Here is a 72,089-nt window from a genome sequence, read left to right on the forward strand (position 1 = left end):
GGACGATCACAAATTGGTTGACGGTTATGGAATAGCCGTTTCACAGATGATATCTGATATGTTCCTTACGTCGTAACTAGAATCCCCTTCCGTTTCATAAATGTAACCTACCGATTTAGACTATTTACCGGATTTGTTATAACATTAGCAACACGACGGTGTGGAGCAGGATCTGCTTACCCTTCCGGAGCATCTGAGATCACCCCAAGGTTTTGGTGGGGTTCGTGTTGATAGGTTTTCTATGTTGTGTCATGTGCACTATTGTTTGTCTGTTTGTCTTTTTCACTTTTAGCCATTGTGTTAGTTTATTTCCGATTTATGAGTTTGACTATCCCTCTGGTATCTTTCGCCCCTCTTTTAAACCAATGTCAAAATGGGTGTCACTTTGAAAGTGCCAAATGTATCAATACAAAAGTCATCTTTTTTGGGTCAGAATGCTACCTCTTTAACGGCACACTGATTTCTATTAGATTGGACATAATTGGACCTGTATAAGCGACCATTAAAGTTCGAAAAAGGTTGGGGAGGGATATTGTTTTCCCTAAACAAATATTCTGATCCCTAATTTGATGTCACGCAAATGACAAAGAATATTCTGAATCCAGAATTTCAGAATACCTTATACTGTTAAATTAAAAAAAAAAATATCCCCTTTTGTAGTTAAATGGTTGAATAGCTGCTACCTTTACTGTCCCTTCCAACGTATCTTCTTTTTCCACGGAGAGTTCAAATATCACATTTTCATCTCGGTTGCCCCACTATTCAGATAATGAATAATACGCATTAATTTTTGAAAATTTGTTCTTATCCTGCATATGCGTAAAATAGTTATTAATGTAGGTAAAATAAAAAAACAACAATCAATCTTTTATAAATAAAGACCAGGCGATAACTTCTGAGAAATAATTGAAACAGATATTTTGTGAAAGTAAATCTGAAATCTTATAGTTGTGTTGGAAATACATGCACAGCAAGAGTAATTGGAATAAAGTATTTTTTTATTTGAAGAACTTCATTTTAAAACCTGTTTTACAGTAACATACATTTTAAGATTTATTAAATTGCATTAATACGTACCGTTTCAGTTTTTGTGGTAAACCGTACCTTTCATGTCACAAATAGACGGCAACTTTGTCATTCAAGACAAAGACGTTTGGTAAAAAATGTAAGAGTGCACCCATAATAGATATATGGCTATGGTTTAAAAAAAAAAGTTTCATGGAGTCAATTCAGTTTTAATTTCTGTCCATTTAGTACAAAGATCTACCAACAGAAGCATTATATAACTGTCCATGGTTTATTTATCTATTTGGTTAGAATTTTATAAGGAGCTATCATTTGAGAGGGGACAGGACCTTTTTCGGGACGTCGGGATCGGGCGTTTTTAAGCTCGGGATTTCGGGATCCAGGAATATGCTTGTCTACCTCTTCCTAATATCTACTCGTATACATTTTGAATTTGAAAAATCCTTGATTTAATATTATTCATTTGTATTGACAATTCATTCCCAATTCTTTCTTTTACTGGTGAAAAATATTAAACGATATTCGATTCTCCAAATGTATTACAAAACAAACGATCAGTGATACATAGATATATAGGCATTTCACTTCTAATATAAGAATAAGGAGATATAGTTAGATTGCCAATGAGACAACTTTTAATCAAAGTTCAAATGCCGTAGATATAAGCAAATTATTATGATAGGTCACCGTATGGCCTTTAACAATGAGAAACAAAACACAACAACACATACCGTTGACCTTTGTGAAATATCTCATTCACAGATGACGACAGAACACAGATCCCATTATTTTCCTCGGATTTGACCTACCAAATAAGTCTTCTTACTGGTTAACACTTACATTAACAATACGACGGATGCCACATGCGGAGGAGGATATGCCTGTCCTTCTTAGAAAACGAATCAACGACTACCACCGAACTGCAGGCTCTAGCTTGGGACATGCTTTTAATAAAATGTGACGGCAATAATAAAAAAATAAGAATATTTTACTAGTATATAAATGCCAGCGAGACAACTATCCCCAAGAGACCAAATGACGTAGAAATTTAGAAACTGTAGGTCCCCATACGGACTTCTACAATGAGCAAATCCAATATCACATATCACCGAAACAACAAATGTTATAAAACAAATATAATATTATTAATAAACAAACGTCAACCATTGAATTAAAGGCTTTTGAATTTGGCAGGCACATAGATGTGTCGGTTTTAAACATGTTTGTAGTCGCTAAACCCTCCACATAACCTGAAACACTGATGTAATAGTACTATATTTAAGAAAATATAAAAGTAATTTGCATTTTACCCAACCAATGGAAACGAATTACTGCTATGTTTACGTCAATGTACAAAGTCAGACAACTCGTGTTCATTTTGACTTGACAATGCTAGACTGATATTCATGTTTCGGTAATTTCGACTGACAATCAATTCCATGGTAAAAAAAAAATATACAAATAATTATTAATCTTCTGTCGCCATAAAGCGAACTGACATAATTCTATCTATATTTGATGGTTAGTGTAAACAAGTACAAGTTATTTTATTTTTATCATATTTTCAGCGGGTTATTAGTTTAATACAAAGCGTATGACAGATAGACGATGTAACAAATATTATGTGTACTATGGATACTTTTTTGTTGAAAAACAAACATGTCACAAATTAGCACAGCCATTCCCCAATATCCTGTTATTCTATTCTATTCCCCATTAAAGAAATCACAATGGTGACTTATCAGCATGTTTTACATGAAGCTAACCTGCGAATTAGTACACTAGTGCCACTAATGAAATAGATAATGAGTCTTGAACACATGAGTACACTCCGCTTAATGTTTGGGTTAGTAATGGGGTAGTGATTCTATAGATATCTGTGCTATTTGTTTACTAATGTTTGTTGGATTATCCCATCTCTTTTTCTGTACGTTTTGTACCTTAAACTGTTTGTTTCAACATCTCCTCAGAATCCATTGACCGAATTTAATTTGAATTAAACCTCCACTGCTCCACACATTATTATTAACAAAAGGTAATTGTACAGTTTGGGATTATTGTAGCAAACAATTCGTTAAGAGTAATCAATTGAGATAAAATGTAATATTTAAAGGGTTCTGCTAATTTTTTATTACTCAAGGATTCTACTGTTAAGGAATAATGAAAACGAAAGTATTTGTCTTATAAACATATATATTCTATATTAAATTGTTGCTAACTTTTAGCCCAAATTCTTTGAATGTTAAGATAGGTAACAATTAATATTGCATATACAGATATACTCCCCTGATAAATGGAGCCAGCCCTTTTTGTAAGTGATGCTTACATTGCTGTGATACCTAATGAACCAAAATAAAATGTAATCGTTTAATTTGGTGTCGGTCTAATATTACGGTTTTAAATCATACTATGTTAAACTATTCATTGAGCGATGTCTTACAACGCAAATTAAATTACACAAATGTATCATGAAATATCAGAATATATTTTATTGGTCCACATGGTATATACACTGTATTAAGGAATAATTCGAAACACCAATAAGGATCTATTTTGATATGAAAATATTAAAATTCAGTTGAAAATGTCAGTTCCTATGGCTTAAAAAAATATGAATTTTGAGCAAAGGTCAAAATCTAGAATGTCAAATTCACTGATGACCTTGACCTATATTTCAAGGTCATAAACCAGGGACCCCAAATAAAAAGACCCTAGGTCTGTAATATGTATAGTTAATGAGTTATATCACTTTACGTTTAATTCTTAATATAGGAGGGGCAAAAACTCCCATTTTATGTCTACACACCCTTTTAACCAAAATATATAAGTTACCACATGTCGCAACTAACAATTTAGTTAAAATAATTTGTCGGTATCTTATAAGGTTAATGAAAATTAGTGAAAATAGGCCAAAATCAAAATTTAGAATATGACCTTGACCTTTGACCTTTACCTAATTTTAATTTTTTTGGACCAATGATCTCAAAACAAAAGACCCTAGGTCTCTATCACTTATGGTTTTCCAGTTTAAAATACATTTCAAAATTTCAAATACAAAAGGGGAACTAACTCTCATATGGAGTCTCTATACGGCTTCGGTCAAAATAAAACAGAACATCCTGAGGATGTAACGAGCAATTTGGTAAAATAAATTTGTCGTAATCTTTTATGGTTGCGAAGGAGTAGTGGCCACAAGAAAAACAGTGTTTGGGGAGATAACTCCTACAACGTAAAGTATTTGGTTACGCAGTGGTCAGTTTTAAAAGTGCATACGCTTTACGATATCATATTCCAAATATCTAAGCGACATCTTTTGAAACATCAATACTACGCAAGAAAAGAATTAGGCGGAAGAATAAAAAAAAAAATAATAATAATTAAAAACCAATTGTTCAGAGAACAATTGAAGGTCTTTCCACTAGTAAAGATCTATTTTGATATTAAAATATGAAAAATCAGTTTAAAATGTTAGTTCCTATGGCTTTATGATGTATTAATATGAATTTGAAGCAAAGGTCAAAATCTAGAACGTCCTATTAACCTATGACCTTGACCTCAATTTCAAGGTCACAAACCAAGGACCTTAAATCACAAGACCCTAGATCTTTAATATGTTTGGTTAATGAGTAATACCACTTTACGCGTAATTCTAAATGTAAGATGGACAAAAACTCCCATTTATTGTATGCGCACCCTTTCAACCAAAATATACAAGAAAGGACATGTCGCAACTAACAATTTAGGAAAAAATATTTGTCGATATGTCTTATGGTATTTGAAAATAAGTGAAAATAAGCCAAAATCAAATTTTAGAATATGACCTTGACCTTTGACCTTGACCTTATTTTCATTTTTTTGGATCAAGGATCTCAAATCAAGAGACCCTAGGTCTCCATCACTTATGGTTTACCAGTTAGAAACGCATATCACCTATATCAAATACATAAGGGGGAATAACTCTCATATGGAGTCTCCGGATAGCTTCGGTCAAAACTAAAATACTAATCCTGAAGATGTAACGAGCAATTTGGTAAAATAAATTTGTCGTAATCTTTTACGGTTGCGAAGGAGTAGTGGCCACAAGAAAAACAGTGTTTGGGGAGATAACTCTTACAACGTAAAGTATTTGGTTACGCCGTTGTTAGTATTTAAGTACAGCTCTTTGTAAGAACCAGGCAGAGTGCGATACATGAAGGTTTCAGATGTTTTCTATAATTGGTCTAGTAGAAGCAATAAATGAAAAATGCTCAAAAAATAAATTTGAGTGGGAAAATATGAGTGGTTGCCATGGTAACGGACACTCTATTTTTTGGTTGTTGAGCATGGTAAAATCTTTCAAAAATCAGCTAAATCACCACAATTCAGAGCCTGATTATGAATCAAATCGTGCATTTTTTATTAATTTTCATATGTAACATTGATAGAACTTGGTTTAAGCTTCATTTTAGTGAAGATTGCATGTCAACCAAATTTGGAATTTTTTTGGAAAATTTTGTGAAAAAATGCATATTTTCAACTTTTCTGAAAATGGGATTTTTGCTGAATTACCACATTTTCTCTGGTGTTTTTCAGAAAAGTGCAAATGTGTAAAGAATAGTTAGCACTGTAGTTATGAAGTTTGGATACTATTTTACCAAATTTGATAGAAAAATGTGTGGGATTTTTTTTAGTTTTATCACCATAGCAACCAATTTTTTCCTTGGAAACGGAGTTTTCATTTGCAGAATATTGCAGTTTAAGAGCTTAAATGTCCTGAATTCTTCATAACCGATAAGAAAAATGCATAAAAGCTAACGCAAACTTTAAATTACAATCGTCAAGTGTTGTTGACCTCAATTGTTACCACGGAAACACATATTATCCTTAGCAACATCCACTCCGAAATTGCATAAATAGAAACTTATGTAAAAAAAATACACAAATAGAGGGTGTTTATTTTCTTATTTGAATATGACTGCTTTGCTTCACTTACAGTCTATTCTGTTTATTTCATAAGGTTAAACAAATGTAATATATAATGTAATATTATGGTTGGAAGGTTAGAAAAAAGGGGGGTGGTAGGTTTATTTCTTAAGGATATCACACATGTATATTCTTGAAAAGATTATGTTTCGTCGGAGAACCTGATTATAAATAGAATCAATTTTTTCTTCAGAAATTTTATATATATAAGATCGATAATCTATAACTTGGGTTTAGCTTCAGAGGTTAGTTAAGGTACATTGCAGTTCTATTGCCATGTTTTTGATTTTTTTTGTCAGATTTTCGGAAACCTCAGGTTTTATTCATTTGAATGACTTAAAAAAATGGCATTGGCCCCCATTTATCTTTTTATAAATCTTTTACATGTATAATGATAAGCAATCTGTAAAAGTTTTATAAAATTCAAATTATTTTTTGATAGTTTTGAGAATGTAAACTTGTCAATGAAATAGCTATGAAAAGTCAAGAGAGACTTTTTTCCCGTCAAAATTTCAATGGCTAATACCTCGAAATCAAGCACGTTGAACTGTATATTTTTTTTACTCTTTTCATTACTTTATTAATCCCCAATTGATATCCACTTATATTTAAATTGAAAGATCCAAAATAATGTCATACAATTGTGAAACTCCAAGTCAAATGGACAAATTCATCTTTCTGCTTTAAAATGAATTTTTAATAAGGAAACATTTTTTTTTTAAATCTCAGAATATGATCAAGATTCTTTGATAGAAAGTCCTTGAATTATCATTTCGATATAATGAAGTATTTTTAAGATGCTTGGATAGCAATTTAAATAGAGAGAACATAATTTTATCAATAAAACATCTTCATTCTATATAGATTTCTTGCCAACCTACTTTACACAAACGAGAGCTTACTTTGGTAGTATATTTATATTCGGTTATAGCTATATTAGCAGGGTTGATTTTTTCCCCCGTATAACCGCAATTTACTCAATTTTCTTTGTAATATATATATATATACTAGAAGTAACAAGGATATCGTTTCTGGGGGGCCTTTATAGTTTGTTGTTCATGCAATGTAAGCTAATGCTCCGTGTTGAAAACCGTACTTTGGCCTATGATGGTTTACTTTTAGGAATAGTGACTTAAATAAAGAGTTTTCTTATTGGCATTCATACCACATTTTCTTATATTATTCTGCTCATTATTGAAATCTAATTATTAAGGATTTTACTTTGCAATGACTACAATAGTGATACATTTTAATATATACAGCCTCCTCTATTAATAACAACTGTTTCCTTTGAATCTTAAATAAGAAATAAGATAAAACAAAGGTTTCGCGTTGTAACGCAAACACTGGAAGAAAAATTAAAAAAAATATGTGGCGCTAATACGCTTCCGTAGATTTTAAGAAAGGTAGTGCATATGTTAATTAAGAATCAGTGCTCACCCATTACATTAAGAATTGAAAAATCGTAATGTACAGCTGATAGAGATGAGGATGAGTGTCATTTTTCAATCGAATGCTCACTTCATAACAATTTGAGGGAGGAACTCTTTCAGCACATTTCTAGCACATCTCGATGTTAACACAAGAAAACTTGACTATTATGGGGGATACTGACGATTGTATTGTTAAAAAAATAGTTCTTTTGAATTATGTAGTAAATGTCTTGATACTGACTGTTATTTGATAAATATAGTTTTTTTTTCTATTTTGTTTTGGCTCCGATTGTGACTGAGGCTTATGGTGCTATAAAGATAATCATATCATATTATTATTGTTATAAAGTCTTTATGTTGTTCCAATCATTATACCGCCGCTTCAAAAAAGTGGGGTATACTGTTTTGCCTCTGTCTGTCCGTCCGTCCATCCAACTTCCTCCCTCCGTCCCATGAATATGTTTGTTGAATATTTTCATGAACTACATTACAAGGATTTCTGAAAGGTTTATTGAAGTCGGCTATATCGTGTGATAAGTTTTCAGATTCATCACTAAACCACTTCCTGTTTACCGAACACTTTTCACATGACAGCCAAGTTAAAAAAAATCGTCATATTTTTCTGAGGAACTACAATTAAATACAATGATTTCTGAAAATTGGTTTCGGGGGTTTATTAGTCAGCTATACTGTGTGATGCTTTTTTCAGATTCAAAACTCAACAACGAAATATTTGGGCGAGTTTTCATCAGTAGTTTGCACCATCACTGGTTGTTTATATGCCCCTTATAGACCCTTGAATTTGGAAAAATGAAATATTCTGTTCTGTTTTATTCTATATACAGATTTCAAATTGAGTATATAGAAAGTATTCGAACTACCTAAGCCTGATGTTATATATACGGAATTATTTCTTTAAAAACATGTTTTTATATCTAAACGTAATAATACAGACAGAATTTTGTTTATCCTGTTACCCTTATGTTTGACTTGATAAGTGTTGGACTTATGGATTGTCGGAGTATTGGGCTGTCGGAGCAATGGATTGTCAGACTATTGGGTTGTTGTACTAATGGGTTGTCAGACTAATTGGCTGTCGGACTAATGTGCTGTCGGACCAATAGGTTTTCGGACTAATGGGTTGTCTTTCCAAAGGGCTGTCCGACTAATGGACTGTCGGACCAATGGGCTGTCGGAATAATAGCATGTAACCTATATGGCCTGGTTAACTAAAGAAATTTCTAAAAGTTACCATTTGATATTAGGAGAACCTTTCTGGAGCCCTCTTTTCATCATACATACACTACTATATTTTTCGACTTTCATGTAGATTTTTTTTATCTTTTCTGTTAATTTAAAAAGGAAGAATACATGCCATTATTCCGAAAAGATAAAAAAAAAAATCTACATGAAAGTCGAAAAATATAGTAGTGTATGTATGATGAAAAGAGGGCTCCAGAAAGGTTCTCCTAAGATCAAATGGTAACTTTTAGAAATTTCTTAAGTTAACCAGGCCATATAAGGCAAATTATACAGTTAACAGTGACACCAATAAAATTCAAACTTGATCTCTGTGTATACATGTTTCATAAGATTGATTGAGGCAAACAAAAATTATAAAATAGAAACCAACTTTGTGACAACTAATGTACTGGCGAACATGGGTTAAACCTACTACAACTCCTCCAGCCCCCCCCCCCCACCCGTCCCCAAAAAATAAAAAATTGCGGCACATTGGAAATTTGCTTTTTTTATTCCACATGGGACACTGAAGTCTTGTATTCATGAATGTTTACAACTTGTTGGGACTAGAAAACATTGGTAATTACAAACAAAAATAAGATTGGTATGTACATTGTACTTCGCTGTTTCTAGTGTTAATTGAATGTGTGGAATTTGTATTCAAATTATTACTGTTATTAATCTTGTATTTATGCAGACATTATCAGCTAAGTGGTTCCATTCCAAATCTCGGGATTAATGCAGTCTTTTGTAAAGGTTACAGCTAGAGACAGATACAGAAAATAAGGGCGTAATTCCTGTAAAGGTTAAAATAACGTTGAGAATAGCAAAACAATTTTTTTGAAGATTCATCCAAAAAAAATCTACCTCTATTTACCGGTTTACTTTCTTAAGAGGAGGGGGATTTCAGAAGGATAAGAAGTGTGCTTCAGCTGAATCCCCCTCCCCAAAACACACACACACAACAAGATATTATGTTATTGGAATCTAGAACTTGTGAGATATATGTAGAATGACGCATAGTAAGGAATGATTCCTTATTGATACAATTATATTGCTTGATAATTCTGATTTGATAGTTTTGCCGGTAATAGCATGATTATTTTACAGGGATTAGCGCAATTCCAACTTAGCAGATGTATTCTATTTGTCTATCTCGGAGATCCTGAATTTCAATTGCGGGATAGTAGTACAACAAAGCAGTAATTAATGTTAATAGCTACATGTATATATTAAGAGGATTCCATTATACTGGACTTCCGATATTAGCTATCACCCATTGCCTATTATTATTTTTAAAATCACCACCAACTTAAAATGTGTTAAATTTGCCTGTCCGTCTATATCCACCCGTCCATCACACTTCAGTTTCAGTTTAAAAATGCTTTGACCAAATGATTCTATTATTGGTTTGTTAATATTATGTTACGGATCAATTTTGTGATTTATGCTGGTGGAATAACATCTCAGACGGATGTGTGCCATAAGAAATTACGAATTTTGCTTACATTTGTTAGGGCCATATATATCTTGCCTTTTCATGAGCCAGGTTGACCCGGCTATTGCATTCCCATGAAGTTCATCATCTGTCAACCTTAAACCAGATGCTCAACAGGGCACAGCTTTATACGACCGCAGAGTTCGAACCCTGAACAGTTGGGGCAAGTATGGACACAACATTCAAGCTAAATACAGCTCCGAATTTGGATTACGATTAAATAGTTGAAACAACATAGTTTTCTGACACAGAATGAATGTGGTCCAAGAACTTGAACTTAAAAATTAAAATTGGACATTTACCTATTATGGTCCAATATCCAAAATCTAAATACATGGTTAGATTCAGCATATCAAAGAACCCCCAATAATTCATTTTTTGTTAAAACCAAACTAACTTTAATTTTGGACCCTTTGGACCTTAATGTAGACCAATTTGAAAACGGGACCAAAAATTAAGAATCTACATTCACAGTTAAGATTCGGCATATTAAAGAACCCCAATTATTCATATTTTGATGAAATCAAACAAAGTTTAAGTTTGACCCTTTTGGTCCCTAATTACTAAACTGATGGACCAAAACTCCCAAAATCAATCATAACCTTCATTTATGGTAATAAACCTTGTGTTAAAATTTCATAGATTTCTATTTACTTACACTAAAGTTATGGTGCGAAAACCAAGAAAAATGCTTAATTGGCCCCTTTTTGGTCGTTAATTCCTTAACTTTTGGGAACAAAACTCCCGAAATCAATCCCAACCTTTCTTTTGTGTTCTTAAACATTGTGTTTGAATTTTATAGATTTCTATTTACTTATACTGAAGTTAATGTGTGAAAACCAAGAAAAATGTCTAAATGGACCCTTTTTTTGGGCCCTAATTCCTAAACAATAAGGACCAAAACTCAAAATCAATCTCAACCTTCTTTTTGTGGTAAATAACAGTGTGTTTAAATTTCATAGATTTCTATAAACTTACACTAAAGTTAAAGTGCGAAAACCAATGTTTCTTCGGACGACGAAACGCAATTATCTTTTCAAGGATCTACTTGTATGCAACATTTAAAAAAATCAACTTACCCCCTCCTCCCTTTTTCCAAGCCCCCCCCCCCCTTATGTTTCATGACATATTCCATTTATTGAACAATCTGAAGAAAAAATCCCAGACAAGACTGTTAGTGAAGCAAAGAATGAAGTCATATTCCAATTTGAACCCTTTATTTATATACTTTTTTACATAAATTTCTATTTATGCAGTTTTTTAGTGGATGTTGCTATGGATAATATGTCTTTCCGTGGTAACAGTTGAAGTCAACAACACTTAACGATTGTAGTTTAAAGTTTGAGTTAGCTTTTATGTATTTTTCTTATCGGTTATAAAAAATTCAGGACATTTAAGCTCTTAAACTGCAATATTCTGCAAATGAAAACTCCGTTTCCAAGGAAAAAATCGGTTGCTATGGTGATAAAACTAAAAAAAATCCCACACATTTTTCTATTGAATTTGGTAGAGTAGTATTCAAACTTCATAACTACAGTGCTAACTATTCTGTACACATTTGCACTTTTCTGAAAAACACCAGAGAAAATGTTGTAATTCAGCAAAAATCCCAATTTCAGAAAAGTTGAAAATATGCAGTTTTTCACAAAATTTTCCAAAAAAATTCCAAATTTGGTTGACATGCAATCTTCACTAAAATGAAGCTTAAACCAAGTTCTATCAATGTTACATATGAAAATTAATGAAAAATGCATTATTCTATTCTTAATCAGGCTCTGAAATGTGGTGATTTAGCTGATTTTTGAAAGATTTTACAACGCTTAACAACCAAAAAATTGTGTGTCTGTTACCATGACAACCACTCATATTTTCCCACTCAAAATTATTTTTTGAGCATTTTTCATTTATTGCTTCTACTAGGCCAATTATAGATAAAATCTGAAACCCCCCATGTATCACATGTATATGGCACACTGCCTGGTTCTTATAAAGAGCTGTACTTAAAGCGTATAAACTATACAATATCATATTTCAAATATCTAAGCGACATCTTTTGAAACATCAATGCTACGCAAGAAAAGAATTGGGCGGAAGAAAAAAAAAAAAAAAAATAATAATAATTAAAAACCAATTGTTCAGAGAACAATTGTAGGTCTTTCCACTAGTAAAGATCTATTTTGATATTGAAATATGAAAAATCAGTTTAAAATGTTAGTTCCTATGGCTTTATGATGTATTTATATGAATTTAAAGCAAAGGTCAAAATCTAGAACGTCCTTTTAACCTATGACCTTGACCTCAATTTCAAGGTCACAAACCAAGGACCTTAAATCATAAGACCCAAGGTCTTTAATATGTTTGGTTAATGAGTTATACCACTTTACGCGTAATTCTAAATGTAAGATGGACAAAAACTCCCATTTATTGTATGCGCATCCTTTCAACAAAAATATACAAGTAAGGACATGTCGCAACTAACAATTTAGGAAAAAATATTTGTCAATATGTCATACGGTATTTGGAAATAAGTGAAAATAAGCCAAAATCAAATTTTAGAATATGACCTTGACCTTTGACCTTGACCTTATTTTCATTTTTTTGGACCAAGGATCTCAAATCAAGAGACTCTAGGTTTCTATCACTTATGGTTTACCAGTTAGAAACGCATATCACCTATATCAAATACGTAAGGGGGAATAACTCTCATATGGAGTCTCTGGATAGCTTCGGTCAAAATTAAAATCCTAATCCTGAAGATGTAACGAGCAATTTGGTAAAATAATTTTGTTGTAATCTTTTACGGTTGCGAAGGAGTAGTGGCCACAAGAAAAACAGTGATTGGGGAGATAACTCTTACAATGTAAAGTATTTTGTTACGCAGTTGTAAATTTTTAAAGCGTATAAACTATACGATATCATATTTCAAATATCTAAGCGACAACTTATTAAACAACAATACTACGCAAGAAAAAAATTAGGCGGAAGAAAAAAAAAAATAATAATAATAATAATAATTAAAAACCAATTGTTCAAAGAACAATTGAAGGTCTTTCAACCAATAAGGATCTATTTAGATATGAAAATATTAAAATTCAGTTGAAAATGTCAGTTCCTATGGCTTAATGATGTATAAATATGAATTTTAAGCAAAGGTCAAAATCTAGAACGTCCAATTAACCTATGACCTTGACCTCAATTTCAAGGTCATAGACTAAACATCTCAAATAAAAAAGACACTAGTTCCTTAATATGTATGGTTCATGAGTAAAATCACTTTACGCATAATTCTTAATATAAGAGGGGCGAAAACTCCCTTGTATTGTTTACGCACCCTCGCAACCAAAATTTATAAGTTACGACATGTCGCAACTAACAATTTAGTAAAAAAAAATTGTTGATATCTTATAAGGTTAATGAAAAAAGGTGAAAATAAGCCAAAATCAAAATTAAGAATTTGACCTTGACCTTTGACCTTGACCTAATTTTCATTTTTTTGGACCAAGGATCTTAAATCAAAAGACCCTAGGTCTCTATCACTTATAGTTTACCAGTTAGAAATGCATATCACTGATATCATATATAAAAGGGGGGATAACTCTCATATGGAGTCTCCGGATAGCTTCCGTTGAAATGAAACAGAACATCCTGAGGATATAACGAGCAATTTGGAAAAATAAATTTGTCGGTTTCTTATACGGTTGCGAAGTAGTAGTGGCCACAAGAAAAACAGTGTTTGGGGGGATAACTCTTACAAGGTAAAAGTTTTTGTTACGCGGTGTCAGTTTCAGAAGCGCATTAACTGTTCGATATCATATACCAAATATCTAAGCGACATCTTGTGAAACAAAAAAACAGCGAAGGAAAAAAAAGTTGGCGGAAGAAAAAAAAAAAAAAAAATAATAATAATAATAATAATAATAATAATCAGAACAAATACAATAGGTCTTTCAACAGAAAGGTTGAAAGACCTAATAATAATAATCAGAACAAAACCTATAGGTCTTTCCACGGAAAGGTGGAAAGACCTAATAATCAGAACAAAACCTATAGGTCTTTCAACCGAAAAGGTTGAAAGACCTAATAATAATAATCAGAAGAAATCCAATAGGTCTTTCCACGGAAAGGTGGAAAGACCTAATTATATTAAAAGGCCGAAAAAACTGCACATTTAAGGGTTTTGTAATTGCCTTAGATAGTAGTTATACTGATTGAAAGGATGGGATAGGTTGACTTGCGTAAAAAGATGACAAATTGATTTTTCCGGGTTGTGTTTAAAAAACAAATAAAAATTTTATAACATTAATGTTATTTTGGTTCAGGAGAATTGATGGCTTATTGACCATCATACAACATCTTTTATTATTATGAACTTCAAGTTAAACTAAGATAACCAGCTAACGATGATTACAAACCGTTAAATAGACAGGAAAAGAGCAACATTGATTTTAAAAAGGAAATTATCAACAAATTCGGACTCCAGATATATCTGAGAAGAACATAAATACACTTAATAATTAATTATTATTAGATATTCGGACTTGAGTTGTTCTTCGTGAACCTATATCCTATACATATGCTTATATTTGAACATTAAATGTATTCTTATAAGGTCGTCTAGTGGTACACATCAGATAATCTCAATATAAGCATGCATTTGCAGGGGCGGATCCAGGATTTTTGAAAGAGGGGGCGTAGTTTTAAAAGATCGCCGAGCGGAGCGAGGCGAACAAAATTTTGGGCCCTTTTTAGGACTAAAAACATAAAATAAGTGAAATATGGACTTTTTAAACGGTTCCTGGCGTGGGGCATGCATATTTTGTAGTTGCTGTTAAGGTGTAAGGGCTGGACATTTTCGATGCTGTATTCTCCCTATATAGCTATTAATAATTGTCTATCATAAAATGATAGTATGGATCCAAAGCTATGTACTGATACATTTAATGTGGGATTTGTCAGTAAAACATAGACATGGAAAATTCTCGCACGTATGTTGTAAGTTAAGTTAGAATAACCTCATAGATTTCTTGTTGTAAAAAAGTAAACGCTGGGCTATTCGATTGAATTTGAAATACGACCGACACGAGTTAAAAAAGACAAACAAGCAATTTTTATCCCAATGTTTGGTTGATATGTTTCACCAACAACATTAAGGGAAGTAAAGGGTTCCAAATCAATCAAAGGCTAAGAATGAGTCTGAAATGACAACGAATTTATGAATGACAGCCGACAAATGGAGACATAAAGGCCACACCCAGCAGGCAGGTTGCAGTCTGGTCTTGAAAAAAGTATTCCATATATATCAGTTCGGCGAAACAGACATTCCGGTCAGACATGAAAACCCCAGCCACAAAAAAAAATATGCCCGCTTTTATTCATCATGTTCATTTAATGCTAAATAATTCTGTTGGGAATTTTCCTTTCTAATAGCAAAAAGTGGACAAGATTTTTGTTTTGCGTCCAAAATTTTTGTTTAAGGCAAAAATCAGAGTCAATTTTTTTTTCTCTCAAATATCTAAGACTGTCTCCTCAAATCAAATGGTTCGTACTTACGACTTTAAATCTATATAGAACTTATACTGACTGGGGATCATTATTCAGCTATATTATTTTTAAAAAGGCTGGGGTGTTTGGGGTTAAACATGTTTCCGTAGTTAGATAATATTGCTGTGGAACTTTTTTTTATGAGAGTGTAATAGTCTATAGAGCATTACTTTCTGTTTGGTGGAATATTGAAATAGAAGTTATTATGTTCTTGCTAAATCCTGTGTTGCTTTGAAGGTGTCATGATTGTCATCCTCAGCCTACGCAATGTGTTACTGTAATTTGAATTTCAAAATGACTGAGAGACGTTTTATTCGACGCACTGCAGGTCAACTCCACCATAGCGAATCACATAACTTTGATAATCAGTAAATTCCAGCAAAACATATCTTTATAAGTCAAGAATTGTCGCATAAAAATTAAATAGTAGTACACGGGAAATGGCAAAGTTCACGAAGTCTAGTCTGATTAATCATTTTACAAAAAAAAAAAAAAAAAAGTCCAAGCAAAAAGGGGGGGGGGGGGCGTACGCCCTCTACGCCCCCCTCTGGATCCGCCACTGATTTGTATTTACAACAGTTTTTTATTACGTAGGGTATACATATTACTTTCACATGAAGTATTTCCGAAACACAAATGAATTCGACATTCCTTATTAAGGAAAATCAATCGTGTTATAATTACCTTGCATCGTTTAAAGTGTCAGCTGTTTGTTTTACTCACACTTTGTCAATATAATGGAATACTATGCGACCTCCTACAAGTGAGAGGTTTAGCTAGCTATAATACCGGGTTTAATCCACCATAAGGAAATATCTGTACCCAGTCATAACAGTTGTTTTTTATTCGTTTGATGTGTTTGAGCTTTTGATTTTTCTATTTGAAACGGGATTTTCCGTTTTACATTTTCATTGCAGTTCGGTAGTTTTTATTTTATTTTATTTTATTTTATTATTGTTATTTACATTTCAGTTGTAAACAGAAATGATTTAGCGAAATATATTAACTGGAAATAGAAGTTCCAAATCAACATACGACGAAATATAAAAACTAATAGCTTTAACACTTTAACACAATTATGATGCTACATTCAAACCAACAGACTGATTCCAACCCTATCTTGACTTGAAACGATTAAAAATAACCCGATTTGTGGATATCTGTAATATTGTATTTCATTTCCGTGTAAATGTTTGTCAAAACAAATGTCAATGAAAATGCTAAAATAAATATTCTCAATCTCCGTAACAAAGTAAGTGTACTCAAGAGTCCATGTTGATACAAAGTTAGCATTAATAAACCAAAAATGCACTTTATACATATCGTGCATAACGTTATCATATGATGATAAATATTTACATGATAGGAAGATAATTCTAAAAATTGCGAATATTACTTTGTTCAAAGATAAACTGTCGAACGAAGTAAAAAAACCCCTGATTATATGATGATACAGAATCCATAAGGACCCATACACCAGCCTCTGAACAAAGGAGAAAACTCCATTAAATGTTATCAGCAACCTCATTTCTACATTATGGGATGTGTGATTTAGATGTGAACAGTACATTAAACAATTCCAAAGATGTGTAAAAGTACATGTACATACACTCTTGCAATAGTATAAACACCTTTCCTCTCTGTAACCTGTACAAATATATATTCCAAATCTAAATGACGGACAGACATACTTAGACAATCTTGTCCATAAAAGACCAACGCAGACACAAACTGCATGACATTATAAAGATGTGTTTTACCACGGATTATTGGCTTCAAGTGGCCATAATCTGTGTTCCTCTGCTTGTTGACTTATTCCTTTGTTCTTATACTGCAGAGTTCATCTAAGAGATTCCTAAGAAACATGACAAGATAGTACCAGTATCCTACAGCTTCACGTTCCGCGATAAAGATGATGTCTTTTCATTGATTAAATCAAATATTGGTGACTCTATTGCATGGTCTCATTAATCCAATTGGAATCACACTCAACCTGTATCATATTAATTTTTACATTTATAGATTGACAATGACGGCGTTTTGAGAACCAATCTTACGAAAACAAACATTAGTTCACCACTTAATTTATGTGAAGCAATATTACAGCCGTGCATGACTATGGAGTATACATCATTTGAAATTGTTACATAATTACATGTCGATTGCGTCTTATCATGATATCATTGATAGAGGTATTTCAGCTGTTAAACCAAATGTAAGTTGGACTCCTCTTTTCCTTTTTAAAGTTTAACAGATACCATCATAATCTGGTAAATCGTTATGAAACGTTATATAGAACTATTTAGGGGAAAATTCCATTTAACATGCGATTTATTCTATCATTTTCTCCCGTCTCCCCACTTATTCCACAAACACTATAAAAAACAAACTTGACTCTTTAGGCTGAAAATTGACATTCCTTATATTAACATTGCTGCATGATAAAGATACCTGGTACAGGCATTTTCTTATGTAGAAAATGTTGGATTGAACCTGATTTCATAGCTAGCTAAAACTCTCACTTGTAAGACAGTCGCATCAAATTCCATTACAAATTACAAATACATCAGCTCGTGTTATCACCAGGACAAGAACACATCAACATATTACACCGATACTTGCCGATTTACGTTGGTTTCCCGTTCAATACAGCCCACAATTCAAAATACTTACTTATGTATACTGTGCGTTGAAGGGCATTGTTCTGTTCTGCTTACGTTCGGGAACTAGTATATGTTCCAAAAATGTGCCAAACCGATATCTGCGTTCAAGCTCAACAAAACTACTTATCGTTCCAAAAGTGCAGATGAAGACATGTGGTGAAATACAATTTGATTTGACAGCAGTATTATGGAACAATCTCCGGAACAGTTAAGACAATGCAAATTCCCAGAGTGTTTTAAATCTCAGCTAGAAAACTCTTTTACTTGTATTTTTATTTAGTTTTTTTTTATTGTTTTGCATGGTTTTAGCCTAGATTGTTAATTTTAATTTTTTGTTTGTACATGTATTTTTGTATTGACCTTTTATGGTAGCCATTTTTGTTGTATTTTTTATTTTAGTATTTGAATCTGACACAGTCTATGTTTTATGTTTATTTTTATGTTTTTGTCTTTGATTTGTTTTAAATACCATGCTGAATGTTCTGTGCCTTAGATTATTTTTTATTGTTTTAAACAACATAAAAACCGATCTGAAAAATTCACAGAAGCTTAAATAAAATCTGTTGATAAAGTCATTGTGTTGTTAAAGGACGACAATGCATATCTAAAGACCTTAGTTATTGCGTCTCTGAAGTCCCCGGATGTTAACTATGACGGGACTAAAGAACACAAACGAAGAGTGATCACTACTTTACCCAAGGGTATGTATATAGTATTTCAAACATTATATATTATTATCTAATATATAGTTATTTTTTAATGTTAATTTAACTTAATTAGATACGTCATAGCATAAACAAAAAATATCGCTTTTCCTCAACAAAAGACTAAGAAAATAAGTCCCGTAACCCATTATTAATATCTGATGATTCGAAAGTATTTATAAAAACAATCCTCTTATTAGATTTAACCAATTCTATTGTTTAATATTCCCTCAAAAACAACAATTAAGTTTCCTCTGGATAATTTAGTATTTGAATCTAACACAGTGTATGTTTTATTTTTATGTTTTTGTCTTTGATTTGTTTTAAATACCATGCTGAATGTTCTGCGCCTTAGATTAATTTTATTTTTTTTATATAGGGAGCTTTATACATTTTCATTATTATTTATTATTATGATCTTAATCACTATAAAAACAAACAAATGAAAGGAGTCTATAAATATCGATTATCATAGAATAATGACAGGGTTCTTGACAGTGAAAGATTTGTAAAACGGGCCTCCTTCACGATTTTAACAATAAAAAGGGCAATTATAATATATCATGTTGATTTTTATTATTACGGAAGGTTTTACAAATAAATGTTGAACGTTAGAAATTATATACAATTAAATGAATTTGGGAAATCTCGTGAAAATATAGATCGATAGGAACCACATTTAATCAATTTCCACGTAAAATACCAATTATATAATTGTCAAAAAAACGTGTCATGCACACACGAAAAGTCGAGACAATTTTATTAGGTCTTTCCACTTTTCGTGGAAAGATCCTTTTGTTTTTCTTCTGATTATTTTTTTTTTTTTTTCTTCTGCCGTCTGAGATGCTTTTTTGTCTTACAACATATCGAATGGATTTTTTGGCCAATGATGTTGTACAGTAATGGGGGTTTCAAAACTCACCCTGTGTGACCGAACACTTATTCTTATAGGAGTTATCTCCCCGCGTCCCTTTTTTCTTGTTATCGCTATATCTCTAAAACCGTAAAAGATTTTAGCGAACTGTTTTCACCAAATTGTTTGTCTACTCTTGAGAATGATTTAATTTATTTGACTTGAGTGATCGGAAGACATCTTATAGGAGTTATTGCCCTTTGAAAATTTAAGATAGGCAATTTGTTGGATAAATTCCTACGTTATAAGTCGTAAAGGTCTACAGTCTTTTGATATGAAGTTCTTGGTCCATTAGAAGAAAATTGAGGTCAAGGTCAAAGGTCAAGGTCATGTTCTAAATTTTGAATTTTGCTTGTTATCGTTATTCCACAGAAACTGTGACAGTAAATGATATGATGTGTTTGCCAAATAACTGTTTACAATAAGGCGCAACTTCAACCTATTTCAGTCAAAGTGTTTTGGTTAACCCTTATAGGAGTTTTCTCCCCTTATGTATTTCAAATCAGTATTTCTCCACAGCCATACATTCCAGTGATTGACCTCCGGTCTTCTATTTGAGTTCACTGACCTATGACCTTGGAATTGAGATCAAGGTCAAAGGTCAAGGTCATGTCATGAATTTTGAATTTTGCTTGTTATCGTTATTCAAAAGAAACTGTTACAGTTAATGATATGATTTGTTTGCCAAATTACTGTTTACAAAAAGGCGCAACTTCAACCTATTTCAGTCGAAGTGTTTTGGTTAACCCTTATAGGAGTTTTCTCCCCTTATGTATTTGAAATCAGTATTTCTCCACAACCATACACACGATTGACCTTGGGTCTTTTGATTTGAGATCACTGACCTATGACCTTGAAATTGAGGTCAAGGTCAAAGGTCAATTTGATGTTCTAGATTTTGACCTTTGCTAAAAAAAATTTCCTGTTCATAATAAAACAATTAAGTCTTCTGCATATACCTATTATTCTTATTCTTTTATATCAATTTGAAGAACAAAATTACATCAACAAGGAGTGACATTTTCTAACATCGTTTCATTCTTATTATCGAGGTGGAAAGACTTTCAATTGTTCTCTGAAGAATTGGTTTTTAATTGTTATTGTTCCTTTTAAATCGTATTTATGATTTTCTATTTAAACATTAAAAAGGTTTGAAATTTTTTTTTCTGAGGAGTTAATCTGTAGAAAGTTTCTCAGTTTCTATATTTATGGCAAGAAGCATGAAAGACGTTTATGAAAGGTAAGACAAATACTTAATATAGGACTAACAAAGAGCTATTGTAAGAATCTTATCATGTACCAGTAACAAAAGAGGGACGAAAGATACCAAAGGGACAGTCAAACTCAGTCAAACAAGTTATTACATAAGATTCATTCAAAGAATTCCCTTGACAAAGAAATAATCATAGAAAAATCTTCAGTTTTCTCTGATGTGTTTTTTAAACTATTTTGAGTTCTTTTGGCTAAGATATGTCTTTTTTTTCTTCAAGTAAGGTTATTGTTTTGCCTAGTAAGTTATCTTTTATTCCTGTAAGATTTAATTGCTGTGGGACTTTCCACTCATGGTATTTGAATAAACTTTTCACAACAAGCTAAAGTTTAAAATAACATATTTCACAGAAACGAAAAGCACTTAAGCCTGATTCTTTCAGACTATATTCATCTAACATGATTACTGTATATGTCAAATAAATTCCAATATACTGCAATAAATAGGTATTATATTTCAGAACAACAGGCAACTCAAATGAAAGGTAGGAATATTTTTAGTTACAATGCATCACTCTACTAAAAGCGATTGGTTGTTATTATAGTAAATGGAATTCAATTACCTTTTGACTGATATATCTTTTTGTGGATTTATTTCATTTATTTGGTAATAATTCAATAAATATTCCCTAGACGCTACCCTAAAACTATCAAAATCTGTGATTGTTAATCACGACTGGTTCATCGCAGATGATCATGACATTTTAATTGGATAAAGTGCTTCTTCAGCTTTAATAAACGAGCACGTCTGACAGTTCACGTGGGTCCCCTGTGTTGTAATTATAACATTTGCTGCCTTATATTAATGTAACCGTTCAAGTAAGAGTTTCATTAACTTTGATCAATACAACAGAAATTGTCTTAGTTCGTCAAACGCTCATAGACACGCACTTAAAGTCGAATATGATACAGCCATGTAAAATATACGGAATAGTTCACTATCTAGATGTGTCTTAAAGACTTCATTAAAAGTTACTTAATGATAATCACGTCGTTATTTCAAAATTCCATATGCATAAAACTTAGATTACGTCCACGCTAAATATCAATTCACGGGAATCGACTGTGAAATATAGTTTCAGGATCTTTACGAGATGACAATGTTTACATTTCTACGTGACTAGTTCTTCAAAGGTAAACTGGTTTCAGTTTGAAGGAAGAACAACACATAATGACATTGAAAACAAACGAGGAACAAAACAGTACAAAATGAACTGCCGAAAAATACTTTTTCAGTTTTGTTTGATTATGTATTCAGTTGTACTGTCAAACTCAGAAGTACGTGGGAATAATTTGCCATGTGAGTACAGTTTCCATGTATGGTACCCAGATGAAGATATCAGACAAAAAGTGAAGGATGTCAGTTATAAGGTGAGCAACATGACGGGATATATAGACAGGGAGTTTCTTACGATGAAAGCTACAGCATTGGAAGAATTAAAACAATGTCAAAACTGGACCATTCACCTAGAACGGCAAATTACAGAGTTAAAATTTAAAACATTGAAAGGTAGGATAATTGAAAGAGACACATCAAACAGTATTACGGATGTTGAAAGAGATATGTTAGACCTTAAAAAGAAAGTCAGTCATTTGAAAAACAATTATCAACGGATGCATAGAAGTTTTCAATCTTTGAATATTGGAAATATGAGAAAGACAGAACCTATAAGTCATCGTGATATAAATATGCTTGATTTGTTAAAAAATACTGTTCGGGATTTGAAAGCTGAATGGGTTGTAGTGAAACGCGACGTCATAGAATTACAAACAGAACACAGGAATATCAAAATGGGCCAAAATAAATACAGTAACAACTCTTTTCATATTGCAGAATCCATCCAATTACTGACATCGAAATTATCTATCTTGGAAGCGAAAAACGACAATTTTACTGATGTGCTAAAATCACAATCAAATAAGAATGATAACGTACACGATCGCATACAGAAGCTGGAGATTCACGATGAGGATTATACAGTAATTGTAGACAATATGAAAACCGATCTGAAAAATTCAGAAGCTAAAATAAAATCTGTTGATAAAGACCTTGGGTTGTTAAAGGACGACAATGCATATCTAAAGACGTTAGTTATTGCGTCTTTGAAGTCCCCGGATGTCAATCATGACGGGACTAAAGAAAATAAACGAAGAGTGATAACTACTATACCCAAAGGTAGGTAGTATGAAATTCAAAACAGTGTAGCTGTGGCCATTGATTGACCCATCAAAATCATCCATTGACTGGGACAATTTACGTGAACGTTTGTCTGTAACAACCACTGTTCATGACGTACCTACGATAGACATTTAAACTGTGGGGTCACCAAAGGTTTCTTAACGCCTTTAATTATAAAATAATTCGAAAAATTAATCAGGAATAACCTTTGTGTTTTGATTTATATAATTGATATAAATCAAAATATCGTGTTATTTCTGATTAATTTTTCGAATTACTTAATTAGGTGTTGAGAACCTTTGGTGACCCCATAGTTTAAGTGTCTTTAAAAGTACATAGTGAGCATTGGTCGTTACATACAAACGTTCACCTAAATTGTCCCAGTCAATGAATGATTTTAATGTGTCAATCAATGGCCACAGCTACACTGTTTTGAATTTCATACTATATAGTATTTAAAACATAATATATAATTATCTAATATATAAGTATTTTTTTTAATGTTAATCTACCTTTATTAGATAAGTCATAGCATAACAAAAATATCACATTTCATCGCCAAAAGACCAACAAAATAAGTCCCATAACCCCTTATTACTATCTGATGTTTTGAAAGTATTTATGAAAAACAATCCTCTCATTGGATTTAACCAATTCTATTATTTAATGTTCCCTCAAAAAGAACAATTAAGTTTCCTCTGGATAATTTTTAATCTCTATCTTCCCTTAAAACTAGTTCTAACAAAACTAGTGGTTATTCAAACCTGTATACAACAATTCCCCATGAGAAATATTGTTAAATGAAATAATCCACAATGCTTTTTAACATAAAAATTGTAGTATACGCTTGAAATGTATTACTTTCGGATACCATACGGCATATTTTGTTAATAATGAACAGTATGCTTGGGTCTCTTATTGACAACATCAGTGTTTAATAAGGACATTGTTGGGTAGACTTGTTTCTATAGGAACGAACTGTGTGCCTCTCTTTGTCTCTTTGCCGAGCTTTTCTTATTTTCAAATGAGTCGGAATTCCTTTAATACTTGTCAAAAATAAGAAGACGAAATAAGTTTGATAATTTTATATCACATTCAGATGGGTCAATATCCTTAAAGCAAATTGAGGACCTATAAAGTCTTGTGTAAACTTTCTGTGTAGTGATGTTGGGCATGTTTCTACTTTACTTTTATCAAGTGATTGTGATTTCCAATTTCTGTTGATTTGGAAAGTACAGGACCATAGAATAAATAAGTAAAAACTGTTGAGTTACTTTTTGCATTCAAAATATTGAAAGACTCATTGTGTGATAAAAGGGATTTTTTTTTACCGTGAGGAGCCACATTACGAAAGGATTTTCAGTGCATTCTTATTAATCCTATTTTATATTGTAAAATGTCTTCGAAATGAGTCATTCATCATATCAAAGTTTACAATATGGACTGAGCAATTTATTTGGCCTTTTTATTATTTTTGATTCGAGCGCTACTCATGAGTCTTTAATAGACAAAGCGCGCGTCTGGCGCAAATAAGAATTTCTATCATGGTATCTATGGTGAGTCTACAGAAAGAAACGATACCATTACCGCCTATGGAAAATTAATTTTGCATATTGATGATGTTCCTTCGATCAACAATCCAAAATTTTCTGATTCGGTTCCAGTAACATATCCTCTAGAGCTAGAAATATAGGACAACAACAGACACGGCCTCCTCTGCCTCAGAAATACCATATTTAGATAATAGTATCTCTGAACTTGATAAAACTTATATTTGAATTAATTGAAGCAATAGTGTTGTAACGTGACATTTGATATTAAATCATTTTGTCACCAAATGTTTCCTTTGGGACTATTTGAATCATTTATATGTAGTTAGCTTCCTTTCTTCGTACTAAACATCCTGTCTTAAGCTTTCAATTATGTGTCCTTAACATCCGTTGAATACAATTCTAGAGAGATGTAATTGATATGTATAGTGTAAAAGGGGCGTCTATTAATTGACAGTACCTAATCATCATATGTTTTATGATAGGAATCAATTGTTTACGTAGGCATCATAGATCTTCAGAAAGCGTTTAAAGTCATAAGAAACGAGTGACCGGTGAAAAATAATGTTCTTCCAATTCTTGAACCAATGCATTCAAACATCATTAACTTAGTCTTCTGTGCACGAATTTATCATTTTTTTCGTGTAAATTTCGTATAATCGTCAATTTGTTTTTCAATCGGTCAGTGTTGTTGTGAAAATATGGCAGGTTATTAAAGTTCGTGTTTTGAAGCCGAAGTTTAACGATTGTCACCTGTTTATCAACAATCGACAAAAAATCAACAAAAAAGCATGGAAATTGAGCACGTGTTTAACATGTGAATTCAGATAATAGTTTATTTTAAGGACATCCACGCGTATTGTGATCACCGGATTTTTACGAGATTGGTCACACTGAGATCACTTTGCATACGGAAAATATGTAGGGGGAATTGCTTCCTGGAGGGAAGCAATTAAAATAAAGTAAACTTCTTCTTGATATGAATAAATTAAAGAATTTTCTTCAGAAAAAAGTATATGTACATTAGTTTTATAATGAAAACTACCCATTGAGTTATAAAAAAACATAGAATGAAATTCAAAACAGTGTGGCTGTGGCCATTGATTGACACATTAAATTCATCCATTGACTGGGACAATTTACGTGAACGTTTGTCTGTAACGACCACTGTTCACGACGTACCAACTATAGACATTTAAACTGTGGGGTCACCAAAGGTTTCTTAACGCCTTTAATTATAAAATAATTCGAAAAATCAATCAGGAATAACCTTTATGTTTTGATTTATATAATTGATATAAATCAAAACATCGTGTTATTTCTGATTAATTTTTCGAATTACTTTATTAAGGTGTTGAGAACCTTTAGTGACCCCATAGTTTAATTTTCTTTAAAAAGTACATAGTGAGCAGTGGTCGTTACATACAAATGTTCACCTAAATTGTCCCAGTCTATGGATGAATTTAATGTGTCAATCAATGGCCACAGCCACACTGTTTTGAATTTCATTCTATGCATTATTTTTTTTTTTGATTTGAGGTTTCTTATAACTTAAGACAGTCGGTTAATATAAACAAAAGATTTCATGGTTATTCACATCAACAATTAGTAAACTGTATCCATCATACCTGTATTCACATCAGCAATTAGTAAATTGTATCCATCATACCTATATCTAAAACAACATGATCTTGTACAGATATTGAGGGTTCTAGAATTTAATGCTGCATAAACACGCACACTCTTAGTATTGTCGAAAATAGACAAAGAAACTGTAACTGTAGGACTGTAAACATTTTTCGTATAACAAAAGACACTAGTTAATTGTGTCATGTTGTAGAAGCTAGAGATGTATATAATATATTCTCTACATAATTCTCTCTGATTTTCCTCTACATTAACAGATGAAGCTTCAACTCTTTAATCTAAACATTACTAGGTATAAATATATCAACTATATGTATAACACCCTTTAACAAATTAGCGTTTCAGAAGTTGGTACATGAAGCAATGAATTTGAATTTTCTTGACGTTAATTTTGTGGGGTTGGATATAATTTAAGATTGGTAGCACTTTTTTTAAAGTGTTTTCCTCAGAAATTTATTAAAACTGTCATTACAATAATAAAGATGGGCAACACTACCAAATGCGACAGCAAGAAAATATAACTAAGCTTAACAGTTATTGGATTGATTAGTACGAGACTCAAATCATTGAGGGTTGGTGGAAATTGAATATTGAAATGAAAATCATAGTGTATAGAATAATGAAAGTGCAGTTTGTTAATGCTTATAAGTTTAAACTGGCGTCTTACAAAATAAAGTGAGCGTTAAGAAGACAGTTTTATCGAGTTAATGCTTTAGGTAATTGAAAATGAAGACTTCCCAAAAAGCTAACGATTGCGTATTACGAACACCCAAAACTCGGGTTGAAATATGGTGCTCCGAAAGAGATATACTTTCTGAACCACGAGGGCCCGTCAAATGATATATTGCTGCAAATGATTAAAACTCATAGAATGATTTAAATTCATTTAAAATAGAAGGGATGAAAACATACAGCCTGTTGTCTGTTCTATGGTCGGATTGTTGTCTCTTTGACACATTCTCCATTTCCATTCTCAATGTTAGACAAGGTGACAACATTGGGATTTTTAATAACAAATACAACTTAATTCGAATATACTTATTTCAGACTGCCAAGATGTTAATGAAATGGGATATGATGTTAGTGGTGTGTACCAGATCAAACCAGAAGGAGCAGAGGAACCAGATAATATTTATTGCGAATTTCTGAACGGAACAGCATACACTGTTATTCAACGTCGAACTGACGGTCTGCTTAGCTTTAACAGACAGTGGATCGAGTATAAATTCGGTTTTGGAAATCTGTACGGCAGTCACTGGGTTGGAAACGAATGGATTAATTTTCTTACAAATCAAGATGAGTATACGCTACGAATTGATATGTGGGACTGGGAAGGAAAGAAACACTTTTCTGAATATAGAATCTTTTCAATTGGAAGCCAGGATGTCGATTATCAGATCCATGTTGGTGGATACATGGGGAATGCCGGAGATTCCCTCAGTTTTCACGATGGAATGAAATTTAGTACCGAGGATATGGATAATGACCTTAATGTCCGTCATTGCGCGGCAGAAAACAAATCTGGATGGTGGTTTAATAATTGCTACCTGAGTAACCTAAATGGCGTGTACCACGTGGGATTTTATTCTCACTCTCAGTACAGTGATGGTATTGTGTGGTTCACACTGAAAGAGGACGATAAGTACTCACTACGAAAAGTGGAAATGAAGCTTAGGCGAAATACAAATTGAAAATGTCGAACTTTTACAATTGATATATCAATTCAATGTTTACTGAACAATTGAAAAAAAAAAACCATATATGTGTTTATACAAAGTACTTAATGAAATTGAAAAAGAGCATTGTATCGTCCACCGACATACGGTTATTTTGAAATGATAGAATGTAATCCTTGAGTCTGTTTTCCTGTAGTTGAACTATTCTTTTATCAAACTGACTTAAACATGATAAAGACTAAAACCATTTATATTACAAAAAAGAATTTATAAACCACTATTGTATGCAAACTAAAGAGTGTATCATTTACATAATATACAATTAAAAATAATTGTTTATTTTTATGTCAGTTCTATAGATTTTAGTACGGGCATCTGTAAAATTCATTTGCACCATGCTGTCATAAAATTTAATTTGATATCATGCATTTATTACGTTTAACTATTGCATATGAAAGATATGCAGAATCTCTTTAATCATTCATAAAGTAAAATCACAAAAATACAAAAATCGGAGGAAAATTAAAAAAGGAAAGCCCTTAATCAAATGGCAAAATCAAAAGCTCAAACTCATCAAACGAATGGATAACAACTGTCATATTCCTGACTTGGTACAGGTATTTTCTTATGAAGAAAATGATGGATTAAACATGGTTTTAAAGCTAGCTAAAGCATTCACATGTATGATAGTTGCATTAAATTCCATTATATTAACATTGATGTGTGAACCAAACAAACAGACATAATAGGTAAAAATGTCAAAAATAAGGGTACAGCAGTCATCATTGTGTTGTAATCTTAATCACTATAAAAACATACAAATATGTAACAAAGAAGCACAACATGACATATAGACCAAGCATATTAGCAAACATTAAAGAAAAAAATACACCAATTTACCATAGTACAATAACACAATGACGGGATGTTTACAGAGCCAAATCATATATGCACCAAAGAAACATACAAAAGGCATAAAAACAAAGCACATTAGCAAAAACTTTATTTACTGTATGTGTCCAAAACATTTTCTGGAAGGATCAGTCTTCAGAAACGCTCAAAGCCGAAAATTTAAAAACAAATTAAGTATACGATCCGAAATAGTTAAAGAGCCATAGTTTGTTAAGTTTTATGTATGAATTCAAATATGACTAGAAGAAGTACGATCCTTTAAACTTATACAAGTTTGCAATTTTTGAGGAAGGTAAATCTGATCTACTTTAACTATTCATTGATCCTAAATAAATAGGATCTTCCAAACAATTGTTACTATGTTTGTAGGTAAGCACAAAAAGACCTATATTCCAAATTGCCATACCTTGTCAAATTTTACGACAAATGACCGTTTGTTTCTTTCGTTCCGTTGTTTGATATAGTCAAACATTAAATATTGTAAGGTTTTGTGGACTTTCCCTCCCCTTTGTTGGAGTTTGTTATTTCTGTTAATTCCTCTTTTTTCATATTCACTTAACTATTGGCAATAAGATTAAAGAATAATTTAAACACATGCATTTTGGGATATAGGTCAACCAAAACCCGTGAAAATGTGGGTCATTATTATATTTTAATCGCAGAAATAACTTTGGTTAATATTTATGTCCAATTGCCTACCTAATTAAAAGTAAACTCAATTCAAATGATGTGTATGGTTATCTAAACTTGAGTAATATTTAAAAGAAATTAACTTAGGAGGTCAACATAAAGGAGAACGTCTTTGATATACCTTTATTGTAATGTGTTAGTGTATCTTAAAAATTGTTATAGTATGTTAAACTGCTTGTACAGTTCCGAAACACTCACCGAAAAATGAGGAGCATCAGTCTGAATGATTCGACTCATTAGAATACCGTGTTACATTGTTCTGTATTCACTAGTATTAAATCGGATGCTTCATTCGTTCCAAATCATGCTATGATCTGAGAACATTGCGCCAAGTAAAAATTAATTTCACAATTTTAAAATTTCTTTCAATAATACTCTACTGATAGGATATATTGACATATGAGTAGAGTGTATCGATTTTAATAATTCAATTGGTGATTAGATACTTTTACTATGAACTGAAGGTTGCTGTTTTGGTAGAACATAAACAGATATATTCTGCTTTGTGTCGCTGTCACATTGGTGCATACACTACATCGTCATTTATTCTTATATCATTAAATAGTGCTCGGAGAAAATCCATGTCAATGATTTCGAATTATATTGTATCCTTACTTCATATCAACAGATAAAAATAACAAAAGTACCGAACCCCAAAGGAAAATTTACAACAGAAAGTCCCTTATCAAATGGCAAAATCAACAGCTGAAATACATCTTGGGAAAGGAAAACAACTGTCAAATCGTACGGCTTTCAGTAATGAGCAAATCCCATAACGTATATAGTTATCAAAGGGACCAGGATTACAATTTGATACACCAGACGCGCGTTTCGTCTTAATAAGACTCATCAGTGACGATCAGATCAAAATAGTCAGAAAGATAAACAAGTATTAAGTAGAAGAGCAATGAGGACCCACAATTCCAACAAGTTAAGGTAATATATTCCTATAAAAATCCTTTTTATTTCGAATAATTCCTACTTTTGAAAACAGTAAATTTATCAAAATGACCATATAAATGATAGTCATATCAACAATGAAGTGCTGACTACTGGGCTAGTGATATCCTCGGGGAAGAAACGTCTACCAACAGTTAGTAGTAAGCTATAAAAAGCGGTAATATGACGTTATATTTTTAATTTTGAATACAGATCTGATTTTTATTATTCGTCGCGTACTCTTTTTGTGATTTAGAAGATGCAGATAACAGTTAACATTAGTTAAAGTACAACACGTTCAATTTATCCTAGGACTTCATATAACGTAGAACTACGATCATATCGGACATTATGTTTGACTTCATATAACGTAGAACTACGATCATATCGGACATTATGTTTGACTTTAATAGTTGTCCAGTTCTACAGATAACGAGAAATCGTTACTTTTTAGTAATTACTGATGGATAAAATAGAAGAACTACTTCCTCCCGATCTCTTATTAATGATTAGTTCTAATCAAAGACACAAATTATAGATTCTTCATAGCAATTCAGTTGATGTGATAATCAATCTCGTACGTGGCTCCCTGAAAATAGTAAAACAAAACTTTATAATAATGAAGAATTCCAATTAGAGAAACAACTATTAAACTATTTGTCAATATTGGTCATGAAAAGAAGAAAACAATGTTTTACTTCCGAATGCAATACTACGATTAATCGTTTGATTGATTTTTGAAACATGAAACAGCCTTATTTAGAATGAAATTCAAAACAGTGTAGCTGTGGCCATTGATTGACACATTAAATTCATCCATTGACTAGGACAATTTAGGTGAACGTTTGTATGTAACAACCACTGCTCACTATGTACTTTTTAAAGAAACTTAAACTATGGGGTCACTAAAGGTTCTCAACACCTTAATAAAGTAATTCGAAAAATTAATCAGAAATAACACGATGTTTTGATTTATATCAATTATATAAATCAAAACATAAAGGTTATTCCTGATTAATTTTTCGAATTATTTTATAATTAAAGGCGTTAAGAAACCTTTGGTGACCCCACAGTTTAAATGTCTATAGTTGGTACGTCGTGAACAGTGGTCGTTACAGACGAACGTTCACGTAAATTGTCCCAGTCAGTGAATGAATTTAATGTGTCAATCAATGGCCACAGCCACACTGTTTTGAATTTCATTCTAAGTTTGAAAAAAAAAAAAACTCTCGTGCGTTTGTAAAACTATGCTCACACAAATATACGAAACTGTTTGTCTTTTTCATTTTTAGCCATGGCGTTGTTAGTTTATTTTCGATTTAAAATAATTTTGATAAAGAATTCTACGGAGACTATTGGGGTCATCTTAATGAATCAAATCAAATGCATTCTAACCTAAATAGTTTATGTAAACAACCTAAACATGACAATGGAGACAGCAAACGCTCTGCCCTGTGTTATTATTATATGTTTAGTTATTAGCATAGCGGATTCGTATTGTGAATCTATTCCCTCTCCTGGAAATAGTAGGTTTCATTTTATCATTTAATGTTCTAAAGTTAATAGTTTGAAACCTTTTTGGGTACTTTATAGCTTGATGTTCGGTGTGAGACAATGCTCTGTTTTGAAGACCGTACTTTGTCCTATCATGGTTTACTTTTCCAAATTGTGACTTGGATGGAGATTTGACTCATTTGCACTCGTACCACATCTTCTTTTATAATACCTCAGTTATCATTTTCTATATACAATAAGTACACAATATTTTCACTATTTTCAAATTGCAAGCGTTGAACTATTGGACCGGACAATAGTTTCCAACAATTGGACCTCGGTGAAACTACTTGACCGCGGAATTTCAAATGCAGCTACGGGGTTGGATCAGATTAAAAATACCGCGGAAGTTCGACGTCACGTTTTACTTTTAAATTGAATCTATGGTGTACGTCAGCTTAGCATTTAGAAAATATATGAAGTAAACGTGAAACAATGTGGTTGTGTTTCTGCTTTTTATAATATGAGGAAGGCGATACCTTAAATGCCAGCTTTATACCAAGACAATATCCTTTATATTGATTGGTTGTTGGTTGCTTAAAGCCCAGTGGCAAATATTTTATGCATGTTTAGGACGAATGCCCTAGGCTACATTAACATATAGTTTTTGACTAAAATAAAATAATAAGTTCAGATGGAAAATGTTTCGGGAACGATCATTGAACTTCAAAAGCAGGAGGGGTATGGTATTTTTCCTTTTCATAAAAAAAAAATAAATCAAGTCCCAAATTGAAGAAAAAAAAAATCTGTTCAAGCAGAGGACAAAAAAACTATTGTGAATCCAGATCTTCACCAAAAACGATATTATCTTTCAGATATTCAAAATAAATTCAACTTTATATATATATATATATATATCTAAAAACATTTAAAACTTCCCAAACCGCACAGGTAAGTCTGTACAAAGTAAATCTTTAGGTGAAAATACCGCCGTATTTGCCAATTTGATGAACCTCAATACTTACTAGTGTTAAATTTTGACTTAACAATTTTAATTGATATATAGCGCTGAAAGGTTTTGGTGGAGAAAATCTGTCTCGAACAAAAAAACATTCGTATTCCTGATCATCTTCAGTTTGTGGGTTCCAGATCACTTCGGTGTACTAATTCAGAGTCAGTTTTATGTCATTTCTTTATATATTTTTTTGTTAGCTTACTTTTCAAGTTTTTATTATATGACAGCTAAATAAAATTGAGAATGGAAATGGGAAATACATGCATGTAAAAAATTTGCTTTCGAGTAATGCTTAATCATGTCATAATTGTTTTCAAGAAGACACATTTGGTTTCTAGACAAAAAGTTTAGTATAAGTGAATCATGGATCTCTATGAAATTGTACTAGAAGGTTCAATACTCAAAAGGAAGATTAGAATTGATTTTTGGGGTTATGGTACAACATTTTTGGGGGTATTTTTTTTACAAAACTTTAGGTTTTTCTTCAAAAATTTCCCATATTTACATTGATTATTACTCATCTAGTATATGTAGATGCAACAAATACTGATTTGGAATGAGATGCACACAAAATAAGGTGTTTTAATTAATTTTGTCTGTAATTTGTGCATTTTTCCTACAATGTGTACTCCTTGATAATGTGGACGTCAGTATCATGATAAAGAAAATATTTTTGGTAAGTATATTCACAATTTACATGCGCTAGTGCGCCGCAAAAGGATTTTCCTTCCCTTTAATTCCCAAAATTGCACATGATTTTTTTCTCTCACAGAAACACATTAGTTATTGGTAAATAAAACACTTGTCATTGTTTGAAACTTTCAGTAATAAAAATTTAGTTTCGTCTTTTTGAATGTTTCACTGATTTTAACAGAAATGTGCAAAACACTTGATAAAATTGCATTATCTGCAGAATTATTGATAACTTTCCTTACTAGTCACAAGGACATATTATCCATGCTATTCTGATCTGAGTTTTTATTAATACATATACTGGCATGGCTGGTGTTGTTCCAAGTTGTCTTCTTTTTCTGTTTCTTGAGAAGTATTTGTTTAACCTGTTCAGTCACTACAAAGTGTTACAATTCTAATTAGACGCAACACATAAATAGTGACCAAAAAGGTACCGCTTTCACATGCATGAGAGAAACTAGAAAAAAAATTAAATGTACACATTTTTAATATTTTTGTAGGACTATTATATATAATTTAGGAGATATGTAGTTAGAGACTGCTGTTGAATAGAAATGTTTGGGTTTAACATACCTGTTTTCAAATCAGTCCACTTTAAAGTTTGAAGGGTCCAAAATTAAAATTTGCTTGATTTCAACTGACATAAAAAATTTGGTGTTTTTTATATGCTAAATATCCATCTGTTGTCTTATCGGTCGTCCAACTGTCTATATCAATCTGCTCAGCTCTTAATAAAACTCCATATCACGGCTTTGTGACGTCAAATACGTTGACCTGGCCTTAATAACTTTGACCTGGACATATCAGCGACGTCATAATGTTTGAACCGACGTTGATAAGTTTGACCCGAACTTATCAAGTCAACTTCCGATTATTATTGCTTTATGTTTGTACTTTTTTTTATTTTGGTCATGAAAATAAATTTGTAGTTATGAAGTTGTTAACATGAGAGTACCCAAATTGCACCTATATTGTCAGTTTTTTCACCAACTTTTTTTTTTTTATGAACCAGACAAAAGTCCATACTGTGCATATTTTGTAGACTATCCTTGTTTACAATATAGTTACACCATTTTAATTTTGAGTCCATTTATGTAGAGTCAAACGGACTTGAAGTCATACTGCTTTCGAAAACAGATATTAGTAATCTTACAACATACTTTGTGAAGCTATTACAACGTATCCAACATTTACCGGACCGTATGTAAACGCTGCAGTTTTATTACTAATTGGACAAATTCCTATTGGCTGGACCAAGGAGGCTATATAATAATTATAACCTCCCTGGCTGGACGGAACTTTTACGCTAAATATGGTATCATTAGTTATGATTGTGTGACATTTAAATGAAGTACCTGTGATAATTTAGGAAAATTGTTTTGACCTCACTAATAATGAAAAAATGAAGCAGACGAAACATGGCGTCAGATGTTGTTGTCTAAACTTCTGTAATTTCCGTGGTTCAATAAAATTTAAATAAACTACACAAGTTACTAAAGTTTCTGAATTCTTGTTTTTGTAAATAAATAAAAATTCATGTCGTATTTAACATTGAAATTATTCCGATCGGTCCTGTTTTTTTTTCCGGTGCTTTGCTTTTGCGCCAAAAAAATCTTTCATTTGCGCCACAAACGATATTTCATTTGAGCCAAAAATAAAATCTTTCATTTGCGCCTTTTTACAGGTAAATACAGGTATATAGTCAAGGAAGCATTTATAAAGTCATTTCATGGAAAAACCCTTTGTTTAAAATATGTTTCGATGCATTACAAGGGATACACAAAGAGGACAATTTAAGTGTTTGCTCTAAAAAAAAAAAAAAACAAAAAAAAAAACATTAAAATCAATTTAAAAATATGTGGTATATATGCTATTCATACTTGACCCTAGTTAGAGAGTGCTGGTCAATGTGCACAACATATAAAGTTAATGGAAGTAATGGCAGCTAACAAATTGAACCTAGAGGGCATCGAACTTCATTTTTATATAAAAAGTTGAGGTATGATTGCAAATGAGATAACTAATCATAAGAGATCAAGTGACTAAGAAATTAACAATTATAGGTCACCGTACAGGTTAACTGGCAAAGACTACCAAATAAAGATCTTCTTATCCTTCTCCTTCTTCTTGTCATTTTACTTTGGATTCCACGGTTTGTTAAAAGTAACACGTCTTGGGGACATCAGGGTTTTAATTTTTATTTTTCATTGAGGTCTATAATACATTGCTTTGAGGGACCGAATGAAGGTATGGGTTTGCTATAGAACCCTTTTGGGATTATTTTTATTTTTCTAATTTTCAAATGCTTATTGTGTAAGACACAATAGATCTTCGGTATTATGATCATGGGAACATATGGCCCACTAAAATTTAAAAGTTTAAAAGTCAAATATGACCTTTCATCGTTTTAAGATTTTGTTTCAATATATACATTTGTTTTTAAATTGGAAATTTTATTGAATTAGATTACTAATAGGGAGAGTTCTTATCGTTTTATATTTATGGGGACTTTTTTTTCTAACTATATAATATTATATTATATTTATTGGACCTTTCGAAACCAACAATCAATTAATCTATTATATTTATTTGGAGAACGTCATGCGTTTGTTCCTTTTTGGAAATCAAGTCGATTTTTAATAAGACGGCAAATCGTAATGTTTGGGTTTAATTTGAGCGCCACTGATGAGTCTTTCACAGTGAAAACGCACGTCTGGCGTACACAATCTAAATCCTGGTGTCAATAATGAAATTGATTTGTATTGTATAACGATACCGTGCAGTGTTTTTACTACCTTATTGAACTTTTGTAATTCTGATAATACGGTTTGGGATGTTTGGATCCTCAATGCTCTTCAACTTTGTATTTATTTGGCTTTTTAACTATTTTGATCTGAGCGTCACTGATGAGTCTTATGTAGACGAAACGCGCGTCTGGCGTATAAAATTATAATCCTGGTACTTTTGATAACTAATTATAAATCTGATTTGAGAATTTGAAAAATTAGAATTTCGGTTGCAACGAATTTAGCCGTTGATGCTCCTTTAACATTAAACTATATTTCTTACATTCACAATAATACAACAGGGATTATTAGTATGATATATATCTTATCTCTTGAAAGAGGTTGAAAAAAAGGAAATATGAAGCAGAATTAATTTTAAACAGTTGCACTTTTATGTTATAAGTCTTATTATAAATCTAAACTTTTTTCTAATGATTGACTGAATAGAATTGGTACTCATGCTGGTGTATTTGGACCACCACCAGGGTGTACTATGATACAGGGAGATAAACGTGAAGCCTTGTTGGTGGATGTAATGGACCATACTAAGAAATGTGACCCGACGTTATATGGAGGTCTTGGTTGACAAATATTAACCTTCAACAAATCTAAGATTGCCGAGTCGGATGAGAATTTAAAATAAAAATAAAATCTTTTTAAATCTATAGTTTGAATATTTTGAGCACTTTAAATAATGTATATAATCATCATTTACAATTGTGTTGGAGACTATATTTTATTGGGATTTCGTCTTGTACTGTTGAGGACATTGATTATATAAATATTAAAAAGAGAGAAAGGGTATAAACAACTGATACAGGACGTCATTCATTTGATGTGTTTAGTGTAAACATATTTTATTAAAAAAAATAATACTATATATAGTTACAAGGGTAAAGACATAAATACGAAATATACAAAAGATTCAATAACTGGGATTAGTAAACAAGAGCAGGGCTCTTATATAAATCCGCCAGGAAGTCAATTACAGAAAACAAAAAAAATATTTGAAATGAACATACAGACTTTAATTTTATGGTGTAAAGGAAGGAAACAGCAGTATACGGCTGTCCAAAGGTCATAAATCATAAAGAGAAAACAACGGCGGGTTACAAAAACAGAGGGAAACACATCAACTATAAGAGGAACACAACGGAACAACAGAAACACTGAACTGCAAAAATAAGCTTTACATTTTCAAAACAAGTATACTTATTACAAGAAAGGAACAACATATAAAACACAAAATACAACTGATAAAAGCAAAAAAAAGATATATTTGTGTATATACTTTTATATCTATAAAAAATACTATATGTTACAATTGATTGATGATAAATATTTCAGTTATTCAAAATAAAATAGTGTGCTGACATAGTATCATCATAAAGATGATCCAAGCAGCATGTCACGTGTTTCAGGTAGTCAGAGTGCAAAGTTTGCATAAAATCTGTAATATCACCACGTAAGGCGAACAGCTTACTGAAATTGTAAAGCATCAACACGTTCAAATAGCATACTAGTATTCTTTGTTGTTTCGAACCAGGTTTAATCCACCATTTTCTACATTTAAAAATGCCTGTACCACAGGGCCGTAACTAGCCTCTTTTGATAGTGATCGAGGCAAACTATATTTTCTCCGAGCGTATCGAGGCGAAAAAAATTTGACGAGGGGTTTGGGAGCCGCTCAAGGCCCCAGAAGCTCTGAGAAAATTAACGCAAAATCGTGCATTCTGCGCATATTCCGACTCTTTCTTACATTGAAACGCAATTGATTTTTAGATAATTTTTTGACAATATTCTGGTCTCAAAGCAAAAACATAGATTCATTGTAATTTAAGACTTTCAAGCTTTAGTGACAACATTAAAAGACCGATATGTAGGATAAAGCAAAAATCGTAAATCTCATAATTATTAAACTGAATTTGTCTGTCTGTCTGTTCTTGTCTTGTATTGTGCTAAGACTTTGTTGACTAGATTTAAATATAGTGACAGTTCAGTATTATGCTTTAAGTACTAGTACTGATTAATTCAACACTAGGGACCTGATCTTTACCTTGTTTTACGGTATTAATGATTATTTTTTTTTGTTGAAGACCCTCCAGCAACTATCAAGATGAAGAACATGAATAAAAACTTTGACCATTGATCATTTGTATTTTTTCGATGCATTGACTTTGTGTGCGATTAGCCTGTCCCGTGCACGTTTACCTCATATTCCTTTATTTTCTGTTAATTGGTCTGAACACGACTTAATGCAAGTTTAATCCTTCAATGTAAAAGGTCATATGACAATACGTTATTTTTTTTCAAATTAATTTAATACCAGGAAATTGGTGTCCTTACCTTAATTAAAACCATGTCAGCTATATAGATTTATCTACCAAAAAAAAAAAAAAAAAAAAAAAAAAAAAAACAGTTTTGTAATCTTTGATATCTTTGAATGTCCTTCTGGTATCTTTTGCTCCTCTTATATTGACAATGAACCAAATTGAAGACGAAGGCTAGGCGCAAAAGTCTATGAATAGTTATATGTCGTGACATTTGTAATTAAGACGAAGTCATGGTCGACTTTATATAGATGAGTTTAAAATATTTTCTTCTCGCATTGCAACTGACTGGCTCTCAGTTTTGAACCCAATTATTTTTTATCTCATGGATTACATCAATGTAACTATCAAGAAAGTAAAACATGTCAAAGTTAACAATTTAAAGTCAAAGGTTATTGGTCATTTATATTTTACAAATACCGTGGCCATTTTTTCCGACATGTATATGCTTTTTAACATTTGACCGGCTATTCCAGTCATCGATTTCCACAATTTAAATAAACCCCGTCTTCAGATATACGTCTAAAAGCTTTGGCAATGACTTAAATGGGTCTACAAATGTTGCAAATTGTTACGAGTAATCTTCAATATAGTAGTAACTAATTGATTCTTTTAATGTAAATGTTGCAGTAAATTGGCGGGATTAAGAATAAAACGTAATTACTAAACAAATTAGTTAATATATACAGTAGGAATAGATAAATGTTTACCTAAACAAAACAACATTGTAAGTCATGACGAAATACATTGTATATTGATTTTGTTCGTCTTTCCTTTCCAATTTTAATACTAGCATAATGAGTTTTTAAAAATTTCACAGTACTTATTTGAAACTGTTGAGTCTAGTTTTATCTTTATTACTTTTTTATACAGTGGAATAACGATACCATGTCTAAAAGAAACAAGCAAGATATTCAATTTTCAAATCATATTAAAGAGAAAACACAAACATACCACTTGATCGCTGCAATAAACTTTGTGTTCGATAGCTGTACAATCTGGTCCAATGGCTTTCTAGAACTTAAAAGTGTTTATTATTCTTACGTTATACAAATCAATGAGTCGCATCATCATCGGTAAATGTTATCTTAATTGGTCGCTCTATTTCATGGTTGGTTATTTGCTAGTGTACGTAAAGTAATCAGCCTCCGATGTGTTAATTATGTTGTCTTTTCTATAAAAGTCATTCTCATTAGATTTATTCCGCGAATAAGAATATTCTATCTACATTGCTTTGGTTGCTCTCTGTTACACATATTGTTTGTCGATGCATCTCTTTTCTTTTCTCACAAAGTCCAATGTCAAAGTCGATGTATGATTATGTCGATTAGCTGTATTTGTAGACCGTTATCGAGAATATTATCGTCTTTTCTTTGAAAGGGTATGTACATGTATGTATGGTTTACTTTTTTTAAAATTGTTATTTGGATGGAGAGTTGTCTCATTGGCACTCACACCACATCTTCCTATATATATGTAATTTCACATCAGCTTGAAGTTTTCCAGTTCTATCCCGACTCACGTGGATTTGATTCATTTTGATATGTCTTTTTCGTATACATAATGTTTTCTTCGGCACTGTTATTTCATTTTCAAAGCTTTTTTTTTTGAGTTTGGCAATTTTGTCATTCATAGGTTTCCTATTCTAGTTTATTATCTGTTGGATTTCCATAAACATTGAACAAAAGCAACCGTATCATATATCTTGGTTTTAAGTGTATTTGATTTGGTATTTTGTTTCTTCGGATAAGTAGCTTTTCAATTCGTTTGCTTCTTGACACACATTGTCGCAACTCAGGAGTACTGTTTACTCCTTTAAGATACTGATATATAACATAATTATACCATATAGGTCACGCATTTTTTTTTCGCCTAATGGCTTGCCATTGTCACGCTGTGTTCTTTCTACTAGAATTTGCATCACTAAATCTTGGCTATCGATTCCATAAACAAATCAAATAAAGATTATTTTTTAAATACAAATATTGTTAGTGTCAGTATATATTAAAATGTCTTATTGAAAGATTATTCTACCAAGCCGGCCAAAACTTGATTTTATCAAATCAAACATGGTAATAATATCATTGTGTGTATTGTTCTTATTGTTTACACTATTCGAATATGATCGAATATGTGTGTGAGCGTACGTGAGTCAATTCGGCTTAGTAAAATTCTTTATCAAAGTATTTGATTTCGTACATGACAAAGTGACCTATGTTATTTCAAAGTATCTTAACTACTCTGATGGAAAATTCCACGAAGTCAAAAGATTATGCTATCTTTTTAACCTTCCAATCCGAACAAATCATTACAGCCTGAACATAGAGACAACCAAAGCCACGAAGTCAAAAGATTATGCTATCTTTTTAACCTTCCAATCCGAACCAATCATTACAGCCTAAACATGGAGACAACAAAAGCCACGAAGTCAAAAGATTATGCTATCTGTTTAACCTTCCAATCCGAAACAATCATTACAGCCTGAACATGGAGACAACCAAAGCCCTGTATTGTGCTATTATGATGTGTTTCTTGATACATATGGCGAATTCGTTCTGTAGACCTTATCCGTCTACTGGGAATAGTATGTACATGTATTTTATCATTTATTATTCTGAACTTAATAGTTGAAGCTCTAAAATATGCATTTTCTAATCGGGAATTATTTTTTTCGTACATTGCATAATAAACTAAAATGGTATTTTCGCACAACAAACAAGTCTCATGATGTAGAATACCAAAGGTCTTTTCACTGTTCTGTTTTTTTTCTTCTTTTGCCAAATTTGTTACGTGCCCTGTTTTGTGGTTTTGCAAGATGTCGTTAAGAGTTTTTGCATATGACATCGGACAGGTTTTGCGCTTTAGAGACTGACCCTGGTAAGTCGAAAACTTTTTATTGTAAGAGTATCTCCCCAGAAACTATTTTCGTTGTGGTGAGATCTCCTCCATAACCGTAAAAGACAGCAAAAATTTATTTACCAAATTGCTCGCTATATCCTCAGGATGGTTTGTCTAATTTTGACGGAGCGATACGAAGACTCTATATAAGAGTTATTTCCCCTATTGCATTTGAAGTAAGTGATTTTCATTTGTAACTGGTAAATCATAAGCGATAGAGATCCAAGGTCTGTTGATTTGAGGTTCTTTGTCCAAAGCATCAAAAACTAGGTCAAGATTAAACGTCAAGGTCAAATTTTAAATTTTGACTTTCCCTTGTTCCTTGATACCATCTGTCACTTTTAAAGAAATAAATAAAAGAAATAGTGCAAAATGTGTACCTAATTGTGATTCAGATATGATATATTTGGTCTGAAACAATCCAATGACATCTGATAAGAGTTATTGGGCCTGAAATGATTCATTTTAACGTTAATTGATTATTACTCCAACTTGCTACATGTTAAAGCCATAGCGTTTTTTTTGCAAACTGTTGGTTGAAATGTGACATTGAAAAATCTCAACCGGAAATGACCTTGAGTTAACTGGGAATAACTATTTTTGAACTTATTTCATGGAAAAGTACCTAGAAACTTAATATTTTTTAAATATGCATACATAAACCTATCATTTGATACCGGATGTGAATTTCTAAACCAGAAGTACATCATGTCTATCATATTACAAGCAAAGGTAATAAAGACACCATATATTTTTCGAATCAGTGTAAATAAAGCTATCATATTAGACCGGAAGTGACATTTTTAAACTGGAAGTTGACAATTATCTTCCATATTTCAGGCAAAAATATATAGAAACATTTATTTATTGAATTAGTTTAAAGAAACCTATGTTTGACTCCAAAAGTAACTTTGAGTATGTTGAAAGAAGCTTCAATTGTTCTCTGAACAATTGGTTTTTTAATTATTATCTAATATTTTTTTGTAGATCCATCAAACTGTACTTATAAGGGTGTTGTAGTTGCCTTAAACAGTACACACACAGATTACAATATATGTACTGAAATTACATGCCAGGCCGATGGCTCTATGTTTATTTGTGGGTAAGAAATTAAGAAACAAATCATATGTATTACACAGAATTATTATCAGGAAGTTATTTGTTTTCCAATTAAAACTAATTTAGTATGAATTGAACAGTGACATTGTTACAAAAGTTTAAATTAACGCGAAGATATATTTTTATTTATATTCACAAATTATCATTCGATTTTCAGAAGCTGTTAATTAAATGCATGATATGACACACTGAATGGTTTAACTAAACTGCAGTCGATTGAAGAGAACTAGGATGGATTAAATAACTTTCAATGAATTAAATTTATTATATTTTAACATAAATTCTTGTTCTATATTTTTGTTTCATTATATGTATAATATTATTTTACTGAATAGGATTGGTATCAACGCCGGTAGATCGTTACCACCGGATGGTTGTGTTACCATAAAGGGAGATAAATGTGAACGAAAGGTAGTTTATGCAAATGACCACACTAAGGAATGTCATTCTATGGAACCGATTCTTGGTTGACATAAAGCAACTTTCATCAAAGAATGAACTTTCTTGTCAAATGTGATATAAATAATAAATGTTTAATTTTGTGTTGTTCTTTTTTAGTAAATTTTGGTTTTGAAATTAGAGACATACTTGCCTGCTTACTAACTTGTTCAGCTACTACATATTGTGTTTTACGAATGTATATAATTATTTTGAAGACATGCATCATTTGGAATTAAGATGTAGATGAGTGTATACATGAATGAGACAGAAAACATAATAAAAAAAAACAAATTCTATGCATGCTATTTTCTATTTGTGATTTATAAAACTTAGACGGGTTACCGAAAAGAAATATTTCCATATGGTCGTTGCGCAATCAGTGGTTTTTGTATTTAATATCAGGAAAAAATGAAATCATGAAAAGTACAATGAAAAAAGTTAATTGTACATCTATGTTCATCCTTATAATTAATACGGATTACGAAGTTAGACAAAACGTGAACGATATGTGGCAAACATACCCTTCAGTAAGACATTCGAAGAAATTCAAAGACATAATCGCGGTTTTCTTGGTCATATTTATTGACGTACACATACATGATATATTTGATAATAGGATGTTGAAGAAAATAAAATGATTCATTGTAACATGTGTAAACATTCCTGTTCAGATATATGCGTAACCGTGTTGCGTAGTGAGGCCAAGGGTCAAGAATTACAGATATATAATTTCCCTGTAGACAATCAATTTAACTTTGAAAAACATTCTTATCAAATATTACGTAATAATAGCTTATCTAAACTTTATAGTCCCCACTTAATAGGAGACAGTTTTAATAATGGGAACGGCAAAATGTGTATTATCCTTTGTGATTCTATCATGTTACGTCCATGTGATAATATCATTTTGTAGTTATGCACTACCCAAAGATCACAGTAAGTATATCTAGTTTTCTCTGAATTTATTCTTTCATATTTATAAAAAAATGTGAAGACAGGGTTGCAGTAACAATATAATATAAATTTATAGAACTAATTTCTCTGAACACGACGCATGTATATTCTAAAATAACCTTCATCAGCTATACTCGAGACAAGGTTAACATATCAGCCATTTGAAACCAAAAAGTGGCTTAAATAGAACACTCAAAATTGTAGAAGATTTATTTTACCGGAGATACTTGAAAAAAATATTGTGAGACAAGGAAAAATAATACAAATTGAATATTAAAATTTCAATCATCAACACAAACCAACACAGTATATTACTACCAGATAACCCTTGCTTAGCAATGTTACATCAAGTTACAAATATTTCATTTATACTAAGGACATGTACACAATAACAAATGATATAGGTAGACAATGCTAGGTATATTGGTCCTGATTAAGGGAGGTAAATAAGAGCTGAGATAGGAAAATTATGACATTTTGCAAAGGGGAAAACATAGTGCCTTGCAAAGGCTAAGTTCTTATGTCTTATACCCCTCCGAGAAAGTTTTACAATATTTTAGTATTAATAATGATTCACTGATAGGGTCTATGTATCGGAAATAAACACATTTATACTAAAACCAGTTGTTGACATGATCCGAGTGATGTTCTCATATATTTTATGATGGTAACCGTATGATACTATAATCTAAGGGAAGGGATTAATATTGTCCATCATTTTCATATGATGAAGACATAATCTTTCAATCAGTTTTATTGTAGTCTGGAGCTGGTATGTTAGTAACTGCTAGTATTCCCTTGTTAATTTGTGTATCATTGTCATTTTGCTTAGTTTCCTTTGTTACTATTCTGTTATAGGACTCGGACTTTCTTATACATTGCGTTTTACTGTGCGTATTGCTGTGTGAGTGTATATTATATAATGGCAAGTTGTAAAGGGGAGGGTTGAGATCTCACAAAACATGTTTAACTCAGCCGTATTTTTGCGCCTAACCCAAATCATGAGTCTCTGGCCTGGTTGGTTTTTTTTTAAATTTTAGTTCATTTGTATGTTTTGGAGTTTAGTATGACTTCCATTCTCACTGAACTAGAACACACAATTTTGTTTAGGGACCAGCTGAACCCTGCTCCGGGTGTAGAATGTTTTTGCTATGTTGAAGCCTTCGGCTGTTTTCTGCTCTTTGGTGGGGTTGTTGTCTCTTTGACACATTCCACATTTTCCTTTTCAGTTTAATTTTTGTTAAGCATCTCAAACCTTATTCTCTTGATTTAGAGTCAAATAGATATATGAAGATGTGGTATGAGTGCCAGTGAGACAACTCTCCATCCAAGTAACAACCTATAAAAGTAAACCATTATAGGTCAAGGTACGGCCTTCAACATGAAGCCTTGGCTCACACCTATAAATGGCCTAAAAATTACTAGTGTAAAACCATTCAAACGGGAAAACCAACTGTCTAATCTATATAAAACGAGAAACACGTATCAACTACATAAACAGACGACTAATACTGTATATCAGATTCCTGACTTAGGATAGGTGCAAACATTTGCAGCAGTAGTAAACGTTTTAATGGTACCAAACCTTCTCCCTTTTCTGAAACAGTAGTATAACATCACAACATAGAAATACACACTACCAAATATCAATTGGAAGGCTCAAAAATGCAAATTAACACACAATGAACGAATAAATTTGATCTGCAATACCTGAAAGCAAATACATAGTTAATAAAAATTATAAGTGTTCAATAATTAAGGTCAAAAGTAAATAAACAGGTTTAAACATAGTCAAAGTATGATACCACTGTGAAATGTTTAACAATTTTTAGAAAGTCATCACTTTTGAAAAAAAAAAAAAACCCTGCGTCATATATATATATATATATATACAAGTCTAAATTGAAAACTACGTTCAAACCTATGATTGCGTTGGATAAAAACCGCAATTTTTATACGTGTGCATGTAAAACAAATTTCGTTGTAGAAGGGTCTAAAAACAGCACAAACAACATTTTCCAAAAGACCAAAAAAGTGAAAAAGTATATTTAAACAAAACGCATTTGACAAACAGGTCGAACAACTGATGATCTTTAACCCTGCTGACTGCCATTGGCGATTGCCAAATAAAATTGATCACAAGATGTTACAAAATGGATCTTAATATAAATTTAATACTAAACAGAAATTTTGTTTAACTTGTGGCCACGATGTTATGCCACAAACATACGGTATATATATATATATATATAGAGTCTATAAGAATCTACCAACCAGCAAACTTAATAGGTATTGGATCATCAAAATTGACAATACTACACAAACTGGAAAAAATATATGAGTCTGAAAGATTGTGTAACAATACCGATAAATAGATGGAAAACAAAACACTAAAAAGTGTTGAATATCATTGCACAAAGATGGAAAAACTGAACAGATGATATAAATTATACAATAATTGCAAATATTTCGGCTCAACAAATGGCTTTCTTCGGTGACAAACGTTTTAACAATAATGATATATAATGTATAAGGTGTAAAGTAAGTTTTGGTCGATTGATTTTAATCCAAAATCCTGAATATAATAATGTAAACACTAGACTGTAAATTTAATTATTTCTTTCTATTGATTCCATCTGGATGGAGGACACCCAGTGTTTTTATCCAAAACTTCTCCCGATTTTCTCTTTGCCTATTTTGCCATGTACAATCCTGTTCGATCACAAGGATCTTCATGTGATCAAAATCTTTCAGATTGTGATCTGGTACCTGAAATGTTGGCTGACAGGAATATACGGTTTTTTGTGAGGTCACTCCTGTGGCCATTGAGGCGTTTGTGAAATGGCTGCATAGATTCACCAACATATTGGAGACCACATCTAGGACACTCAAGAACGTAAATCACGTTTGAGCTTTTGCAGTTGACATTGCAGAAGATCTTGTATGTCTTTTCTGTGGTCTTACTGTGAAATGTTGATGAATGCTGCAATTGGTTGCAACATTTGCAGCGCTTATCCCCACAAGGCTGGCAATTACCTACAGTATGGTATATATATATATATATATATGTGTATATTTAATAAGAAAGTTTCACCTCAACAGTTCCTATCATAAATATAGTTTCACGCTTTCTTCCATAGACCCAAAGAACTGCACATACCAGGACAGTGTAGTTGCACTTGGTGACTCATTAGAAGACTATGAGAGTTGCATTAGAATTGGATGCCGTGCTAACGGTGTTATGGATATTTGTGGGTAAGAAATCGTCCATATTACACGCTTTCATCAAAGCTGGTTTCATTTTCTCGATAGAACACTTTTTTGCATTTTAAAAAGTAAAACATACTTGAAATAACGTCAATGAAGGCAAATTGCCAATTAAAAAAAAAAGAAGGATACAATAAAACAATTGAAGTGGGAATCTTCTGCATAATCAGTGACTAGACCTTTTCCTCACATACCTTTAATATAAGCAAAACAGTTTAAATAATAATAACACGCTGTTGTTTAATAGATTCCGTTTTTATTTGCATATTTATATATAATATTCATGATCCACGTACACACTTAAAATAATTCAAAATCAATATAATAAGTTAAAATTTTATACTAGTCAAATAACTAGAGTAATTATATTCTTATAAAATAACTTTTTTTTTTCTCTACAGAATTGGAATAAACGCTGGTGTGTTCCAGCCACCACCAGGATGTAGAGTTATCAAGGGAGACAAATGTGCGCCTAAACTGGTTGACGCAAATGATAACAGTATAGAATGCCATCCAAAAGTCGACGAATAACTCCTTTAACTGCTTAAACTTAACCAAAATAAATAAATAATATAGGGTTATTGCATGAATATTGGGGAATATTGTCCCGAGTAGAATTTTATATTGCACGAGTTTGCGAGTGCAATATATGTTCTACGATGGGACAATATTCCCCAATATTCAAGCAATAACCCTTTTATTGTATAGCAATATAATATTTGAAAGTAAAAATTGGTTTAAACTAAGATTTTATCATTGATGACGTCATGAATTTTAAAGATTTATTGCACTAGTGCAATATTCGAATTTATTGCACGCTAACTTTTGGTTACTTTCTGTTGGAAATATTATATTGCTATACAATAAATACAGTTATTGCATTCATGTTTTCAGCAATCATTATTGAAGCAGCAACATTTGATTATGATACTTTAAACTCACAATATAATTCAATCATTAAAGGGAAGAAAACATTTTTTTTCAAATTTTGAACAAAATAGTCTGCATGTTTAAACTTTCAACAACCTGTTACGTGTACAAGTTTTTATTATTTTAGCGCAAGATAATTTCATATACTATATAAAAAAAAAAAAACAATCGGAGCTTATAAATTTGTATTTACATGATCAGTATCATAGTCTTATACATGAAGAACGAAATTAACAATTTGTATTGTGACTATAAGCGTTATCAGAATTACATAACAGTAATGATGACCAAAAAGACAAGGCTGTGTAATGATGATGCCTTTTTTATTAATACCCTGATTTATTTTTACATAAATTATCTACTTTCCTTGTTTGCATAGATGCTCATCCGGCATTGTTTCAAACTCCTGTCCTGCCTTTAAAAACAAATATCACCATATAGCCACCACGCCCCACCTCCCCACCAAAATAAAATCAAATGGTGGCTCCTTTACCGCAGCAAAGACTTATGAGCTTATGGTTAAACCGGGGACTATGAGTCCACTAATAGGGGTATCCATCAAATCTTAGATGAATGAAAATAATTACCGTCAGTGAAAGTGAACACTCCAATACAAAAATAAACATCTTGAATACCAGTAAATCTGTCTGAAAAACCGGACAGTAAATGGTGTACATCATGTACAAACTAGAGTACTAAGGTGCTAATGTGTTCGAGGATAGAAAATGTTTCAAGATTCATGTAAATGATAGTTTTAGCAATTCTGAAACGTTACCCATATGTTTTTAAAACCCAGGTACATGTAGCCTGAATCAAAGATAAATGTGGGTTTCAAGAGAGATACAGTATTGGTTATTTATGCTGTGCTGATAATTGGCTCAAATTAAATATCACAAAATCATATTATGCACTAATAGCAAAAAGCAGTCTTATATTTCTACAAAAAACGGTCTAAATAAGTAAAGGTTTGTTGAATAATTATTGTTAAAAGTATGGAGTGATGACTGTATATCTAAAATTGAGAATGAAAATGAGGAATGTGTCTAATAGACAAAAACCCGACCAAAAACCAGAAAAAAAAACCAAAAACAAACAAACAAAAAAATAACTGAAGGCCACAAATGGGTCTTCAACACCGCGAGAAAATCCCGCACCGAAGGAGTGCACAAAGTGATGTGGTTTTGTCCGATGTACAATTTCGAGACGGTATTGTTTATAAAATTTGATGAATTCAGGTACAATAATATCACCAGTTTAGTGTGCCGATCCCTGAGCGTTATATGAACTGGCTGATGGAGATAAATATGAGCAGTAAACACATAATTATTATGTCAATCAATGACAGTTGCTTCTTTAGTCACGTTTGCTATCGTTTGCGGGTAAACGTTTCAGTGAAAGAGGGATAACCCAACATAGGACGGAATATTACTAATATGCTATGTTCAGGAGAATGTGCGTTTTATGCAGGGATATAATAATTGAATCTTTTATAAAGTTCCAGTATTCAGAAATTAAATTATTTGAGATTACAAGAAAATGGAATAAATGTATTAATTTTCAAATAGAATATATTTTTGTTTACCTCTTGACTATATTCATTAAAATGATTTGATATTCTCTGTTTTAAGATTAAAACCACATTACTCAACTTGTATAATCGACTCTATAACAATGGTATCTTCCCTTCTTTAAATATAATGTATGCTCATTAACAAAAATACTCTTTTTTCTATATTATTTAATTTCCTGTTCTTTACTTATTTTTTTTCTCTTCTTTATTTTTATCGCCAGTTCTAAAAATAATCTACCACTGATAATGTAACGGTTTATTTCTTCCTCTGTGATATTTTATCCTGAGGATAATTTGTCCCGGTAATTTTTTTCCAGACATGGTTTTTCTCAGATTGATTTTTTCCAGAGGAGTGAAAATCTATCTGTGTTATACGGATAGTATGTACCGGTATATATTTGCCGTACTATATTTCCCAGAACCGTGTGAAATAGAGTCCCATTAACTACTTTGTAAGTTACTCACAATCAATATATACCTGATTATAGTTATAAAAAGTTTCACAAAGGTAGACCAAATTTGCATAATTTATCAAAGGGAGGTAATTATGAGCAATTTATATTTTAAAGATACAAATGTATTAATATAATATATTTCTGAATCTATTTTAGAGTGAAATTTTTCCTTGAATCTTATTTTTTATATATTCATTTATATAAAAAGATGACTTACAACTTGATTTAATAAGACAGATAACATTTCACAGGTAAAAAATATCCAGCTGTTAAACATGCTTTTGTTCCAATATATTGTTATGATATGATTTATCTGATTTCCATATAATCAACAACTACATCTCTGTCCCCAGACAAAACTATTTATATAGTTAAAAATATCATCATATTAATCAAATTCTTCTATTACTGTTAACAGTAGTTATGCAACTATATTTCTACCTTACTTTTAAATTTATATTTGTACTGAGATCTGAAAACAACTCACTTTTACATGTATTTCACTAACCTTGTTTAATCATGATATTATTTTCACAATTACGATCTTTGAAATTACTTCTGGTTTTCTTCTCTATGTTTCATGATAATTTTCTTTTTAAAAGGATGATATTGCTTTGAATACTTCAGGAATTTTTTTCAAGGATAATTTGTGAAATTATTTCCCATTATAATACATTTTTTTTTTTAACAATTTCGCTTTATTTCAAATACACTATTATTATTTCATAGTATTTTTATAGGATAAGTTTTTATAATAACTATTCAATAAGTAAACTACACAGATAGAATTTCACGGCAAAGGAAAAAATATCCCAGGGAAATATATTCCTCTGGATAAAAAAATAACAACAACTACTGTGACATTTTTTCCTCCGGATCAAATTTCACCTGGATATAATTTTGCTTTACAATAACACCATTCCGTAAAATTGTCGTTCTCTTGTCCGATATTGTTTATTTGGTGATAAGAAAGGTAGGTGTTTCCTAATAAATTTACTTTACATTTTTGTTCTGTATAGACCTATATATTAATTTTAATAAAAACTAACATATAGAATCATTCAGTCAGCTAGAGGCATGTGTTTGATCAGTTATGATGAAATGTCATGTCTGAGTGCCATGTATCGTTACATTTCTAGCGGTTCAACTAATCCAATCATATTAAAATTACAGGTTATCTCCCTTTGGCTGACGATAAGTGTATTTTATTATTAATGATCTTTATAGTTATATATTTAAATGAAATGGAATATGATTATAAAATAAAATAAACCGGATAGGTGTCAGACCACCAATTAAAAATTCATATCTGTTCAACCAAATTTTGCAATTTTCACAGCTTTCTAAATAAAATATTACTTTTTAATAATAGTAACCAGGTATATTCACAGAGGCCGGGTTTACTACTGAGAAAAATCGGTGTTCGTATGGATAGTAAACCCGGCAAATTGTAACAAATCCCTGTGGGTATATCCTGAATTGCACATGAATCAGCTTTCTGCATGCCAATTTTCAACATACCTCTAAAGCATTTTAAGAAAAAAACTGACCTTCGAACAGAGGTACTAAAGAATCACCCCTGTGTTTTGGAAATCTTAAATAAGTATACTATGGAGCGCATTTATCCTCAATGTTTAATAGACAAATAAATTTTGGCTCAAAATGATCTGAATATATTTCTCTTTTACCAAAAGTTTCATTTTTGCAAATTTGTTGGTTGGTTCAAGTAAACAAGGACGTCAAAAGCACAGCAAAAGCACTATTGTGTGTCAGAGTAGGTCTACTTTTCCGTTCTAAATAAGAGAGACACCTTAAACTAATACTTTAACAAATATAATTATATTAAACAGCACATCTTAAAGAGTGACAGTGCCTTGAAAACGATCTTGATATATAAAAGTATTTTAAAAGCTACTAAATTATGATTATGTAAACAATAACACATATCTAAAATTATATATATATAAGTAAATCGTCATTTAATAAAGATTACAGTTTCTTTTTGGTATGCTTAAATGGAATAAATGAGACTTTTCCCACATTTATCATGTTAATCTTGACTTTGAATCTTAGTCCGTTTTCAGCTGAATTTTAAAAAGGCGTGTCTGACCAATGTTACCGGTTTTATTGTCGAGCCTGCGACTTTAGTTGCAGAAAGCTCGACATAGGGATAGTGATCCGGCGTCTATGGCTATGGCTATGGCGGCGGCGGCGGCGTTAGATTCCTTCTGTTAGAAAAGCTTTATATTTTAGAAGGTGGAAGGCCTGGATACTTCATACTTTGTATATGGATGCCTCATGTTACGAAGTTTCCGTCAGTCACATGTCCAATGTCCTTGTCCTCATTTTCATGGTTCAGTGACTACTTTCCGTCAGTCACATGTCCAATGTCCTTGTCCTCATTTTCATGGTTCAGTGACTACTTGAAAAAAAGTTAAGATTTTTTGTAATGTTAAATTCTCTCTTATTATGAATAATATGATAACTATATTTGGTATGTGCGTACCTTGCAAGGTCCTCATGCCTGTCAGACAGTTTTCATTTGACGTCAACCTCATTTCATGGATCAGTGAACAAGGTTAAGTTTTTGTGGTCAAGTCCATATCTCAGATACTATAAGCAATAGGTCTAGTATATTTGGTGTATGGAAGGTCTGTACATGTCCAACTGGTAGGTTTCATCTGACCTTGACCTCATTTTCATGGTTCAGTGTTTATAGTTAAGTTTTTTGTGTTTTGGTCTGTTTTTCTTATACTACTATATGCAATAGGTCTACTTTATTTGGTGTATGGAATGATTGTAAGGTGTACATGTCTAGCTGGCAGGTGTCATCTGACCTTGGCCTCATTTTCATGGTTCAGTGATCAAAGTTAAGTTTTTGAGTTTTGCTCTTTTTTTTCTAATACTATATTTGCAATAGGTCAACTATATTTGATGTATGGAAATATTTTATGATCTATATGTCAGTTGCGCAGGTTTTAGTTGACCGTGACCTCATTTTCACAGTTCATTGCTCAGTGTTATTTTTTTGGTGTTTTGGTCTGTTTTTCTTAAACTATAAGCAATAGGTCAACCATATTTGTTGTATGGAAGAATTGTTAGCTGTACATGCCTTCCTGGCATGGCTCATTTTACCTTGGCCTCATTTTCATTGTTCATTGGTCAATGTTTAGTTTTCTTGGTTAATGTTAAGTTTTTGTGACAGTTGTAATAAAGCTTTATATTTAAGACTATCAACATAATATCAAGGATTAGGAAAGAGGGCGTGACATTTCAATGTGTGCACTCTTGCATTTCATTATATTTAAGTTTTCATTATATATATGTCGCATACTTCAATTCCGATTTCCAAAAAATCTGTGAAATTCCGACATTCGAGTTGGTATGTTCCTCGTCATTACGTTATTCCTCTATTCTGCAACAAACAATTAAACGTATTTTTTTTCTAAACGTCTTCAGATATTGAGCAGAATTTTGGTATTTGAGTAGTTGTACGGATCATTGGCAAGTTTAAGTTTCGTTCTGCTCTGCTAATTTTTGCCGCAGTTATTGGTTTTATAGTCACGATTTTTTTGGTATGTGAGTTAACCATAATGAGTTATTAACAGATCAAGTTTATGTATCGTTCCGCTCTGTTAATTTTTGCGAAATTAGGGACTTTGGACTTGAATAGATTGTTGAAAATCACAGTTTTTCGGACTTTTAAGTGTTGTTGAAATTGCAAATTTTTCAGCTTTATGAAACGGGACCGTTCGTGTCGATCCGACACATCTATTTTTTTTGTTAATGTTGATGGTTATTTTGCTATCCATGCTATTTATAAGAAAACGGCGAATTCTGCGAGAGATATTTTTGTATTTGCTCCATTTCGTCGTAAATTTGATTGCAATTGATAAGATGCAAATTTGAAAACTAGAATCGATGTCGTGAAGGTTATTTTTATTGCAACTTCTACTTAAGAAACGCGTGTCGTATACAGTAAACTCGATATTTTATGTATATAGTTCGAATGTTAGCATCCTTTTGGTTTTACTGGAAGCTCTATATCTCGTTTTAGTGCATTCAGTGGTGCATAGTGATCATCCGATTAACAAAAACTCCCACATTTTTATAGTATCAAGTTACAAAAACATTGTCCTTTTTTAAATTCGTCATGCGATACATCAGATAAGTGCATCACAAAAGTAAGTTAATTAATTGAACCAATAATGAGTAGTGAAAACAAACATTCTTTTCCTTAGATCTTAAACGTCACTGATAGCAGATGTTTGTTTTGTTTTATAAACATAAGATATTGTCTCCAGTTAATAAACACTTCGGAGTAAATTCCACACACATTTATAACATAATTTATTGTGCAAGCTTTCATATATTTACTTGTTGATGTAGGTCATAAGTATTTCTCATTTTTATTTAGATTGGAATGTTGGTTTCCCTGTTTGAATGGTTGTACACTAGTACACTAGGGCCCTTTATTGCTTGCTGTTTTGTGTGAGCCAAGGCTCCGTGTCGAAGGCTGTACTTTGACCTACATGTATAATAGTTTACTTTTCAAATTGTGACTTTGATTGAGAGTTTACTCATCGGCACCCATACGACATCTTCCAATATCTATTGACAATTATTGGACTAGGATGAAAAATTTTGTCCTGCATTTTTTTTAGTTGTAATCTCTGTCCTGCCTTTTTATTTTTCACTCTATTCGGTCCTGCATTTTTTTTTTAGTTTATCCTGACTTTTTTTACCTAAATTGTCATCCTGCCTTTTTTTTTGCAAAGTGTCTCATCCTGCCTTTTTTTTTTTACTCAAAACTCCTGTCCTGCCTATTTTTTTCAAATTTCATCCTAGCCCCCCCATAAAAATCAAATGGTAGCTCCCTTAATAATATTCTGAAAATTCAGAAAAGTTCAGTGGAAGTGGGGAAAAAAGAAGGGGTGGATCCAGCCATTTTGAAAAGGGAGAGGAGGTACACACAAAAAGGGGTTCCAATCATCGGCCCCTCTTTCCACTTGCTCTGCTAATACATAGTAAATGGATTGCCCGGGTATGCTAGTTATGATGCTGTTAATTTGGTAACAGATTGGTAATTGCTACTGGACAGAAGAAATTCATGACAGCTAAATATTTGTTCTTTTCCTCGCATAATAGGACAGCCACTGAGTACCCTGCTATTTAATTCCCCCACTTGTTGGTCGAATGTCTGATTATGATTCTGAAATAGTAACTATTATGTGACTCATCATAAAGTAGATATAACAAAGATCCTTTTCCCATCTACTAATATTGAAAGGAATATACCCCGACATGCGCACTTCCAAATCTATAAACGTATTCAAACGAAAGACGACAGCTAAATTACTAATAATATCAGCTAATACTATGAATCATTGAAGTTCTATTTTGGTTGTGATGATAGCGAATATACTAAATAATATACATGCACGTTTGAGAATAGACCCCTCCCCCCGTGATGGATACTCTAGTACTCGGTCAAGTACGACCAACTAAAAAATCAAACATAATGTCGGAGGATTTGAGAAAATGTCAACTGTGAATTCGAAGCGCGTTAATATTTAACTTTATCCCGCGTGCATGTAGCTGCGGACGTTCTGTTGAGAAATGTGTTCTCTATTTTTTTTCGAGTGTACTCACATTAAAGCAAGAGAAGTATTGTGAAGACATGATATATCAATTGAGCTCCTATTGCCTGGTACTGGTGACTAAAAAGTCCAGCAAAGTATATTGATATTGATGTTTACTCTGTACGATCTGAATAACACAAACATTTTTGTTATGCATGTAGTGTTGTTATGTTTTCATCATTTGTGTAAGAAGAAAACGTCAGTAATGTTGTTATAATTTCGCAAAAAAGATAAGTTAAAGTTAAACGAATAGCTTGATGGTGTTGGCCGTTGCAAAATATGAATGAAGTTAGAAAACAAATCAATGTGTTTTGTGGTATTCATAAATCATCAGAACGACGAACAACACAATAATTGGTATAATGTACAAACGTGTTAAAATCTAGAATGAGGCTAGAAATAAATGCAAACAATAAGACGCGTGACACGAGTCTTCTATAATGATAATGATGGCGTACGGTTTCGACTAGCTACATGCATATATAAGGATTGGGTCGATTTAATACTTTAAAATGTCATCGATTACATTACTATGAATTTCACCTACATTTGAACGCAAACACTAACATTAGATTACTTTGCTTTAAGTTTTTTTTTTAAATATTTTTTATTTATTCCTCATATTAAAAAAAAAAACCAAAAAAAACCCACTGTTTCTATAAAATTTAAGCAAGCTAACCAAAAAAAAAACAAAACAAAAAACAACCCCCCCCCCCAAAACAAACAAATGATGTAAAATTTATGAAGAAGTTTTATTGTCTGTGGGGATATGACACATGCATTTGTTTTTGCAGGTATTTTTCCCTACATCCATATTTTTGAAAAAATAGTAAGTGAGCTTCAGTATAAAAATAGTAAGTGAGCTTCAGTATAAAAATAGTAAGTGAGCTTCAGTATAAAAATAGTAAGTGAGCTTCAGTATAAAATAGTAAGTGAGCTTCAGTATAAAAATAGTAAGTGAGCTTCAGTATAAAATAGTAAGTGAGCTTCAGTATAAAAATAGTAAGTGAGCTTCAGTATAAAATAGTAAGTGAGCTTCAGTATAAAAATAGTAAGTGAGCTTCTGTATAAAAATAGTAAGTGAGCTTCAGTATAAAAATAGTAAGTGAGCTTCAGTATAAAATAGTAAGTGAGCTTCAGTATAAAAATAGTAAGTGAGCTTCAGTATAAAAATAGTAAGAGAGCTTCAGTATAAAAATAGTAAGTGAGCTTCAGTATAAAATAGTAAGTGAGCTTCAGTATAAAAATAGTAAGTGAGCTTCAGTATAAAAATAGTAAGTGAGCTTCAATATAAAACTTTAATTGCAACATCAATTAATTTATAAGCAGTTTATTTTCATAATGTTTTATAATTGTTTGAAATAACTATAATTAACAAGTACATTTTAAATTATTTATGGAAAACAAAACTTTTTTTCTAATTGTGAAAAAGAATAGAATGTCCTTTAATAATTAAGAGGGCTCATTTATGTTGTCTTCAAAGTCCAAATTGGAACTTAATTCCCTTAATGTTCTATGCTTTTTAATTTTCTTGAAGTTATGAACAAATATTATGTAAACTGAAATTGGAGTTTCTATTAGAAGTATCTCATCAGGGAACATAAAATGCTTTTAAAGCATACATTTGTATTCTTTTATCACAAGGACTAAAATCTCACAATGAAACAGGTGGAAAGAAAAATTACTGTTATTTTACACATTTCAATTCTTCATGCACAAACGTTAACATATAGAATATATTATCAATCATAGTGAATCATTATACTGTTTTCCCCGTTCATACTTAATATCTTCTTATTCTTATATTGTACACTAAAAACTTTTTCGTATACAGAATTTATAATCAGCAAGTAATCATGATTACACATGCTTATTGAAAAAAATATCCGACTTCATTATATACACATTATTTGCTACTCGCACATGGAATTTCTTCCTCAAAACTTTATTTTAATTCGTAATATGAGGCTGTTCCGGAAAACATAAGTAAAAACAGAACAGAAATTGACAACCACTTAAAAATAGGATATGATGGAAAGGGCAGAAATGTTTTCTTTCCACAGGTCACCTCAAGTTTTACTTCGGAGACTACTACACTATCCAAATAAAAAAAATAACTTCCCCTCTTCGACCCGTGTTTTTGTACATGTCTTCTTCATACCATGTTCTGCATTGGAAAAGAATGCCTGCGCCAAGTTAGGAAAGTGACAGTTGTTTTCCATTAGTTCGATGTGTTTGAGTTTTATTTGCCATTTGATGAGGGACTTTCCATTTTTAAACGCCCGTTTACGGTACGTATTATGGTATACCATTGTCCGTCTGTCCGTCGTCAACATGTCGGACATTAACTCAAAAACGCTTTAACTAATTTGCATAAAACTTTGGGGAATTGTTTATGTCTGTTGACGTGAGCTCCCTTTCGTTTTTAAATTTTATATTTTACGTTTTCGAGTTATGGTGTTTTATTTATTAAAGAAAGGGGGAATTTTCAAGTTTTGAGACAATTACACAATAACGCTTTCACCAATTTCAAACAATTGTTGGTGAATTGTTTATATCTATTAACATGAGCTCCCTTTCGTTTTTATAAATTTTAGATTTTATGTTTCCGTGTTATGGGGTTTTACTTATTAAAAAAGGGCATTTTCCAGTTTTCGTACACTAACTCCAAAATGCTTTCACCAATTTCAAGAAATTCTAGTGAATTGTATATTTATTTTTCCTTGGAGTTCGGTATTTTTGTTATTTCACTTTTTGTTCTAGTTAATTCTAACAAACTTTTGAAAATGGTGTTTGTATGTCCGTGAAAGAGATTTGCAGGTCCTTGAAAGAGATTTACAACCTGTACTGCCTCCTTTTAAATTGCTTGTGGGCTCGAATAGTTATACCAAAGCAAATCATTTCAGTTCAGATTCTAAAATGTGAAATGCTTGTGAGGATAGACATATACACTTATTAATACGTATGAATAATTTATGTAAACGGCACTTTTTATAACGCAGTAATAAGATCTTTTTACTGCGTTATAAAAAGTGCCGTTTACATAAAAGGCGGTTAACAAATTTATTTCCTAACAAAACAGTTTATGACATTAAACCTCATAACCAGTCGTCAACCTTAATCTGATACTATCAATTTTTCTTTTTCAGATTTAGAGAATGCATAACCTGAAAGTTACAACCGTCACCACAGCTAGTCTTCAGTTAAGAGAATATCCAAAGTTACCCCCGCCTAATGATACTGCGAAGGAAACACTAGTTATTTTTTTCAGTTGGTTAGGCGCATCAGAGAAGGCTATTTCTAAATATTTTGAACTGTATCATTCATTAGGATATGACATTCTTCATGTCCCAGGGAATGTTAAACATTTTGCGTGGCCACCTACGTCTGTAAGTTTAGCCAGGACAGTACTGGACTACGTATGTACAGAACTATCGCATTACCGCTTTCTTCTTATTCATAGTACATCGATCGGTTCCTATAATTACACATCGTGTCTAATGGAAATGAATAGAAACCCAGTGAAATACTGGAATTTTAATCTACGTTTAGTTGGAAATGTATTTGATAGTATCACATACGGGTCATATGAACGCATGAGAATTGGTGTATCTTATGGTCTTACTAAAAGTTCGTTCATCCGGGTACTTTTACAACAGTTATTTGCCTTGTATTTTATAGTTACAAAATCTACCACGGTTGACTTCTATAAGGAAGGTATGAAAACATTCAACGAAAACCAAGCGGAAGTTCCAAGTATATTTTTTTATTGTAAGAATGATCCTTTATGCGACCATAGCCTGATTGATGATATGGTATCAGACTGGCGCATGAGAATGTCCCCGCCTGTTTTAAGTGTGTGCTGGGATACTTCTGTCCATGCTGGACATCTGTTTAAACAAAAAGACGAATATCTGACTTATCATAAATCATTTATGGAAGCTGTACGTAATTTTCAAACAGAGAAAAGAACCAAAACACAGAAATTTCATAATAAAGCAAAACTCTGAGATTTTAATTAGTTAATTCCTTACATCAAATCTACCATAATTGCAGTAAAAACATAACGACCCGTTTATTTCAATTTAAACGGAATGTGGCTAAAAAAGAATTCAATTTGATTTTTTTTTCGAGCTGATTAAATGCAAATGTAAAGTATGTCATCAAATTTAAGCTCAAAATGTTTAAGTAGTTTTATTTAATGTTTGATATTATTTTTGCGACAGTTTTCCAAAATTCTCAAAAGCAAAACAGAGGAAGAACACTTTTAAGAATCTAGAAATAAAGTGCACCAGAACATTAAAATAAAATCTGTAATATAGCACTTTTTTCGATTGTTTTTGGGTTTATATAAATATTCATTTCAAAGGTTTATTCCTGCAAAATATTGCATTTCTAGATACTATTTGAACTTAAATGTCAAATTCATTACTGTTATATTGATTTTAGTATGTATTATCACGCGTGAGTTACCATCAAATATAAACCAAAATGTTAAATGGAACAACCTTTACTACTACTTCCTGTTTGGCTTTTCTTGTACACAAAATGTACCTTTGAAGGACGTTAGGTTGACCTTTCCTCATTTTATATTGCTTATATTTTATTTAAATGTTAAAAAGGAAATGATCATGCCGGAGATGAATTGTAACTAGCACTATTTTTCTCTCTTTGGTGTGTCATTCTTGAAATAAGTCTCAATAACCTTATGTTTCCAACTGAAACAATTTACCAGAAACAATATAGCTTATACAAATAGTCTAACTCAGAAACATGCTGGATGGTCGTATTCCAAAGGCTATACACTTGTTATTTTATAAGACATTAAGATAAACGGGGTACCCTATTAAAGGATAGGTTTCCAAGAAGGATAGTGAACAACCTTTGTTTCTTAATAACCAAGGTAAAACTACCTATATAAAAAAGAAGATGTGGTATGATTGCCAATGGGATATCTGTTTTTTGATAACCATACTTGATAGAAAATTGAAAGACCCCATCACTATTCTTATTTCAAATTTGGCTTTGTTAGCTTTTAAAAGAGAGAGAAACCAAAAATTTATCATTTTCTCTTTGGTTCGTTCCATGTTTTTGTGATCCCTCTATTAAAGTTGTGCTGTCTCGCCTTGAAAATTTAGGAAGCATACATTTCCGGATAATAACGTTAGGTCGATTCTTCCGTTGTCAGCACCAACCGCAACAAAAAATATATGGAAATTTAGATACACACCAACAACAGACAAACGTCCATAGAGTTTTCCAAACTCAGAATCATCAAGGAATTATAAATTTAAATTTGATACCAATATTTCTTCTGATATCTGCTGTCGACGCCATATTCATATTTGGGCAGAAGTATAACGATTGATTACTGAAGGCAATCTGTGACACACTTCTTTACTTGAAATCTTTCCAAGACTGCTTTTAACTTTATCAAACTTCATGTTTTAGTGGTGTACTGAGTTATATTTTAGACCGTGATACATGGGTTATTCATTAGTTGTAATTTGAATTTGAACTAACTTTCATGAACAGTTCATGTGCCGATCTAAAGAGCTAACTCTTTCCAACTGCCTTTTTCATGATGATAGGATAAACAAACAGTAATAAATTAGTTTGCCAATGAGACAACTATCCATCAAAGTCTTAATGACGTGGATGTTTGCTCATATAGACCCATTTTGATTTAAAAGTCATTGTCCAATGATATGGGAGGATTGAGCGCTTACATTTTCTAGCATCTTGATAACACGTCCAGTGGCGGATCCAGAAATTTTCATAAGTGGGGACCCACTGACTGACCTAAGAGGGGGCCCGCTCCAGTCACGCTTCAGTGATTCCCTATATAAGCAACCAAAATTTTTCCCAAAAAGGGAGAGCGGGCCTCCTGCCCCCTCTAAATCCACCTCTGACGTCTAACTCTTCAACATTATTTGTGTGTCTATCTTAATCAAATAGCACGTGATTCAGTGGTCGTAGTTTGTTGCTGTATATTATATTATATTATATTTGGTTTTGTTTATTGTTTTGTACATAAATCTGACCGTTAGTTTTCCCATTTGAATTATGATTTGGAGACCTTTTGTATCATACTATGTGGTATGTGTTTTGCTCATTATTAAAGGCAGCACGTTGGCATAAAGTTGCTCAATTCTATATTATTTGGTCTTTAAAGGAGAGTTGACTCATTAAGAATCATAACCACATCATCCTATTATTACATAAACCTGGTAGCACTATTTGTGTGTTAGTACAAAGCCCGAAGGATGTAATCCAGGGGTTATTGTTGGTTGCTGTCTCAGAAAGAATGGCTGTTCATTTATTATTATCATGGTATAAATCAGGCAGTAAGTATTCTTTTTTTTTATTTCTTCCACATTTTGTGTTCTGGTGTGTTTTACAGATTACTATACGGTACAAAAAACTGCCTACACGGCTTCAATAAGTGCAATCAACCAAATGAATACTATTGCTGTTAAAAGCTTAGCGTTGATTCCACTTTAATCTACATTTCTGCAAAGGTACAAACAGTTTATGATACGTAAACCTAACCCAAAGTTCAGTATAAAACATGATTGTCTTTGAAATCTATAATGTCATTGTATACACAGATATTTAACAATGAAATACCCTTCCAAAGAGAAACCAACATTACTATCATGAAGATAATGAACAGTAGAACGAACAGTTGTTCCTAATGTCATTAATTTTGGCATGACACCACTTTTGGTATTTAGCTGATTGTTTTCTCCGAAAGACTTAAGATCAATCTCCATCGGAACTACTAGGCCCTCTTGGCCATTCTAGCTCTGCCTATAATATTTTGCGGGAATTAGTATGCTTTTGAGTAATGGTGGAAAACTTACAAGTGTCTAATATTATATCAAAGTCAAAAACAGCTTCGTTTGTTTGCACTTGCCCTAAGTCAGGAACCTGATGTTCAGTATTTGTCGGTTGTTGATGTGGTTTATAAGTGTCTTGCGTTTCTCATTTTTTTTAAAATATAGATTAGACCGTTTTGAATAGTTTTACACTAATCATTTTTTGGGCCTTTATAGCTTACTGTTCGGTGTGAGCCTAAGCTTCGTGTTGAAGACCGTACTTTGATATATAATGATTTTTCTTTTACAAATTGTGACTTGGATGGAGAGTTGACTCATTGGCACTCGTATCACATCTTCTTATATGTACTAAATTTATTAATACGAGTAAGTTCAGCAGGCTAAATTTCATTGTTTATTAGAAAAATCGTTACCAAAGATAAAGAAATGACGTCGTGTATATATCTACAGATTTCATTTACAATTTATATAGAATGAGAACATGTGGTATGATTGTCAATGGATCAACTCTCCAAAAGAGACCAAATTACACAGAAATAAACAATTATATGTCACTGTACGGCCTTCAACAATGATCAAAACCCATACCACTGTAATACATTAGTAACTTATGTTGTGTAATGTGAAGCTTTTAACATGTGCAATACATTTCTGTACCGAAGCACTGACTACAGAACTGTTGATACCCGCAGAATAACTAGTTTGCTAAATGTGACGGTACATCATATTTTATGTCCCGTAATTACCACTGTACAACGTGACGGTTATGTTGTCCATTACTGATCCAAATAAGTACACCACTTGTCTAGCTAATGACCGGCATAGTATATCAGCCAGCTAGCTCAGGGTAGGCACTGTATATTTAAAATACGACTATGCCAACCAGTTAATAAAACAAAGTTGTACACTCCAATGGTATTCCGTTGTTTCTCTTAACAAAGTCACTGTTTGTATCTACGATGCAGAATAATAGTCCCCAAACAAGAAAATGCGATTTATTTAAGATTAACAAAGATGTACAGCAACAGATAATTCATATTTGTAATGGAAGCATACTATTATAACTTTGTTAATTAAAAGTTAGAATTTAAATATACATAGATGAATAAGAGTTTATTCAAGTGTATACCTGTATTTAGATAAAAACTTTGTCCTGCAAAGCTATATAGTTTAAAATTCACAAAGCTGTTCTATGAGTGTTGGCACTTGCCATTTTCTTTTATTCAACGAGTAACTAGATTGTTATTAAAAACTTGTCTGAATATTTGAAATTTTCTTGAACATTAAGAATAATTTTCCTTTTGTTTAATGAAGGTCGTTGGCCTAAGAGATGCTCACTAATAAACAGTGTTTTTTTGTTTTTTCTTGTTTGCCTTTTTCATGACGTTTGGTATTAAATATTGATGACTTTTAAATTAAGAAAAAAAAATGTAAATTAATAAGCTGATAAGTAAGAGGGTAAATAAATAAATTAATACAATTTGTCCGAAATTTGAAGACACGATTCATAAGTATTTAAAAAAAGTTCATACATGTTTCGTTTTCAAAATTGAAGGTCTTTTAAGTAATACAAAGAACTAATTCAAAATAAAAAAGTTAAACTTTTATTTTTTGCTGAATACATAGGAAGGGAACTTGTTTATGTGTATAGAAAAGCTTTTACTTGAGATTTTTCTATTGCTTTGTTTCTCAACTCAACAAAGAGTCAATTAAAAGTATTTTTCTCTGTAATGATTAGTTCCGATGCTTAACTAGAAATTCGAATTGGGGGTAGAGTAGAGAGAAATGTAGACTGTTTCGTAATAACAACATTGCGATGTTTAGAGTAAAATATACGTAAATTGAAGTAAAAATGAAACAATAGCAAATTAAATAATGGTTAACCGACTCTCTGATTAAGATGTGGCGTTATCTATAGAAAGATATCCAATATTTGATCAAACGAGCACAGGAAATGTCATACTAACAGTTATCAACCACATATAATAATTGAATAGACTAATGTATTCTAAAATTCAATATAATAAGAATCAAAATCTGAATGATTATGAAAGGAAAAGTCCATCATTAATATATTTCGTATTTGAAACTCATTTGTTCATTCCCGCTGTTATTCTTTAATTTCATTGACTACCCCCGCCTTCGAAAGAATAGTTTTTGTATTTTTTCAATCTGCATATTTCTGTCTTCTAAATATATGTCTTACTATTTTAGCCTCAACAGAAAACAATAAAATTAATTTCTATTGGAATAATAATCATATTTTTTCTTATTCCCGTTGAACAGATTAAACAGAAAAGACACTGACACCGCTAGTTTCCGGACATTTGTATAATTTGTGCCGGAGACGAATGTTCCTCTACTTTACATGTACATCCCGATTTTACCCGCATATAATCAACTCTAAAAGGTTCAGTCACATTAAAATCTTTCACAATGGCGTACATGTATGTGTAGTTCTGTACACACTTTGATATATATAGAGGGTCTATAAAACGACAAGGCCTGTCAGCCACTGCTGGATGACAAATCGTTTCGTAAAATCTTTGAACAGCATTAACATCCCTATAAAGTTCTAGCAATTTTCCTTCTCTGGATAACCCGCCACGAGGTGCTATCCTTCGCTTCACGGTTGGACAACAAGGTGACAAATGTGTATGCGTTTCTAAAGAATCATAAGCTCGTTTTTCTATATCTTCAAATTGTCTGAAAAGATAAAAAGATTAAAATTAAAAACTAGAAAAGTAATAATGTAAAACTAACCCTTCATACCATACTGTTGGTATGTTGATTTCCTTGAGGTCTAAGAGAACTTAGAAATTAAAGCATACCCATTGTTGACGTTATTTTTTTTTAATAGACTCAGTTTAAGGATACGAATAGTACATTTGTCATGTTCTTCTGGGCTTGCAAACTAGTTTCTCTTCAAGGAAAGTAATAGCCTTGTCTTTCCGCCCACATAGTTGCACTATTGCAAAAGACAATTTAGCCAATACCAAGATGTTCCAACTTAAATATGCATAGGCAATATATGCCTTCAATTTTAGAATTCATACATTTTTCATTATCTAAATACAGTTTGTGGCTTGAATTCATAAAACCGAAAGAGCACAATTATAAACATTTTCAACAATACATGTAGTCATTTAAATGAAATATTTAATGTAAAAAGTAAAATATCAAGAATACCTTACTCTGAGGAATATTATAATCGGAAAGTCACTTATCAAACGGCTAAAATAGAACCTCGAACACATCAGAATGAGACAAATAGAAAACACCAGTCATATTCCTGACTTGGAAAAGGCATTTCTTTATATAGAAAATGGTGGATTAAACCTGGTTTTATAGCTAGCGAAACCTCTCACTTGTATGACAGTCGTATACAGTTCTATGCAGATTTTCTTTAATAAAGGGATAAATTTGTCCACCTTAACGGACTTTTACAAATTCCAACGAAACTAGTCACTATAATTTTGTTTATACCATGACATTTTTAATATCTCTTGGTTTAATTTAGTACAGAGCGACTTTTCGTTCCTGTTGTTGATTTTCATCTCCTTAATATTACCATGATTAAGTTCAAATAGCGCCATTTCCATGTTTCTTTGAAATTCGTGCGTTTTCAGTGACAATTAGATTACGATAAACGGTTAATTTAAATTGCTTATTTTTAACTAAAGTTGTTCTGGTGTCATTGATTCTAAACGATGTTAATAAAGAGTATATTCAAATGAAACACAACGTGTTTTGCATTAATTCCAACTTTTCGTTTGACATGTGACTATTCAAGTAAGATCAATTAGAGAAAAAAAAAATATGATGGTCATTACCGTATTGGATATTTTCTCCTTTAAGTATATGAAGCCATAAGATAAAGATGGTAACACGTGAGTGTAAGTAAGCGCTTACTTCAGACCTTTTTGTTTTGCATTGTTTTAATCTAAGTTTTTCCAATCTACTTACACTGTCAATCGTCTTTTTTTTAGTTTCACGAAGATTCATTGGGAAACAACAAGGTGCCTTTGTTGAATTGACATAAACGCGTCTTCATATTTTTATATATAATCTTTAAATCATTCCAAATATTTGGTATATACTATTTTGTTTGTTAGCTAATTAATAACCATACATTCTTTCCCTTTAAATATGTCATTTTTTATATGACATTACCATTTTTAATAACTGAATAATAGTTATCATATAAATAAACTCAATTCGCAATTATATAGTTTATTAATTGGGTGTTTATACATGTACTGTGTAGTTAAATGTATTCTAAAAACATAATCCATGATGCACTTCGAACAAAAAGTTGCTTTGTTGTTCTGTTAACAATTGCTGCTTATTAACTATAATTACATTTTGTTAGGGTCTTTTGACTTGTATTAATCATCATATATACATATTGAGTATCATATAAAATGCGTCATTAAGTGCGAATCAAATAATAATGTACGATCTGTATTTCCCTATTATAATGAAGCGTGTACAGTCGATTGTATGTTAGGCTATATAACTTGTAGATCTAAGGATCAAACAGACATGACAAATTCCCTTATGTCCTCCAACGCAAAATATAAATCTCGTTCAAAGCCATTTCGTCACCAGAAAATGATCAGTTTATTTCAATGCATTGAGTCAACTTTAACTTGATTCTAAATATAATAAATGAAAGAGAGAAAAACATTATTATAGGACTTAGAAATCAAATGATATGAAAAATTACTACATCATTTCGTGGAAAGCATTGTCTATGCATCGTGCAAAAACATAAAATCTAACCACAACGCACCTGAGAGATATGTTAGACAAACATTCAAATAATTAGGTGCATTTTGTAAATTAGTTTGTTTTCCCACTTATTTGTATCGTGTAATTTCCTAATTTGATTTCTAAAAGTATATAGCTTAGAATATTAGAAATAGTTAAAACACATCTATGAATATCTATATATATGTATACGAGTCTAATTTGAAAACTACGTTCAAACCTATGATTGCGTTGGATAAAAACCGCAATTTCTATACGTGTGCATGTAAAACAAATTTCGTTGTAAAGGGTCTAAATACAGCACGAACAACATTTTCCAAAAGACCAAAAAAGTGAAAAAGTATATTTAAACAAAACGCATTTGACTAACAGGTCGAAAAACTGATGTTCTTTAACCCTGCTAACTGCCATTGTCGATTGCCAAATAAAATTGATCACAAGATGTAACAAAATGGATCTTAATATAAATTTAATACTAAACAGAAACAATTAACCTGTGGCCACGATGTTATGCCACAAAGATAAGGTGTTAATATGTTTTGTACACCAGATCCGGATTTCGACAATAAATGTCTCTTCAGTGATGTTAGGGATCGAAACGGTATTTGGAAGGCCATATAGAATGTACCCTCATTTTTAGATAGACTCTTGAATTTTAAGAGTCAATATAGGATGAAAGGATCATATAAACCGGAGGGAAAATATGATACAAGACCAAACGAAAAAATATAAACGAGTCTGAATTGAAAACTACGTTCAAACCTATGATTGCGTTGGATAAAAACCGCAACTTTTATACGTGTGTATGTAAAACAAATTTCGTTGTAGAAGGGTATAAATACAGCACGAACAACATTTTCCAAAAGACCAAAAAAGTGAATATATATACAACTCATACCCGTTAGTATTTGTAATGGTACAAGTAAAAAGGAATCGACATAGCATACAAAAGTCTATGTAATAAAGCCAAAAAATGTACAAAACTAATGAATTTATATAAATACATACAGTGTCAAGTATAGTGGTCACAGAAAGGAATCGAAGATAGATATCTTCTTTGAGAATTTACATCAGCGACAAAGATTAGAAAAATCATTAAAAAGTAAAATAACAAGAATACCGAACTCCGATCAAAGATACCAGGCTTATAATTTGGTACGACAGACAAAAGTTTCGATTTCACAAGACTCATCAATGGTGCTCGAATAGATAATTCAAAATCAAACACGAAGCTGAAGAACATAGCAAGTAAAACATTATGGAGCCATTTCTGACTGGGTCAAGAAATACTAGATGTTTCGAAAAAAGATTATTTACAGAAAATGATCATGTCGATTATATGTCATGTCAACACATAGTGCTGACTACTGGATTGGTAAATCCTTAAGAATGAAACGTCTACAAATAATGTCGTTGACCCAGTGGTTGTAAACACCAACCATAGATAACAACATTGCTAGCCAGAAATCGGAAACAACATTAATACTTTTATAGTTTTCTGTTCTAAACTTTCAGTCTCGAACGAACCTATTTGAGAAAATTTTTGCCAACCCTGAATTTTATCGAAATACAACAAAATAATTATTTTGTAAACAATAGAGAAACAAGGCTTTTATTGTTTTTTTATAATGTGCTCCCTGTTGAAAGTTCTTTTAAGTAACTAAAGATGTCATTCATAACTGCAAGATTAAATGTACAATACTATTGATAATGCACATAAAAAAAAGCAAAACAACACAGCATCTAATCCATTTCATTTAAAGGCGTTTTGTTTTAAACATTTGATTCTAACAAACACAAAAAATACAGACGTTTCTTTCATTTTGTTTACTACCACTAATCAGGGGTGATTTTTATATTGTGTTTGGGATTTGGAGTATATAAGTCTGTTTTAATGTTTTCAAAATTTAATCTCCAATATTGAATGAAACAAATTCTTTAAAACCTTTTTCAACATTATGTTAAAATTATTTGGTCGTCATCAGGGCCAGTGGAACATTTAAAACTAACGGTTTATAAGTAGTATTCGATTCCCTAGTTAGTGCAAATGCAACAGATTGTAGAAAAGTAATAGCATGTGGTATTTAAACTTTATATGTCATTCTTTTGTGTCTGAACACTTTTCTAATTAATTTAGTTTATTGTGTTGGATTAAAATAAAGAGAGTATTAAGCCTACTTTTTTTAAATGTCTCCGACGCAAACTTTAAAACAATATCCACACGTAAATGGCAAACATCTAACGCAATTTTATTTCTGAAGTAAGATAATGTTAAACAAACTGTTAAGCGTGGCTTTGTTCGCGTCACAAAATACCATGAGGTAAAAGATGGTCTTAAAATACCAAAGGGACATTCAAAAAAACTAATTTTTCGAAAAAAACAAACTGACAATGTCACCACAAAATACGAAAAACTGTCTATCTCTATGAATCTGATAAATGCTAAAGATATTTCATTGATATTGTTCAGGAGCTGGGTATAAAGTAAGATCACAAAAATACTGAACTTAGAAGAAAATCAATTCGGAAAGTCTATAATCACATGGCAAAATCAAATAACAAAACGCATCAAAAACGAATGGACAAGAACTGTCATATTCTTGACTTTGTACAGGCATTTTCAAATGTAGAAAATGGTGTATTAAACCTGGTTTTATAGCGCTAACCCTCTCACTTTGATGACAGTCTCGTCAAATTCCGTTATATTTACATTGATGCGTAAACTAAACAGACACAATAAATAAAATAGTCAAAATATGGGTACATCAGTCACCATCGTATAACAATTTTAAAAGGGACAATTTAACAGAACACACAAACATCTATCTACAAACACATTCATTGATTTGACGATTACTGAATATCTGCTGATTATCTTCAATACTATTTCATTTAAACATAAGGCACCATATTTCAATTGATTCTGAATTGTACATTCATCTTTGTTTAATGTACATGTACATGAGGTAATATTTTAAAAGTATTAAGAAATAAACTCTTCAAGTCTTTTCCTTTTTTTTGCCATGGAGTAGTTAGTTATTTTTAATTTATGAGATTGAATGTCTTTTTGGTATCTTTTGTCTCTCTGTTGATTTTATAACTTATACATGTATACATATGATAGTTTGTATCATTGTTTTAACGTCATAATTCCAACTTGAAATAGTTTTATGTCCAAATTTACTTTACTCAGTTCAAAACTGTCAATAAGAAATGTCATCTACGAACGCGGAAATGTTACTTGGTACGTAGGAATGTTAACTTGGATCTGATAGTTGTCATCGTGGTAAAAATCAACGTAAAGATTGTAACGAAAAATGTTAACTTGAAATTGATAATAGTCAACTTGGAATGGAAAATATTCAACCTCGAATTGTATATAGTCAACTGAAAACTGAGAAATGTCAACATGTGGGTGAGAATTTCAAAACAAAAAAATGACTAATTAATAATGACAATTCCAAACTAGAATGTTCCTATCAGTTTGTTTTACAAAATACATGTCAATGACTTATATTGTTTAAGATTCCGTATAAAAGGAAAGGCGATTGAATGGTTCATAAATTGTATATAACTTACTTCCCTGTTGAAAGTTCAAATAGCAAGTCAAGAATAAGATTTTTATTTGTCCCATCCCCGTACTTTTTCCTTTCAGCAAGTTATTTGAACTTTTGATTCTTTATGCCTCCTCCGAGTTCCGTACATCTATTATCATCTTTTTCATATGTAACTGATTGAAATAAAAGACTTTTTTTTTTTTTTTTTTTCAAATTATTTAGTTATTTTTTACATGGTTTGAAATACATACAAGGAAATCTTACAAGATACAATTAAAATTTCCCACTATATTATGTCCTAGGTTGTAAGACTCTTTTTAAATGTTTATTTTTTTACATGGTTTGAAATACGTATAAGCAATTCTTACATGATACAATAAAAATTTCCCACTATATTAAGTCCTAGGTTGTAAGACTCTTTTTAAATGTTTTTTTTTTACATGATTTGAAATACGTATAAGCAATTCTTACATGATACA

At 31.8% G+C, this 72,089-nt stretch overlaps 2 protein-coding genes and 2 long non-coding RNA genes across 5 annotated transcripts; all 4 read left to right on the plus strand.

Annotated features, from left to right (window-relative positions):
* The first annotated feature begins 22,121 nt into the window (after positions 1-22,121).
* On the plus strand, positions 22,122-28,642 carry LOC143070871 (angiopoietin-1-like). The gene is made up of 2 exons (XM_076244985.1): positions 22,122-23,427; positions 27,675-28,642. Exons 1-2 carry the CDS (start codon positions 22,461-22,463, stop codon positions 28,316-28,318), a joined length of 1,611 nt encoding a protein of 536 aa, XP_076101100.1. The 5' UTR covers positions 22,122-22,460; the 3' UTR covers positions 28,319-28,642.
* Positions 28,643-41,607: 12,965 nt separating this feature from the next.
* LOC143070872 (uncharacterized) lies at positions 41,608-43,721 on the plus strand. Its single transcript, XR_012976750.1, has 3 exons — positions 41,608-41,746; positions 43,048-43,162; positions 43,515-43,721. It is a non-coding gene; the product is annotated as an uncharacterized LOC143070872 (long non-coding RNA).
* A 663-nt stretch (positions 43,722-44,384) lies between these two features.
* Positions 44,385-48,373, plus strand: LOC143073562 (uncharacterized). Its single transcript, XR_012977530.1, has 3 exons — positions 44,385-44,556; positions 47,715-47,829; positions 48,243-48,373. It is a non-coding gene; the product is annotated as an uncharacterized LOC143073562 (long non-coding RNA).
* Positions 48,374-50,975: 2,602 nt separating this feature from the next.
* On the plus strand, positions 50,976-60,456 carry LOC143073563 (uncharacterized). 2 transcript variants are annotated; one of them, XM_076249200.1, is made up of 2 exons: positions 50,976-51,047; positions 59,588-60,456. In XM_076249200.1, exon 2 carries the CDS (start codon positions 59,597-59,599, stop codon positions 60,446-60,448), a length of 852 nt encoding a protein of 283 aa, XP_076105315.1. In that variant the 5' UTR covers positions 50,976-51,047; positions 59,588-59,596; the 3' UTR covers positions 60,449-60,456. The 2 variants fall into 2 exon arrangements, with proteins under 2 accessions (XP_076105315.1, XP_076105314.1); XM_076249199.1 differs by lacking the exon at positions 50,976-51,047 and adding an exon at positions 51,694-51,769.
* Positions 60,457-72,089: the final 11,633 nt, after the last annotated feature.

This window comes from Mytilus galloprovincialis, chromosome 4 (assembly GCF_965363235.1).
Source record: "Mytilus galloprovincialis chromosome 4, xbMytGall1.hap1.1, whole genome shotgun sequence".
In the NCBI taxonomy this organism is placed as follows: domain Eukaryota; kingdom Metazoa; phylum Mollusca; class Bivalvia; order Mytilida; family Mytilidae; genus Mytilus; species Mytilus galloprovincialis.

Bases quoted from the DNA above. Each gene is read 5' to 3' on its own strand.
- LOC143070871 (XM_076244985.1), top strand. From the start codon at position 22,461: ATGAACTGCCGAAAAATACTTTTTCAGTTTTGTTTGATTATGTATTCA. The intron at 23,428-27,674 runs GTAGGTAGTATG...TACTTATTTCAG, and splicing joins GATAACTACTATACCCAAAG to ACTGCCAAGATGTTAATGAA.
- LOC143073563 (XM_076249200.1), top strand. From the start codon at position 59,597: ATGCATAACCTGAAAGTTACAACCGTCACCACAGCTAGTCTTCAGTTA.